The sequence below is a fragment of the Catharus ustulatus genome, chromosome 10, assembly GCF_009819885.2.
Source record: "Catharus ustulatus isolate bCatUst1 chromosome 10, bCatUst1.pri.v2, whole genome shotgun sequence".
In the NCBI taxonomy this organism is placed as follows: domain Eukaryota; kingdom Metazoa; phylum Chordata; class Aves; order Passeriformes; family Turdidae; genus Catharus; species Catharus ustulatus.
Window position 1 is genome coordinate 13,275,962 of NC_046230.1, and position 72,089 is coordinate 13,348,050.

At 37.9% G+C, this 72,089-nt stretch overlaps 3 long non-coding RNA genes across 4 annotated transcripts in view; 2 read left to right on the forward strand and 1 right to left on the reverse strand.

Annotated features, from left to right (window-relative positions):
• The first annotated feature begins 20,719 nt into the window (after positions 1-20,719).
• LOC117000986 lies at positions 20,720-29,810 on the forward strand. The gene is made up of 3 exons (XR_004418892.1): positions 20,720-20,785; positions 23,028-23,124; positions 29,354-29,810. It is a non-coding gene; the product is annotated as an uncharacterized LOC117000986 (long non-coding RNA).
• Positions 29,811-30,055: 245 nt separating this feature from the next.
• LOC117000985 lies at positions 30,056-38,558 on the forward strand. 2 transcript variants are annotated; one of them, XR_004418891.2, is made up of 7 exons: positions 30,061-30,717; positions 30,983-31,141; positions 31,296-32,687; positions 33,774-33,857; positions 35,316-35,518; positions 36,362-36,531; positions 38,038-38,558. It is a non-coding gene; the product is annotated as an uncharacterized LOC117000985 (long non-coding RNA). The 2 variants fall into 2 exon arrangements; XR_004418890.2 differs by having other exon boundaries at positions 30,056-30,717; positions 33,774-35,518.
• Positions 38,559-56,536: 17,978 nt separating this feature from the next.
• Positions 56,537-72,089, reverse strand: part of LOC117000838 — a 16,681-nt gene continuing 1,128 nt past the window's right edge. The window contains exons 2-8 of the long non-coding RNA XR_004418860.1: positions 70,051-70,220; positions 65,415-65,510; positions 64,086-64,182; positions 63,131-63,281; positions 61,696-61,780; positions 60,839-60,903; positions 56,537-56,577 (exon numbers count right to left, since the gene is read on the reverse strand). This is a non-coding gene — a long non-coding RNA (uncharacterized LOC117000838). The remainder of the gene's footprint in view (positions 56,578-60,838; positions 60,904-61,695; positions 61,781-63,130; positions 63,282-64,085; positions 64,183-65,414; positions 65,511-70,050; positions 70,221-72,089) is intronic.

Sequence of the window (72,089 nt, forward strand, 5' to 3'; positions counted from 1 at the left end):
ATGTGAGGAATGGGTGTTCCAGAGGTTTTGTGAGAATGAACCCATTATTTGACCTGAATTCCTGCAAACCCTATTCTAGAAATTGTCAGAAGCAAGGGGACAGTCCAGAAGGGATGTGATCCAACAGGATCATCAACTTCCAGTGACCAAATCTGATCTATGTACATATTCAGCTGCTTTTCATTAAAAAGGTTCAAGGCCAAATTCTTTAAAGCATGAAATTAGGATGAAAGTTTTCAGACACATTAGATCCTCCTTGTGGTGTGATGAGGGAGATCTGTGATCCCCATACATACCCAGGTTTCATCAAACGAGCAAAACTGAAATAGAGCTTAAATTTTGCATAGTTTTGAACAATTTTGCTCATCAAAAATAACTCCTGGAATTTTCTCCTGTTGCCTCTAGCCATTTTATTCTTCTGATGTTTTTCTTGGATAAGAATTGCCTTAGGCAGCTTAAACATTTGTTTGAAACTTTTTTTTTAAGGAGATACCTTATAGTGTCATTGTTTATCGGTGTATATCCTTAGAGAATATTCAAATGATTAAAACTGGAAATAGAGCATAATGCAAGGCACTATAGAGCAGATGCTAAGCTTGAAGTGCTTTTAGGAATACATATACCACATTTTAATTTCAAGTCCTATTATTATACTAACTAGTCACAAAATGGCTTCCTATTTATGCAATATGTTATCTGTAATGTCACTTAAATTGAATAGATGAGTGCCTTCTAATAATGTATGTTTACTTCATGAACTTGTGGGCAATTACATTGTAATTATATCTTTTGTAGGTCCTTTTTTGCTGACACATAGTGCACCAGTGCATTTTAAGTGTAATTGCAGTTCTCCCTACCATTTAGGAAAGCTGAACATTGTTAAAGGTTTGTAAATTACCTACACTTAGACCATAGCAAGTAGGCAAATTAAATGGCAGTGTCAGTAATATTACAATGTAAATTGGTGCCAAGCATAATCCAAGGTAGAAGCATTTTTACAGAATAATGTTTACATAGCACCTCAAATGCAACAGAAAACATAGATACTTCCAAACTTGTAGAAGTACATAATTTTTATACCTGAAAAAAGGCATAGAACATACAATTTTACAATATCTATCAAATATCCAAAGAATCAAATGCATATTTACACTGACATATTTTGCTCTACTGGGCTACACAGTAATCTTACAGAAGAGAAAGGTATGCCCAAATGTCTGCCAGTATGTCAGAGTGCCATTCTTCCTCCCCTTGGGAATAGAGCTTCACCAGAGAAGCAAGAAAATATATTCACAGCAGCCTGAAAAGCTCTGGAGAGAAACGGGGAAGGAGGGAAGAAGAGAGGGAGACCGTCCTTGCAGTGAAAAGTGGATCTTTCCTACTCTATTCTCACTAGACCTTGAACTCACCAGAGGAAGCAACCAACCTCATTGACCATGCTCCTTTTTTCCTTAGGGTAAAGGTATATGCAGGAACATGAGGCAGTGTGTCCTCATCATGCTTTCAGCTTCTCAACAAATCCATGGAGTGGATCCCCAGGTGAGCTCAAGTTTGGAACCCCATAGCTGAACATGATCCTTGCAGAAGGAGGAAAGGTTAAAGCCAAGAGAAGAAAGGAATCCTTTATCCCTATCCTTATTCCTGCCGAGCAGTGAGCTGAATCTCCCAGGCAGCTAGTAGAGCAAAGGTGGGAAAAACCCATCCCTTGATGGCACGAGGCCTTATCTTCTACAGCTGGGACTACAGGACTGTTTGATTGGTGCTTAGAATTACAAAATCAGGTTAATACATTTTCAGCCTGACACTTTACACCAGTTGTCTGTGTGTTGTATTATTATTCCCTTCAACATCTGGATCACGAGATGGCATTTCCCTTTCATTTTTTAACCACTTCGAGGGTAAAACAGAAATTTCAAAGCAGAGAATATTTTTATTTGCCCAGATTTGTAAGTGCTCATGTGGCACAGTTACAAAAGTACAACTTTTGCTGCTACAGATTTGATATATTGGTGTTTTTTTCAAGAACTGAAACTTGGAAGGTTGATGATGTTTTTACCATAGGAATTTAAACTATCATTTGCATGGACATGTCACTACAGAATTTTTTAAAGCAGATTTATGTCGCCCTATGGGGCTTAAGGGGGTAGTGATTATTATACACTGAGAAATGTGCATTTAGCTTACAAAACCAATGTCCCACAGAGGTGACCACTCTAGAAAGACCAGCAACATCACTTAAGTAAATTAAATTTGAAGCACTGTCCTGTCACTTCATGCCTCTAGGCCAATCACTCACTGGTGGAGACATCCTAGTTTTGGATTAAACCAGCTCAACCATGCAAACTGTAGCCACTGCATGGGAATGAGCATCTGGGATTGACAGATCACAGATCATGGCAATAGAGGCCACAAGTCCAATGACATAATTTTCATTTTGAGCAAAATCCTAGTGGCATTTTGGTAGAATTCAATCTTCAGTAAATATTTATCGGAATAAACCCAGGGGGATGTATGCTGATCTCATTTGCCTTCCTTGCAACTTAGAAGTAGCAATGGAATTCTACTGATGAGAATCAGAATAATTTCCTATGGCTGAATGCAAAAATTGGTATGATAAAAGGAAAACAATCACATTGCCAGGCACAGCACACGTAGGCAAAGTAAGTTCTCAAATTTTGTGTTCAGAGTTCCTGGGGATTTTGAATTCCTCTTTCTACTGCTGTTTTTAACTAAAAGTGAGGAGTGCAAAATACACAATATGAAAAACCCATTAAGTGGGTGATGGTCATGTCTCCATGACTGGTGAGGAGAGAGGTTTGCAGGACAGTGGCACAGCACGGACACAGAGATGTTAATTGTGCCTGGCCTTCCAAGGGTCAGCATGGAAAAGGCACAGCACCCAGTCACTTTGAGCGACTCTATGGCTGTTCTCTTCTTTTTGGTTTTCTAAAAGCATGAAAATCAGCAGGACACAGTGTTTAAATTGAAGCCTTCTTACTAAGGCCTTACTAGGAGGTTTTTTTGTGACCAGATGAGACGGTTCAACCAACTCTAGCCCCATCTCTAGTAACTTCTGGTTGATTGGAATCTACCAATACATGCTATAATTTAAAGACGTCAATTAGTAGTAGTTTGAAGTCTGACAGTTTGCACAGCCATGATGATAATCTCATGCTCACAGGCCTCCCTGTACTTCTACATCAGTTTTGTTTTCACCTTTTTACATTAAACACAAAAAGATTTTCAGTAAACATCAGTGCTAAATGGTGTTCTATTTAAATGGACATAAATTATTCAACTACCACAATTATTGCAAAAATGTAACTTTTAATTTGGGGAGAAAAAACCCTTAATTGCTATATTCAGTAACTATTCTTCCATACTCACAATGGACTTAGAAGAGAACAGCAAAGAACTGAAGAATCCTGTTGCCAAACACAGCCCTTAAATTACCAGCTTGTCTGTGGAGCTTTTTACTTTAATGCACTTAGGGGGAATAGCTCATCACTAATGATTTGGAAACACAGATCACATAAATCCTCAACTCAAAGTTGAACAGTATCCCGAGTCTTAATACACAAGTTATGTCTTCTTTCTCTAATACACATACAGATTAAAAAAAAAATAATATTAATAACACCAAAATACCATGTCAAGTGCAATGGTTTCCCTACAAACTCTATCACCTGTTTATCTCTCACCCTCAGTACTAACGCTAAATTGGGCCTCATGCATTATTCATGAGGGGCCCTTTAATGGGATCATTTTTCCTGGCTAGCTCTGACACTAATGCTAAGAAAAATCTCTTGACATTAATCTTGGGTTGAAGAAAGCCCCAAATACCTAGTTTTCCTCTGAATGCTCCCTTTCCTCCTATTTAACACATTGCAGAAACCAGTCATTCTACATCTCTGTTATGCATGAGTGTGGGCATGGGAGGGTAGAAGGGACGATACAAGGTCGGAGAGGGAATTTGTAGCATTATGATTTTCACATTGAGAACTCTGGGGTCTGGTCCAGCTCACATTAAATTTAAATGAAAGTTTCTTTCTTTTTTTTTTTTTTTTTGGTAGATGCATATTCACTCTGAAGGAAATGGGAATATCTGTTGAAAAAGACAAGCAAACTATGGATCTCTAACTGCATTATTTATCTAAACTGTCTAGAATCAATGAATCCCTTATTTTTCTGCATTACTTTATAGCTATTCTGATGATGAAATGATTTAGGGTGTTTTTCAGGGCTGATTACAAGAGTAATGAACTCTGGTCTTGCAATAGCAAAAATGACTTTTCAGAACCATAAAAAGTCAGAAGTATGTTTTGGCACATCCTAAAGATGGTGTTGTTTTTAGTTTCTGCACTAAGAAGACTCCTGCAAAATATTATCAAAATTACAGTCCCTCCCCTGAAGAAAAATCTCTTTAAATGTCCTAGAAAATAGTGAATTAGTCTAAAATGTAGCTTGTTGACAAGTGCTGTGTAATAGGAATCCCTCCACACACACACTTTGGTCATATCATAAAGCTACTGACTTGCCTCATTTTTCTAAACCAAAATACCTAAAAAGCAATACATTTATTTTTTTTTCAGTTGTAGCTTTCTGACATCTATAATGGTTTTGTGTCTAAATCTGACAACATTTGTAACCAACTGAAGTGACTGTTACTGCTGGAATGTCCTGGAGGCTTTTTCTGTCGGAGGAGATGACAGTAACTTTTCCCATGCAGATTAAGCTGGTGTTTACAGATTTGCCTTGGGTGTGCATTTTTATCCAGCTGTGATCAAGTAGCACTGCCTGATGAGTGCCAGACAGATCTCCTGATACGAAGGGCTTACATGCCCATCACTTGTGTGCAGAACATGGTTCTAATCTGGACACTACAGCAAAGTTCAGTTATTGTTTGATTTTTATTTCCCCCTCATTTTTACACCAAGGCAGAATACTCAAATGAGAATGCAAAAAGCTTTGCCATTTGAAAATCTCCTTGCCATTTGACAGAAACTAGCATTATGTGGATTTAAAGTTATTTTTGTTCAGCCTTTCAGTTCCCTATACTGAGCTCTAACAGGATTTAAGAATTAGAAGTGGAGTGGGTGTTTTAACAACTGAGAATTTAGGATTTCATTATTTCTTTTTCTTTTTTTCCTTCAATGAATATGTTTCTTTTGCATGTTGTAATAATCTGAAATAAGCCAACATATAGGCTCAATAACTTTCTCATGTCTATGAAAGTGTGAGGTCAAGAGGTTGTTTGCCTTTGTGGGATCTGGAGCTATACACACATTATAGTGTGGGTACTTTGGAAGTAACAGTGGCTGCATATTGCTTTCTCAGAACCCCTTGCTATTGAAGTGTGAAGAAGTTCTGTTTCCTAATATCTGATTCCCTGTTTGGAACCTCTAATACATGAAAGCATAAGAGAAAAGCCTATGCCATCTTTTGAATTTGAACTTAAAAGATATTTCTAAACATTAACAATTAACATCACCTAAAGTACTAGCAATTTATTTCACATCTGTTGTGTGATTTAAAGCTGTACAAGGAGTACTTAAACTTGTGGGGAAAATTCAGCTTTTTAAATCAGAATTTCCACTGCTTTCCAAGAAAAATTGATCTATATTTATATCATATATAAATCATGTAAATATTGGTATGCAAAAATAATATTTGCCATTAAGTTTCCTGTTTACTTCAAAATGCCACACAATTTGCAGATCTTTCCTGCTCTAATATTAATTTCAGTACAGGAAAGTATTAAGATCCCTCATCCCATCCATAGCCAGCTCTGTATAAATCTATTATCCTCAGGAATTGAAGGTAGCTTTTCCCAGAAGCTAGCATGAGGAAGTACACATTAAAAAAACAACCAAACCAAAATAACCCCCAAAAATTCCAAAAAATAAATTATTTATACCAAGAGCTGGCATAGAGCATCTTTGTATTTCTTAGACTACTTATATTTGTGCTGAGGGCATCAAAGGGGTAGCAAACACAGTTGAAAAAGTGATTCCAGAATTTGGTGTATAAAATCAGTGCTGTCTGAGGAGTGCTATTCTTTTCTGACTGTGAAATGGTCACATACTGTTAAACCCAGAAGAAGGCTGAATTAGAAAACCTTTCCCCTCTGGGTTACAGGTTCAAATCTGGACAGGTCCTTGGTGACTGGAAGTCATTACCATGGGATGGTTTTCTGGTGACTTACATGGAATGCATTGGTGGCTGCTCCAGACCCAGCGGGCAGATGTTCACATCACAAAAGACTCCACTTCAGTTTGTTCTCTTGGCAGCTCTACCAGAGGAACCAAGGAATAAATAATGGGCATAACCCTCCTCTCTCCCAGCCCTTACTTTCATTAAACTGGCAGGTTATTACTGAGAAACCTACACTTAGAAACTGCAAGAATAGGGAATGTCCAACAATTTTACTCACCACTGGGTTCATAAATTTCAATGTAAGTAGTTTTCCATGACAGTTTCAAGTTGGTCTTTTGAAGGCACAGGTTGCAGCCAGACCATCCCAGGGGAGTGAGAAGAGGCGTGCAGCCTCCCAGATTAGTTCCCTGTACAGAGGAAAAGTAAGAGCTGCTGTAAACGCAAGCCACTGGCTAAGGATGAAGTCCACGGCTCTTCTCCCATCACTAACTCATCCCTGGGGTCCCTCCTGTCCTTTGCAGAGTGCAGAACAAGCAGGGCACACCAATGGAGAGGTTCACTGCAGTGCATCTGTGCCTATGCAATAGGATGGGATAACAGGTACAGCCCAGACACCTCTGGGAGCCTTTCTCCATAACCAGCTAAACTCAGCCTGTGTTACACACGTTATCTGTGCAATGTCAATGCATTACATGTGTCCATAAACATATGTTTACATGCAGAGATGTGGTTTCTCATTGGTTGACACAATTTGGCTATTTAAAACTTGAAACTAAGTTTTTATGTTTTTAAAAGAGTTTATTAATTTTAATATACCAGCCAACCATTAGCTCATGGAAAGTCTGTAGATTTTTGATACTCAGTTTTAACTTGGCAAGTTCTAATAATCATTAAACTTTAAGGAAAAAAAAATTGCAATCACATTTTGAAAAACACTAAGCTGTTCTTTGACTACAGTTAGAGAATACAGAGAGCTGGAAGTCTGCTTTCCTGGGACTTGTTTTTCTGGTTGTACTGAAATACAGTATCGTGCAGCCACAATTGTACTTCTTTAAACAGACAATAACACTTACAGGCCAGATTTTAAATGACCTGTGGCGAGTTACATAAATACATTAAAACCTGGCTTTAAATTGCATCAGTATCAAATTTTATTCTACCTGAGAGTAACAAATTCAGGAAAGTTGCTCAAGCAGCCTTAAATTTATTTCATGACTTTTTTTTTTGCTACTCTAATATTACCAATTCGGATCTCAATTGATGTTAAAATGTAGATTAATATTTTTGAGTCACTTTTTCAGGTGATATAATACACAAAGCTCAAATAATGGGAGATTTAGCTCTGAAAAATAGTTATATAGTTATATATTGCTATCTGATTTACACAAAATCTAGCTATTGGAGCTAATCAGATGTACCATTCAGCTGAGGATCTGCTTCAGAATCATTATTTTTTTAAAAGTTCAGAAGCAGGACAGAAGAGCATATATTTAATTCATTTATTTCTTCATCCATTTCAATGAACATTGGATTTTATCCTTTTTTGCACAAAAATAAATCTCCACAGAGATTTTTACAGCACTTATTGATTTAGAAGGATTTGCTATACAATTTAATTTTGATTTTCCGGGGAAGATGTGTTTTTCAGCAGTCACCTGTCTATTATTCACTTAGCTAGGTGCCTGTATAAGATTTGCACTTTTAAAAATCCTTTTCAGGAGACTTAATTTTCACCTGCACATGCACTAGTTGACAGCTCCCTATTCTTCTTCACTGTCCTGACAATAAACCAAGAATCCCGGTACTCATTTAATTATAAACATTTTGTAAGCATCTCATGAAGATTATTTCTGAACACAACAGCCAGGCTAGATATGAGCTGCTTTTCCCTGTGATGAAAGGCTGGTGTCCGATCAAATGAGCCATCCAGGCCCTAAAAAGGCTTTTAAAAAAATAGTTTTAATCTCTGCATTGTCTGACTTCACGGCATGGTAGTGCTGCCCTTAAATAAAACTTACATAAAAATGGTTAGTACAGCTGGTCAGAAAATGTGCTTGAAGTTAGAATCACATATCATTGTTTATACAGATGACTATTTGGGATAGACTTCAATAGAATCTGACTTTACTAGCAAAGGAGAAGGCTTTGGCAATAGCATAGGGTGATCAGCAACAGCAACTCATATTTTCCAACTGAGATCAATGTGGACTTTAATCCATTAATGCAGACCTAAATATCACCAGACAGATATGAATAGATGACAGTGAAAATGTGAGAAATAAAAGTCTGGAATAGTCAGATTTAAGAGAGTCATTTCATATTCGAATTCATTTTAGTACTCTACAGGAAAGCAGCCTGTTTCTAGATTTTCAATTAACATAGCCTAGATATGAACTGAAAACACTTCTTTTCTACTAGTACAGATGCTTTTTTTGTTCACCCTTTTTGAGTCTGTGTTCACAGAATTGGATTTTTACAAAATCCTTGGAAGCACGTTAGCAATACATTTTTTTGAAATGTCAAGGAGCGGGTTTGTTTGGAATGGAAAGCTGCCGACAAACACGCCAAGTCACTCAGATGCCAATTTAGATATTTAGATACTTATGGCAGGCAGGGGAGAGAGGAGAGGAAAGCCCCAAAACAACAAGAGCACCACCAAAATTGAAAAAGCTCGCAGCTCTGTGCTATTAAACTAAACTAAAAATAAAGATGATGGCAGTATCTGCAAGCAATTTGGGTGGTCAAAAAACAATGGTGCCCTCTGGTTGAAAACAGTGTTTAGTGTTTGCACTGTTCTTACTTGTCACAATAAATTTGGACAGGGTTCCTATTTCCTGAATTGACTGAAGCTTTTCATTCTTTAAATTTCTAATGTGTTATGTCACATCTTATTGTATTTCATGGTGTCACTTTGCATTATTTTGCATCGTCTCCAAAGTTGATGAAACACAGCACAACAGCACATGACAAAAAGAAATAAGCTGTTGGTTACACAGACTAAGTGCTATAATTCAGTATTTGTCAGATGCAGCAGTCATTGCAAATAATCTCTAACTTTCAATAGCTGTGACTCCTTAGTCAGTGAGAAACCTGTTTAATTTACTAGTTTAGCATAAAGGAAGGATCCTTTCCTAGGAATCACAGGGCTGTCAGTATTTACTCAGTATCAGAGTGTGCTGCTGCTGCTTCTCAACCCCTGCATTGCTAATTTTAAACACTAGTATGAGATTTGAGACATACTAGGGAGAGAATTTCTCAGGATGAAATAAGAGTATCCATTTGAGACAGCATTAATGGTGCAATATGACTGTTTTGATTTCATACCACAAGTACAGTACAGAACCTTGGGACAATTTCCACTTGTTATGACTAAGTCACATCACTCAACAGAGAGAGAACTGAGGGCTCCCTCCTCCCCCAGTTATTCTTGTTGATAGCAATGACATAAAACTGAGGAATTACAACCTCACAATTTTGGCCATGTTAAGATAAGAAAATAAGTATATTCTGAGAAATTAACCAACTTATTGTTATATAATATTAGAGTCTGTAATCCTCACAAGATTCCTATAAATATTGCAAGTATAATTCTTCTCTGAGGAGGAACTACATGAAGGTAAGAGCTTAATAACAATAATAATAAGTCATGTTAAAAATAGTTTGGTTTATATATTTAGCTCTAAATTTGAAATGTACTTAAGGAACATACAAAAATGTGTGCAAATATATTGAATGGGAACAAAATGACAAAAATTAGACACTGTCTTTAAGTGAAGTTCTTACTTCAAAATGTCTTTTTCTGACTGGATGGGACTCAAGTGCATACTTTCTGTACTACTATATCCTTATTTAAGATTTTTTGCTTTGCAAAAAGTACAATGAATATTTTGTAAAGAAGCAGCCATTTTATTTCTGTTTTGGTCCATTGTTCTGGTTATTGCTGTTTGCCTCTCAAGAAAGAAGAGAATGGATAGCTAAAGATATAATCTAATATTTGTTATATCAATGAGGTTATGCTATAAAATATATACCCACAAGTACAACTGAGAATGTCCCAGAAAATACAGTCAGCCAAGGAAAGGACTGTAAGCAAGGTTGCCTGAAAAATGGGGTACAGGGCTGACCAGGAGGCATCAGGTTCAAGCATGAGCCGGGATATGAATCACATCACATAAACCCAGCAAATAAATCTGTCTCGCTCTCTGTTTGCATCCACCCTCCTTTCCTCAATTTCTTGTCCAAATGCATTCATAGCCACTTTAATTCCATTTGTTCTCATATCAAAATTATTGTGTGATTTCAAGATCTTTCTCTTCTCCCTGGTGTTTATCTCTTTGTATACTTAGAGATAGCAATTTTTATGTCTCCAACCTCTGTTTTGCTGGGCACAGCTTCTTTCAGACAGGCCATCCTTTCCTCTGATCATCATACTAGTCAGCATACCTTTGCAGCTGTTAAAAATCCCAGAACCTTTTTGCACCTTAATTTGCACCTTAACTGTAGGGATTTTGAATTTAAGGTGATGTCTAACAAGCACCTTGGTCACTGACATAAATACTCTCCTAGCTTCATTAAAAATATTTTACTCAATATATCTTATAACTATGTTTTCCTTTTCTGTGCACTGGTGGTTCATAGTAATTCTGTGATTGACTGTTACAACTAGGTGGTTTTTCTTTCTGTCACTTCCCACTGATGAGCCTACAGTTCATAGCTGGTTCTTTTCATTAGTCCTTAAGTGCATGACCTTGCAGCGCACGACCTTAAATTCCATCCCATTTCTACTACCCCAGTCTTCAAGGTCATTTAATTCTTCCTGTATAATATTCCAATCCTCCTCTGTATTCATGACATCTCCCAGTTTTGTATCATCAGCAAATTAATTAGTACACTCCTACTTTTTCTGCCTAGGCCATTAAGGAAAATATTAAATAAAATTAATCCCCAGACCAATCCTAAAGGAACTCTACAAGCAACTTCCCTCCAGGGAGAGAGAGAAATCCTTTCAACATAACTCACTCTTGTCTCTTGTTCAGTCACTTCTTTACTTATCTTACAGTCCTGATACTTGCTCTTATCTTTTTCAATTTAACTAATAATTCCCCATGTAGTAATGTATCAACTGCTTTACTGAAGAGCAGAAAGGTTGAATCTATTGCATTTGCTTTATCTCAAAAATCAAGTTGTCATTAAAATAAAAGGCGTGAGATAACAAGTTTATCTAAACGACTTCTAAAAAAATTAATTCATGTTTTACTTAATTTCATTTTCACATTTTGATCTTTTTTTTAATTATAGAAATCTTATTTTAGATTTTGGGTCGTACCTAGATGACATTTAATTTCTATTCTGTCCTCAGTGCACAGTGATTCTCTTGGTTATTTTGTCCTCATATGACTGAGAAATCTTTTGCCATCTGTTTAATTTGGTTTGCAAGGTCTGATTCTGCTAAGAAGCACCTTTCTCTGCTAAGCTGCTCTTACCCTGCCTTCATTTCTTGGCAGGCTTCTATTATTTCTCATACACTGTCTGAAGTTGTAATCTATCTGCTAAGACATACGGTCGGTCTCATGTGTTAGTCCTCCTGGTTTCAGGCACATTCCTCTTTTCTTATCCAGACTCCAGAAATGAATGTCCTAGGACACTGCCATATCAAATATTAGGGGCCTGTTTTATCCTATTATTTGTTTGTGGCTCAGATTAGGATTTTGGCTGTAATCGCTATATTACCTGTAACAATTTCTAAGTTGAACACCGCTCATGTGTATTTTGTGAATAAAGCCGAGCTTTCTCTAAAGACTGTCAATTGATGTCACTTGTCCTTGCAAAGAAAAACACATTTACCTGGACAGGCAAAAGCTCAGAACAATCCCAGTTGGCAGGAAGCATCTAGCATGAATGTCAGAGAAAGATGACTTCTCATAAAGCTTTCCTAGTGGCATTTGATTTGACACAAACCCTGCAGAGCTCACTCAGTGAGCAACATTGCCAATATGCTTCCTTCAGCACATTCTGGAGTGTACCAGTATTGGGCATAACTGCTTTATAAAAGTGTGAGTAAGCTCTAGGTGGCTTTGCTTAGGTGGAAAAGGCTGTGAAGGATCTACAAGAGGTGCAAGCCAAGCATTTCAGGGCAGTGTGGAAGTGTGGTTGCATGGGGGATGCCAACCAGAAATACGAGTTCAAGAAACAACCTCTAGTAGCTTTAGTCATTAAAATCCATGAGGATTTTGACCTTTGGAATTGTTTTCCTGTGTTTCTGTTTCTCCTAGTAGTAGTGTCATCCCTGCTTTCTTAACTAACTCATACATGTCTGAATTCAGCATGTGCACCTACCACTCTCCAGAATTTCTCTTACACAGCTGCTGTCCTGACTGGTGATGTAAAGTTTCTGTAACTGCTCAAAGGCTGTTCTTTTCCAGCAATTTCTCTAACTCGGTGATGATTTCAGGCTGTTTCTGCAGTCAGAACTGTCAGCATAATGAGTATTATGAATGTTCTATGATTCAGAGTTAATATAGCCAAATATGAGACAATGAATTTTTTTGAAGGAACCTCCTGAAGGGTTCTTTTGTTTCTCTTAGTATATTATGACTTTTAAAAAACTTGTTCTTGGCTTTCAATGTTGAAGAAGAGACCCTGCCTAGTCCACTTCTTATGCTATAGAAATCCAGTGCACTACAGGTCAAGGGGAGGGACCTCATAATAAAAATGCAGAATTGGTTCTGGTTGTGCTGGATAGACCAAATTTTCCAGTCACTCATTGGCTCCAGCGTTGGTCAATGGCTAGAGAGAAGCAGAGACAGTGGCATGCATAAAGCCATTTTTCCTCCTGCACTCCAGAAAAGCAGGACTTACAAAGTTACTCAGCTTAGTGTTGCCTCCAGGTCATCTTGTTTAAGAACCACTGATGGACCAAAACTACATTACTTTCCCATATTGTTTTTTCAGTCCATCGGTATTTTTAACCTCCATAGTTTCTATAGAAATGAAGTCCACAACTGGCAGCATTTTCTCCATTTTAAACCTTAAAAGCTCATTTGCTGTGGGAGCCTTGCATCTCATACTGTGAGAAATAGTGAATGATGATTCCCTGTTCGCATTCTGACATAATTCATGTTTTTTCATAGTTTTCTGTCATATTTCTTTTCTGACATGGCTTTTGCAAGATGAAGACTCCTAATGTACTTGAACTTATATGAAAGCAGTTACATTCTTCCCATCTCCCTTGTAATCCTTTCCCAGCTCTCTTATATCTTTTCAGAGATTCAAAGCTCAGTACTGAACACAGTGTTCAGTTTTATGAAGGAATATACTCCTTTATATATTTTTTTAATAATGCTTATCAATCAATTTTCAATCTTGACTATTACTCCTGTTTTCAGAGAACCATACACATTGATTTCAAAGCCTCTTACCTGAATGTTTTGCAAGCCAGTTTTACATATGCCTAAGACTATTTTTCTCCATGAGTTAGAATATATCAGTTTCCCAAACATTGACATGTAATGTCACATCCAAGGACTGACTGTGTGTGTGCCTTCTCCCACTGTCATATGGACATATCTCCCCTCAAATGACTCCAGGTGCTTTTTTCTAGCAACTGGAACACATGCTAATTGTCCTATACTCTTTTGTTCCTCATTTGGCTAGAAAATATTCAAAACCTTTACAGTCAGCTGTAGATCCCTCAACCTTAAATAATTTGGTATCATCTGTAAACAGTGGCAGCTTCTGAATCATCTCCCTCCTTCAATAAATGTTATTTATGAATATAAAGAGTGAAAAAATTCTCTGTGCTTTATGAGCAACCACTCATTGTTGTGAAAAAAGTTATTTTATTTCTACCTGTTGTCTCCTATTTTTTTATTTGGTTATTAATCCAATCTGTTTTCTCTTATTTCTTAAAAAGCTAGATCTTTTGGGCTAGGAATCCTTTATAAGGCCTGTAGAAAACTCAGCTGCAGTATCTTGATCAAAAATCTTATCTCCATTGTTCATTAAGTTCCTACAAAATTGTATCTGTTCTCACAGAAACTGTATTCATACCTAACAAAGTTACCTGGTGTCAAAATTCAGCAATTTCCCTGCTGTATTCTTTCTGGAGACATATAATCTGATACTTATAATTAGATCCTATTTATTTTCTCTTATTTGTTGCAAAACCTCTTCTATTGACTCTTCAATCCAAAATAGCATTTTGTATTCATGTTCTGTGAGGGTAAACCTGGAGGAGTCTCCCGACAGCCTAGTGCTGAAGACTGCTCCTAAAGTTTAATTTTTCTTTCCTGCTGTGACCTGACATTACTTAAGTGCTCCATTTATACTTTCAACATTGAGCTCCAGGAACTCCTTTCAGGACTTTCAGCAGACTCTGCTGCACCCATTGTATTGATTCTGAAGATGGACAGATAATAAACCAGATTTAATGCATCTACCCAAAAACACACTCAGGTCACAACCCATTAGACAGATCTGTCTTCTTTGCAAACCACTCCCAGCACACACATACTATTGGTGCTAAATTTGTTTCAAGAAAAATGAAATCAAAACAGATCAGTGGATAACCAGGGACGAAAATTTAATGGATAGAGAAGCCTACTCAGTCTTAATATGAGACATAATCCTGAGTATAGTGCCAACCTTATTGTCTTTGATCTAATTCTGTAAAAGATCTTTTTCCTTACACATGTAGCTCTATCATTTTGATAGATATTCAGTGCCAGTGATCCACTGCCTGTATCACAAATTTAAAAAAAAAAACAACACCCAAAAGACTACTCTACATATTTCTTTTCTTCAGAAGGATGCAAAATGCCTATTAATTATATATCAACCATGCATATGCAACCAAAGACACAGAGTTAGAAAGGAGTTTCATGACAGACATCCCACTTACTGAATGGATATTTAAATCCCAGTTGTCTGAAGAAGCGGGAATTGAATGTCTAGTCTCTGTCTGTAATATCTTATTGAAATGAACAAGACCATGCACTTACAGAAGGAAAAAGAAAATTGCTTGGACAGGTAATACAAATTCCAGGCATGTCAGTGATTGCTTTGCTTTGCCATTTCTGAAGTGTCAAGTTTTCAAATCAGTATTATTCACCTCTAATTAATATCAATACCCTGAACCCAAATCTTTCTGTAATTGCTTTTTCATGTGTATTTTCCGTATGTTCTCACCCTAAGACAGTATATAGGCTTGAGAAGCCTAAACCATTTTTAGTTCAGGAAAGACCTTAAGCTGTGCTTTTCAAGTTTTATTAACAACAAGTTCCAGTTCCATACTGATTTTCCTGCTGTGCATACAAAAATGCCATGAGCATTTTTGGTGGATATTAACAAATGTCAACAGTACAAAACCAATCCTACACTTTGCAGATAATTAGACCATCTGAAATAATTTTGAAAAGGTGGTTTCATTTGTGATCTGTGAGTAATTCACTTTCATGGACACATATTCTTTCTTAGAACTGGCTAGGGTAATTTATACATTACAAGGTTTCCAGACGTTGTTGGCTACTTATCCAGTACTAATAAATTGAAAATGTGTGTGCATGATTTAACAGAAAAAGGAAGATATGAATGTAATGCAGGTAATTGCTGAACTAGAGTTCTACTTCTGACAGCTAAAAATACATGAATAGACCTATCTGGAGAACACAGGCAGCTTTGCATGATTTTTCAAATGTTGATTTTTCTTCTAAATATTTGAAAACAATTATATGACTATTTTAGAGAACATACTTGGTGGTGTCAAACCAGGCAAGGTGATTCCAGAGGTTAAAGTGTAAGTTTGCATGTGGGGAGAGATTGCAGGACCACATTCTTCTTCCTTCAGCATCCAAACTTGACATTAGAGGAAACGCAAGCTTCCTGTTTAAAATTAATAATCAATCAATCAATCAAACAAACAAACAAACAAAAACCCAAACCAAAAAGCCCCCAAATGTTTATCTTTCAACATAATACCAGTTTAATTTTAAAAATAATTTCTGCTTTAGCTCATTTCTGCCAGACTTATCATGTTTTCTGCCACTGGCTAAAATGGTGTAACCCTTCCAATGTCTGACTTTACCAAATTAACCTTCCATATTTGGGTTCTGCTTACTGGCAAGAGACCTCTGCAGATTCATAAAGATCTTCAGTTTTGAAGAGCTCTCTACTTCCAGGGATAAACCTTTTCTTTTTCTAGGTCTTTTTCCTGCCTCTGCCAGCACCAGGCATTTTGCAAGGTTTGTTACAAAGTCTGTGGGGAATACAAGAAGCCTGAGAGCTCTTAAAAGAGGGGCAATTTTGTGATGCATAAAATATGATTGAATACAGGATTTCTGTGTGCTCTGGCATATTGGTGATGCAGCAAAGTTTCCTTTCTATACCAAAGCTTTTTTTCATAAGCATTTTTAATTCACTCTTAAAACCCCTCTGTTTGGCTTTTTTGGTTTATGTTTTTGTATTTTTGGTTGGTTGGTTTTGGGGTTCTTTTTAACTTTTTGATGTTGGATTTCTCCCATCCAAAATAGATTTTAAACAGATGTATACAAAAAAATAAAAATCTAGACTTAAAACTCTCAAGCAGGAAAACAGAAAGAAATTGAGCTGTGAAGGGCAATTGTGACAATTAAAGTATCAGAATTTGTAGCAGTGAAATCTGCTTGAAATTGTGTCACTGCACAGAAATTAAGTTGTAATTACAGAAAGGCTTGGCAAATACAAGCATTGCAGCTCTTATTAAAACAAGCATGTTAGCCACAGTAAAGAGAAATAGGCAAAAAATAAAATAGCCACAGCGCATAGACATTCTTATCTTTATGGGTTTTTTTAGGTAAGATATATCTTTTAATATGAGCCCAGGATTCAGTGTCTTCCCAAGTTATGGACATCAGGAGAAATATCCATGAGGCTGGGTCATGTTACAAGGGCATGAAACTGGTGTAAAGAGAGTTAGTTAACTCAGTAGATTATATATTCCCATTGAAAGGGAAATACTTATCAGAAGGAACACTTTTTGTGGTTTTGTTTGCTGGCTAAACCCTCTCTTGCTAAGACTTGTAAAACTAAAATTTTGTTTCAGTATTTCATTTTCATTTTTGAGGGACTAGTAGCTGAAACTATCTACAATTACTTGGAACTGAGCTGACAAAGTATTTCAAACACAGCTCAGCCTCTCCTGCCTTCCTTCTTAATACAGACATTCTGGAAATGGTGTCACTCTTACCACTCCTCCTATTATTTCTGCTCCACATCTCTGGTGGCTTCAGATCTTCCTGCCGCCCATCCAACATGATCTTTTAATATCCCTCAACGACTCACACCAGCCACTGGCACCAGAATCAGCCCTCAGCAGCCCAGCACTACCTTGCGAAGTGAATGTCATTATTGCCATTGATCGCCGATGGAGCAGGGGATCTGTGTCAGCTGAAAAAGCGCTCAACTCTTCAGTATTGCCTCACTTCACGGCGGTTCCTTTTCTGTCTCCTGATATTTTATTACAGCAGAATCATTTTAATTGGCACATGCTGGTGGAAACAAAACTGCATCTGTTGAGGGCCAGATTCTAGCACTCCTGCTCAGGTGGCACAAGTCCCTTGTTCTGGAGTGTGTCCATTGAAATCAAGAAATCTGCCCAATTGTTAGAGGTTCAGAGGAACACATTGTTCTGATAGGTATTCACTTTTATTCCATAATATGCTTTAAAAATACACACTGTACAAACCGTTAAAAAAAACTCCTATTAAAGTAAGTTTTGCCATAATAGAGCAAGGAAGCAGCAGGAGGGGAACAAAGGGCTACCCAGCACGACACTTATGCTAGCAAACACCAATTCACACCTGTTAACTACTGTGAATAAAATCTTTGGAATCAGTTCCTCAAAAAAGTCAAAGAAAGAAAGAAAAACTGTTCACCATGAAAGAAAACGGGAACCTCAGGTGCGCTGCTGAAAGCGTACGGAGTCAGATCAGCATTTATAATCGGTGACTTCTGAGACTACCTGAAGGAATGGAAGGCAAGGACTTGGCAGGTACACAAAGTACACACGAGCACAGAAGAATCCGTCCTCGTAATTTTGAAGTGAGATGGAGGATAACCCCACGAGGTCCCGGGAAAGACACAATGTTCTGAACTAAAAGTTCAGCTAGAGCTTTGGTCCTGGGAGATAATTATAAGGCTGCCTGACCTAACTGACCCAACTTAATGAAACAAGTATGTCTGAACTGAGGAGAAAAGAAAAATATGCAGTGAGCATCAAAATGGGGTTCCTGATCTGTCACTGCTATTCAGATTCTTGCCAAAAGAGATGTGTTGTTGTCAAAGGCTTTTCCATTAATAGATGTCAGCCTTGGTAGCCACATACAACCAAGTAGAGTACAGAAATTCTGATCTCGTTTCTGTCTCCACAAATATGGTGATAGTTGCCTGAAAACTGTTGCCTGAAGTCATTGCACTCAGAACATTTGCTTAAGATGGGCATTTAATCATTAGGGTTACTTGTCAATCTAAAATCCAATTACACATCCTTACCTTTGTGAGGACTTGGGAAATATTGCATCAACATGAACAAACAGGAAAAATCTGTCCTCTCATTATTAATAATAATATCTCAGTATATGGAATAAAATGCTCTTGCAGAGTGACCTAAGATTACTGATGAACCTACAGGCTTAAATCTTACATATTTTAAATCAGCTTTATATTAGCCCTGGTTCCAAAGTAAGCTTAAACTAGAAAAATCCAGCTCTGGAAGTCTGGCTTGGTGAATTTTCTATTGGTATGACTGCCTTAGTGCATACCACAGAGAATGGATGATATGGCTTGTGTATCTCCAACCCAGCAATTCTTGGCTCACCATGCAACCCAAACAGCCTCTTCATAAACGACACAGCATAAATCCTGAGGCTGTATCCCATTTGTTTTATTTACACACATAGGTAGTCTTAAGGGATGCTTCAGCAGGAAAGAGCAAGGTACAGTACTTAATGTGCAAGTTCACTTCAGCAGAACTCCAACTAAAGCATGTTAGCCTCAAGGGCTTTTCTCTCAAACAGTGATCCTAAGTTCTCCACAGAAGGAAACTTGCTGAACTATATTTTTTTCTGAACTTTAAAGAAAAAAAGTCCTGATTTTAGAATCACTGAATGAGGGAGTAAATGAATGAGCAACTTCACTGAAAGCAGGAGTGGCCCTGGTCTATTCTAGGAGAGCTATAGAAAATCCAGACAACGAAGCCATGACAAGAAAATGTTCCCACTTTTTTTTTTAAACTCTTTTGTTGTAAGAACATTATCCATCTCAGTAGCTTTATTCTCAGCAGCAAACCTTAGACTGGTCTTTGAGGATTCTTAAATAACCTCCAGTATGGATGTAAAAAGGAAGCAAACCAGAACAATCAAACCTACGGTTTACTTTTACCATATTTCTAAGCTACATTTTGATTCTCAGGCTCCTGCCTTCAGCCTTTCCCAAGTCAGTTCCATTCCCATCTTTTTCTCCCTGGATAATTCCCTCACAGCAGGCAGAGAGGCACCACTTCCAGGCAACTCCTGCTGTGCATCAGTTGTTCCACTGTAGCCTTTTACTTGAGGCTCCTTTACATGGATCAGTCTCCCCAGGGACTTTGGCCTCAATTTCCACACTTCTCTATCATTTAGTAGTTGTCTACAGTGAAATCTCATTTGGTTGGAAGCTGACCTGCTGCCTATTTTGAATCATTTTAGATTTAGTCCTGGGATCTGACTGAGATTTGTGTTTTAAGAGTTGTTCCTTTCTTTCGTGGGGATTAATGAATCCTTTCAAACCACCTTATTTGGTATAACACCACAAAGTGCCTTTGTTTTGCCAAAAAAAAAAAAAATCCAAAACAATGTAGCTCATAAATATCTCCTGTTTTTCTTGTTCTTTGAAACTATGACCACCTGGAAAATTATGATGTTCCCATTCTGGCATAGCAGCACTCTGATGAACAGACTCATGTTATCTTACAGACTTGGGTCTAGCCTTACCTTCAAATTGGAAACTCATGGCTCCAATAGATAAATAAAAAATGCTGTGGAAAACTCCTTGTCTTTTTAGAACTTCTCTGTCACTACAGATATCTGTAGATGACTTGGAGAGCTGCAAATGAGTAAAGAAATGAAGTTCAGAGGAGCTCATGGCTCACGGCTGTTTTTTACTGGATATTCTAGACTAGAAGATTAGTCATGGATTTGTTCCAAGTCAGTTCCTTTAAGACTACATAACTTTTAATCTCTGCCTCGTCTATCTCCTCATCCTCCCTGGCTACATCCACACACTTTTCTCTTGTTCAGACTTTTGCTGGGGGAGAAGTTACATTTGGAGGTTCGTGGAAGAAAATCTGACATAATGTGAGAAAGTAGAGGAGTGGAAATCTCAGTCTGAATAGGTCAAAAGGATTATTAGTCATTCATTTGTGACTTGACTGAGCAGAGGAATCTATCCAGTATTGATGGTGGGAATTGGATGGAGTTTTCCTCAGCTCTACTTGGATGTAATGCACGTATTTTTTTCCTTAAGACAAGGGCCCATCAACAGCTCAACGCGTTCTTGGTGTTGCTGCGAGACAGAATTGCAGAATTTGACCTGAGGTAATCAGGATTTTGTCTTTGAGGTAAGATCTATCAAGATCACCTTCTTTCTTTTGCCAGGCATTCCTCCAAATATTAATGGAGAGCATTTCTGTCTAGCCCAACTCCCTTTACGAGATTGTGCTTAAACAGGGCAAAATTGTACAATGTTTCTAGGCAGGCTGCTTGTTCTTTGGTCTTCACAACACTTCTTTTGCAGGTGTAAACTATTTTTTTTGTCGGGAAATATACAAAAAACTCCAGTTACTAAATTGTGTAAAATAAATTAATTAAATAATGAAGATAAAGTGATTTAAGAAATAATATTAAAATTATCTTCAAGAACATTTTCAAAAGTATTTCTTTCCTGACTAAATGTTTGAGAAAAACACCAGTATTTCCTTTTTGTACTGGAAGATTCAAAAGGCAAGTATAACCATAGTAAACTTTGATATATACACAATAAAGCTGAAAATCCTGCTTCGTTGTCCCTATTAATGGTATCTTGTGATATTAATTTAAAAAAGAAAGAAAATTAACATTACATATTTAGTAACAGATTACTCAAATGATTTATAATTTCAGAGATCCCTGTAAGTGCTGCTGAAAATTTTTCCATTCATTTCACTGGGCACAACAACATAAAATGACACAAAGTGCTTCTCTTGTTTACTTACACTTCTCACCTGGTTATGTAATCTCTTCATTCTGCCACCAGATATATCTTCTTTCTTTTTGCCCTCAGGATTTTTCTACGCAATTTCAATATGCTTGTCTGAGGGAGAAAAAGGGAAAAAATATATATATTGAGTTCAAATTTTGAAAATATGCTTACAATTCTTTCACACTAAAAAAATATTGTTTGGCGATTTTTTTTGGTAAGGCCTCAAAAAGAAGACCTTCCAGGCTCAAGGACTAAAGACAAGACACTCTCACAGTGCAAAGATTCAGCTGAAAATTTTAATCAGGACTGGAAGTGGAGTTGGCAGATTGATTTAAATTAGGCAGGCCTGGCTCTATACTGGGAAGTCTATGCTTGCATATCCATTTTTTTTACGCCAGTTCTTCTTTTGGATTCTCAGATAAAAGAGAATAAAGTGGGCATTCTCCACTTGATGCAATTTCACTATACAGTGATTCCCATCAATGTATAATTAAAAGTGGATTTCCTTTTCCCTGAGATGGGGGAGGGTCTGCATAAACCTGGTTGATGTGAAGTGAACAAAGAGAACTTTCATGAGTTCTCCTGCAAACAGTCTATCAGTTACAATTCCTAGTGTTCACACTGCTGCACTGTTCAAAAGGAGCTCTAAAAAAAAAGTCAAGCAGGGGGTCCAAGAAAAATTCAACCCGCATGCCAACTAAGGGAAAGAAAGAGAAGGCAGGAAAAAAAAACCTAGCTTTTGTTGTAAAAAGAACTAATGAAGCTGCTCTTAGAACTGTCCACGGTGACACAACAAGCCTGTGCACCCACACACATTGTGAGAGTGCCAGTCACCCACGGTAATGAGAAAAGGAAACACTGTAGGCAAAGGAAATATATGAATACATTGCTTTTATGGTTTAACTGTAGGGAATCACAACGCTGGCCCACAATATCTTGTGCCAACTGCCAAAAGTGGTAAAGTAATACATAAGGTTGTCTACTTATATTTTTCTTACAGACAAGATGGACTGGTGGGGGGTAAAATCCCATTATCATTATAAATTGCTAATTAAATAATTATCAATTAGATGGGCAGACAGAACTCATTCCAATGAATTCCTTAGAGGGCTTTCAGTAAAGAAAAACAGTAATTTTGATTATTTTTTTTATCCATACTTCCTGCCTAGGGGCTCTAAATAGAGATGATATATGGTGTATCCCATGTTAGACTTTCACACAGTATATCTTGTGTTAGAGCTCAGGGACAAACACTGAACTTTGGTGCATATATAGATCTTTTTTCAGTTTTTCAGATAAATGGCCTTAATTTCATGATATTAATTAGATACCCAGGGTTATTTCCTAAGGAATAAAAAGAATACTTTCCAGACTTTTACATGGCTTTGAGGAATCACTTTTTCCCAAGTAACTGATAATATTTTCTAATATATCATTACATTTTCTTTTGCCTTTTTTGCATAATCCAGAATTTTCTTTGAAATTAAATATTAAAATATGTAATAAAGATTATGTATACAGACGATAGGCAGGATTGAACACAGTGCAAAGAGTATTTTTAATCAACCTTGTGCTGTGCATTAACACCAAAACCAATGCAAAATTAAACCTTTTGCTTTCAGGTTTTGCTGTCAAGTTTTCAGATCAGACCCTTGGGCAAAGTTGTAAGAGTACTGAGCAACAGAAAGGATCCTGTCCCGTCCTGCACCCCTTACTCATGTAAGTAATCTTGCTGAGGAGACGGGTCCCTCTGGCCCCTTGAAAAACTTACTCAGCTGTAATCAGTCATTACTCACGTGTGCACAAAGTGGTTGCACCCAGACTTTTCTTGTCCTAAATCAGTTTTTCAAGACAATTATAGGCTATCATATTTTGCAAGCGTTGTTTAAGAAATCTTCAGTTGTTTATGGCAAGGAATATTTTTCTAAGAACAGAAGTTCTGCAGACTGAACTGAAGTATCACGTTAATGTTTGGGACAGTTTTCATTGCCAGCAACCATCAACAAAAAGTGAGGAGCGGAAATGGTAACATGAAAGATGGACTTTTAATTCCAAAGCCAGGAACATTTAAATATGAATGGGGCTTGCTGCCGTCCTCTATCTTTTGTCAGGAAATATGAAGCTCTGGAAGTCCTTTTGTTGCCTTCTTTGTTAACTGTATGAGGCTGAAAGGAGTTGGCTTGTTTCATTTTCAAACCCTGTCACAATGAGGGTTTCAAAAATGAATGCTTATAAATAAATGAAAATGCTGAAGGTTTCATAAAGGATAGAAAACTTTCTATTTCATAATCATCATATGACTTACCAGGGACAATGATAATGAAAAACAAACAGCAAGGAAAATGTTTTAAGGTTTAGAAAGGGGAACAGAGTTGTAGAATAAAATTAACACACCATGATATAAAGACAGATATTTGAGAAAAAGATGAAGAGATATAAAGTATATTTAGCAATGTTCAATCTTTTGCCTTCCTGTTTTGCTGTTTTCCCTGTTGGTTTTTGGGATATCACAGAATCCCAAGGTAAGTTCCTTACAGTGATGGTGTCTAATGTGATTTACTTTGAGGAATACTTAATGGAGAAAGGTGCCTACTACATTTAGTTATTGAGTTTTTGTTCATGGTTCAGGATTGATCCACTTGAGTCTTTCAGCAGGGAGCAGTTTTCCAGTGTGGCACAGCATGACTCCAAATCAATAAGGTTAATAGATGTGGTGGCCACACAGTAAGAGGTGATGTGCCTGGCATTTTCCATGCCAATGAAGAAAATTTCTGATGACGAGATGTCATTTTTGTGCCGGCAGTAATGTCACCCTGATTACCTAGAGCACATAGCCAGTTAGTAAGTTAGCAAGACTGTAAATGGCCCATTAATCTGAATTATCTTTACAGCAACTGTTTCAAAAAATTTTGCTTGCACCCAAATTGCTGGCGCCTCTGTGATTCTGGAAATGCCAACAGTGTACTTGCTATATAAAAACAATATTGCTGTGTAAAAGTGACTAAATGGGAATCACTAGCCTGGGACTTCACTTTACATTTTTAAACTCTCAACAGCACACTATAAAACATGAAATTCCAGCCTTTAAAAAAGGAAGAAAAAAGTTCCATGTTGTTTTACAAATAAACACACGAGCAAAGACGAAAAAAAAAACAATACAAGATATCACTGGAAAAAAGTAATAATGTAGTTGACAAATCTACTTATGTAATGACAATGTGATATGTTCGTGTTCCCGCAGTTCTAATTTTCTCTGACTTTTTAAAATATGCAAACTCTTAACAGTGCCTCCCAGATCATTAATGGGTACTCATTCCCAGATGGCCTGCATTGTGAACAAAGTGTTGGACAGGACTGGAAAGAGAAATCTGTTTAATATTCCAATATCTAAATGTCAGGAAGGTGTAATTCAGAGTGCCACTGAAAGATGAGCTGAACAGAATACAATTTATGGTGACTTTAGTTAACAAATGGCATTAAGGGAAGAATTTCCATAATTAAATCATTAACTAATATGAAATATTGATTTCCTCTCTGATGTTACTGTATTATCACTTGTCAGACTTGCAGATAAGCGAAGAGCACTCAGTGCAGTCCCTACCAGGAACAACAATAATTTGCATTATGATGACACTGTCGAGTACTATCAAGCACAGAAAACAGAGCAAGGAGCTGTGTGTGCCAAGCCATCCTTGCCCCAAAGAGCTCATGGATAACATTTTGATGAAAAATAATAGAATGGTTGCAAGGGATGTCTGAGCAAACAGATTGGATAAAATTATGATTTGTACTGGGAGGCTGCTCCCATACTGCCTTCCTTACACTCTCTGTTGTGTGGGAACTTATTCAGAGCTCCTGAATATCTCTACAAGACTTCTAGAAAGCTGCTTATCTGAAGACATAAATTCTGTTGCAGTTAATATCAAGAACTTCCATTTTATAACTGAATATTTGGGGTTTTTTAATACATTCCTATTACCCAAGAGAAGTTGAGTATGCATCGTGGAAGCAATGCAGCGCATTAAATAACGATTTTACTTATATTCCAGTATGCTCATTAAACATGTTAAATAGTGGAACATATTAGGTTAACTTGAAAACGCAGAAGGACTAGAAGAGGCAAGATTAAAAAAAATTTACACTGAGAAGATCCTCCTTAATTGAGTTGTAATCAGTTAGTATTGATCATTAGTCCTTTTATCAGCATGATGAAGATAATGATGATAATGATGACGATGATGCAACGTGCAGCACTTGGATCATAAAGAAAGGATGGAAAATTGTTTAAATATTTGATAATAATTCTTTCTTGAAGATGATACATACTGCACAACATTGTATATTACTCTCAAATTCATGACAAAGCTTGATAAGTAGCTGAATAATCATTTTTTAATATACTTCCTTGGCCTGTTTTTAAAGAAATGGTCCACTCTTTGCTAAAGTGGAAAGAAGCTATATTTTTGAGGAATGCTTTAGAAAAAATGCTATTTTCTACCTCAGTCTTTCAGCAGGAAAGCAGTTCTTTTGCCAGTCAAACATTCAAAAATCATGTCTCATTTGAATAAATTAACATATTTTGTGGCAAAAATTAATTCCAAGGAAGGAACAATAAATACGAAAGCAATTTAAATTGTGTATTTTACAGGGGAGGGGGAAAGGGAAAGAAAACCCAACATTGTCATGCGTATGACAGCTCAGCTAATTTGATGGGCTTTGATGTTAATTTAGGGTTTACTTTAATTTCAAAACATATTTTTTCACTTAATAAGGGAAACAAAAGAAACTTTCAACCAGTTTGTTATCTGGGAATGTTTTGGCTTCTCAAATGTGAGAACATGATTGTTTTTATTTCCAGGAGGAGATAATAACACTGAAGCAATAAAAAAGAGTCAAGGCAGCTTGCACAGCACAGGAAGTTCACAGCCAGAGACTTAATTTCCCACACAATGTACTGTGCAATGGGCCCATTAACATAGATGAATAGGCTCTTTAAAGGTTTTTTTTTTCCAGATATGCAGCTGCCGCTGAATGGTGCTATGTTAATAAGGTACTCACTTGCCTATTCTTCAGGTACTCTGGCATTCTCTACCTAGGTAATCTCCATATAGGAAAAGCTATTAGGGGCTGTATCTCCTACCACACCTTCAATTATTTTAACACCTGCACTGATAATCCTGGCAAGGTAAACTGGTAGGGGGCCAAGGGTCTAAGTCCATCCTCTTCTGCCCCCAGAAGTCACATCTCAGGGGGAGGGGCTGAAGGAGAGCAGGGAAGGAAAAAAAGTAAAGTCACTTTTATTACACATCAGTGGGAACATTCTGAAAAAGCTTTCATGCCTAGGAAATTGTTATTTCTTCAAACAACTGACAGCCTGCAGAGGAAACTCTAATGGAAATCCAGCTCATGCATTGTTATGCATGGCCCTCATGTAGATACATGGGGGTGGATTAAGTTAGCTTCCAAAGGGTCTATTGTGTGCAGCATTAATTTGCAGTGCTCTTGATATTTGAGTTTGAAGGTTTTACAACCTTTGTGTTTACTTAGATGCACTATATCCTACATTTGTTTGTTTCCTTCCACAATCTCTTATTACCCAGTAAATGTAACATTTATCTTTATTAACTTTCAATATGTTGCTGTAACTTACAGAGAAGGAAATAATTACAACCTCCTTCAGATGTAGTAGTTTTAGAGAAGAGTTTTGGCTTTTTTTTTTTTTCCTGGTCAGTTCTGACTTTTCCATCTGTTAAAACAGTAGCCTTCTTTAATAAGACAGTGGAGTAACAGGATAAAAATGATATCTTTTATTATTATTATATTAATAATAGCCTATAACAAAATATATTTCCCTTGCCATATATGACAAATAAATCAACAAACCAACCAATAGTCTTCTAAGAGAATCTGACACTGGTGTGATTGCCTCTAACTAAACAGAGATATAAGAAGAAAAAAATGCATTTACCACTCTCTATCACTACAGCCTTTCCACTGTTTTCTCACAATCCATTACAAATTTGTTGTTATAACCTACAGGTTTTCTTCTCCCAATATTAAGATGCAAAATGCAAACAAGACATTTTCCCCCTACTACCTTAGCTTGTTTCCTTATTTTCCTGTTAAGATACACTGCAGACAGGCACTTTTATAAGTTCAACTTTTCAGTGAGGTTTATATTCAGAAGTTCCTAATGGATTTTTATTTGAACTTGCCAGGGATGTCTGGAAGTGTTAGTTTTTCAACACTGAACTAAGAACTCAAAGTAACGTGTACATTCAAAGGAAGCTATGATCCTAATCTGAACTAAAGGGCTCAATTGAATAAAAATAGCTTATGCTCGAGTAACTCAAGTTATGTGTGGCTCCTTCCCCTCCCCCTTTATATGGAAGTTAGTCAGTTAGGCATTTTTTGTATTTTAATAACACAAAAAGGTTTCTCTTGGAAAGAAATAAATGCCTGATTTACAGGAATTAGGGTCTGAGTAGTATCAGTGCACAGTTTACTCAGGAAAAGCCCCTGACACTGAGGGAAACCCCTTAAAACTGCAGAAAGTTTTGAATTCAGGTTTTGATGCTACATAATGGATAAGAGAAATTTCCTACTGTAGGGCTGTCATTCACTCATTAGAGTACAACAGCAAAAACAGTTACCTCTGGACCTGCCTGCTTGTCAGAATGGGGGAGATGTTTGTAACCTCTCCCAAAGTGAGCAGAACTGCAAACCCAAGGACAGACGATGGTGAACTCAGCTGCTGGAGAAGTGGAGATATTAATCCAACTCTTTGGGTTTAGGATCTTTTCTAATATCCTAGAAAATTATAACAGCAGGGATAGAAGAAACTGCATTTCACAGACTTGTCTGAAGTGCTGTGGTATGACTGGCATTGTATAAAACAATAGAACAGCTTTCTCTAGAATGTGATAAAAAGTGTGTGAAACCATGTCTGGTCCAGAGAATATAGATCCAGTGCTTCTGTTCTCCTTCATTGAAAACACAAGGAAAAGGAGTGGCAATAGAGAGATGCATACTCAAAACTAATAAAAAGGAAACGCTTTTTTTCATCACTTTGGATATTTACGCTGTCAATATGCAATATCACATTATTTCACCAAAGTCAGATTAAATCCAAGAGAATAAACAGAAATCTGATGCTATGAGGATCTCCAGCATAATAATTAATTTGAATTACTGGAAAGTAAGAGATCTGGTTCTAAAGCAGTGTCATCCTCATTTGCTATGACAAAATTCTGTGTCTTCAACTTAATATTTAGGCCCTGGCTTCTGCCAGAGATATGTTGCTGCAATAAATATATTAAATAAGCAGCAGTTCTGCCAGAGATTTCCCATTCAGGAAATGAGCAGGTACCATGAATCCTCAGGGCAGATTACCTTCTAGAATCTCTGAACATGAACATTTGACCTGAGGAAGCCAGGAGGAGTGATTAAAGGAACTGTACTGTATGGTGGAAAATGATGGAGATGAAGACAAAGTAAGATACACAATTTGTACATCTGGCATAATAAAAGATACTCTTCAAAGCTGAGGAGTGGTCAATCAGAAGCTTGTTACTAGCCCAGGAAAGTTATAGACACTCTCTAGAGAATGAAAAATAATTGGAAAGGAGTTAGTCAGGTGGAAGAAAAAGTTTAGTGAGAAGCATTGTAAGGAAAAAGTAAACATAAAGAGAAGGAAATAGATAAAATCAAATCTCCAAATAGTGAAAACAATTTGAGAATAGTAAATACCTGTGCAAAGTAAAACACAAATTGTGGGAAAAAGGTGCGTGAGTGACAATGAAAAGCGAAAGAGTGCAATAAAGGTATGCCTGCTTCATTTGGATAATGATATTACTCTGACAAAAAAAAAAAATAGAGAAACCTAATTTCTTTAGACTTCTATGAACTATAACAACCATATAATTTTCTCTCTCTTTACTCCCTTCAGTGTTCATATACCTATTGCTCAGGGTCCTGAGCACCTTATTAACCAGGAGGCATCACCACTGAAGAACCACACGGTCCTGCTGAGCACAAGCCCCTGCTGGGTGCATATGCTGCACTCACACCTTGAGATTCCACCCAAAAAAACCTGAGGAAAATAGCAGCAATAGCAGCCAAACAAGAGGAATGCTAGAAACCATTGTCTGCAAGGACACTGAGGCTGTCTCAGTTCTGCTTTGGAGTTCTGCTCGTTAGAACACACCCATGGGAAGGACCAAACTCTTTTCCCCTGCTTTTCCCTGTGTGCCTGGCATGTACACCTCTAGGCTCAGCTTTGGTGCTGCCTTCTTCAATCTTTAGAACAGCATGCTCTGAAGCACAACTTGTTATTAGTCAGATGGGAAAGAGATGGGACCAGATTCCCTAATTATTTTAAATGGCCTTTCCTGGTACACTGCAGAGCCCTGCACCCCTCAATGAGGGGTGGGCTGTCATGTGGCTCATGTTGTATAGCATGGGACTGATAAAACACCCCTATTTTAGATTATTTATTGCTTGTTTACTGGAAAGCTGTCATGCTGTCTTTTTAGATAATGTTGAAGCTATTTGATTATCAAACTCTATGTGTTTTAAATATTTTTTAATAGAAAGTGTTTTCTGGTGTTTTACAGGAAAAAAAAATGCATCTCAGATTTGGAGCACTAGCAGTTTTTGGGATTCTTATAGGGAAAGTAATTTTTCACCCCAAAAATTTGGTGTCTGTAAGTGTAAAACAGGCCTCTGTTTCTTTCCATATGGGACTGCCTCCACACACAGGCCAGGACCAGTTACCTTCAAATGAAAGCTCATTTCCCTATCACTTTGCTTCATATAATGGAATATTGACCCCAATTAGCCCCGGTTTCTAATTGTACCTGACACAGCAAAGGCCCCTGGTGAGGGACAGTCCCAGAACCATGCACTTTCAAATGCAATATGGGTAAAGATCATAAAAAAAATCCTTGCATAAGAAGAAGAAACTAGATAACTAATTTTCTTCCCTTCCAAAGAATACTTAAATAATTATATTTGTTGGGGACTAATGAAAAATACAGGACTACGGGTGATTTTTTTTAAACTTTGTTCCTCTGTAAATACAGACTGAGTCATTAACAGAAGGAAGAGAGTGATCCCCGCAGTCTGCCTCTTTAACACCGGAGTCTGTCTCTATCTCTCTGCTGCTCCTGGAGGCAGCTCTCAACAGCCACCTCCACGATGATGCGGCTCAGAGACAACCAGCCTCGCTGCTGAGCACTGTGATTTTTTTCGGCAACCAAGCAGCTTGTTTAAACCACCCCAGAGCAGGGGCAGAGCCTGCAAGAAGCTGAGGTAATCATTTTTACATTAACTATCTGGCAAAGATGTGGGCTGCAGACAAGGAGAGGGGATGTAGAGGGAGGGAGGAGTTGCAGAAAATGACAGTGAAAAATGAACAAACAGTCTTTAAAAGCAATCCAGTGTTCCTTGGAAAGGTATGACGCTGCAGGAAGACTGAAGGCAGAGAAGGAAATACAGAAAGGCTGCACATCTGCATTCTGCACATTTAGTTCTAATGTACTCTTTTGCCTTTATATTTTTTGTTGTTGTTTTTCAGATCATCTGCAAAAGTTTTGCAGAGGACTCCCACTTCCAAAGCAAACCAAGTCAGGGTACAGTGGTGGTGCATCTTATCTATGGATATTTTTTTCTATGTTGTTTTTCTGAGATCAGCTGCTGAGGAAATAAAACCCCATGCAATTTCCAGCAATGAAAAGTGAATCAGTTCTTTTGCTTAAAAAAACCAAGAACTTCATTTTCATATTTCCATATTTAATTTTTGCACTTGCATGTACATTTCTGTTATCTTCCAGCCACATGTTGCTATTTGTCTCTGTAGTGAAGGACTTTTTTTCTTTTTTTTTTTTTAGACTGTGGGCTATGTGAAGCCTGACTTGAATGTAAAAGATCCACAGGGAAAAAATCTTCCAGTCCTCACTGAATTAAAGAGAGCTGTCATGCCACAGGTTTTGTGGGAGCACTCCACACTCAGCACCACCTTGGGTGGCACATGGAGCAGGCAAGGAGCGCCACGCACCTACAGACCAATATGTCCTGGCCATTGCAAAGTCCCACAGCAGATTTACAGGTGTGGGTAATGGGAGACTGAAAAAAATTAGCAGCCACTCACTCTTCCAAAAATCAGCCAGCTTAGGCCAACTAAACACTGTTTAACACTCTGCTGGTAACTCTGAGCTTCCACAGAGTACAGCTCCATAAACTCGGGCAAAAGGAGAGCTCTGAGATTTATGAGACCATTCCAGGCAATTTCGCTGCATTTAGGCTGTTGTTTATGTTAGTCACCCCTCAGCTATCTGCCTTTCAACGAGATTCAGGCTTGTAAGATACTTGGGTGCTTTTGGAAAGGTTACATGCAGTCAAAAGCAGGCAGCCAAGGCTCCTGCACTCAGCCAGAGTTAGTGAGACAGCTCAGCCTTACAATCTTAACCCAGCAGCAGCAGTGCTTGGACAGACATCATTTCTGTTGTGCTTGTTGGCAGACAAGGTTTCAGACAGCCTCTGGTTATGATTTAGTTTTAGTCTACATGTTCAGTGCTCACTCAAAATTCTTGTGCAGCCAACACAGCGACTGCCTTCAATAGGAGAGAGAGTAATTGCAATGTTTTCAGTTTGAACAATATTTCAGTTGTTGTTTTGTCAATGGGCCACAGCCACTCATGAACTGCTCCAGTTTGGTCCCAGGCTGCAGACAGCTCTTGTTTATCCACATAAAGTGTATTCACTAAACTAGCATGCAGTTGGCAGAAGGGACATACCTCCAGCTCCTGTGTGTCTCTGTTGCTTCTGGTACCATCATGGGGCTGCCAAACCCACCAGTGCTCCTGCTCTCTGACAGGCAAGCTCTGCATCTGCAGCAGGAAAAAAAAAAAGTTTAACACAAGGGTTTTCCCAGCCCTTTCCTAAAGCTGGAACTCAAAAAACACAACAGTGCACATTGTGTATCACCTGGTGGTGTTTCACCCACTTGTTCTTAGCTTTCTGTATCTCGTATTTGCAGGTGTCCCCTCCATGGTACCCAGGTGCCAACTGCAGTTCCCAGTATTTGGGAAGTGACTATTGATAATGTTTGAATCTGTGATATCTTGTATGGGAATTGACAAGTTCTGAACCTAAAGAAGTTAGGAGTAAAGGGTGTGTAAGTCAGTCTCTGGAAAGCATTTGAAAATTAGGGACAATTTAATGGGCTTTCATGCAGTTTCTTCAACTTCCAAGTGTACATGCAACTAATATTGAATTTCACTGTAAGTATTAAACATTATAAAGACACTAGATTACTATTTCTAATGTAAGGGAGAAAAAAAGGTGTAGGTTTCTTTTCCTTCTGGGGGAAAAGTGTTTTTGTGTCATTTGGCAGCTTAAAGGTTTCAAAAGCCTATTCCTATGAAAATCTTGAAATTCAGCCAAAGACATCCTGGTATTACACCCTTTTCTCCTGAATCTCTTCATATCCTATGGCAAATGTAACATTTTCCTTCTGGAGCAGTTAACATAAAAGGTCTTGGTAAAGAGAAGCTTTCCTCTTGGAAAAGATAATCTGCCTTCAAAGTCATAAGTTAAACAACTGAGTGGTCTAATTGATTGAACATTTACAAATTATAATTGAATTTGTGCCAAACTATGTGAAAAAGATTTATGTTCCGCTTCCCATACTGTTTATGCCTCATTTTTTTTTGTGTGTGTGAGCATGTGTGAACTGAATCTTTGGGAACTCCTTTCACTTGATGCATCATTGAGGTGGTTAAACACATTGCATTATGGCAGTCTGTCACATCAGTGTTTCAAACTGAAATACTGGACTTGACATATCCCTGGAAAAGGAAGTCAGACCATCCAAAATCCAGAGTTATGTTTCTTTTGAAACTTGAGATTCTGTAGACAGAATTTTCACTTACTTAACTCCAACTGCAGGGAAAAAAAATGAAGGAAAAAAAAAGTGTAGGTAATTATAATGCAACTTTTTTTAAGCATTAAAAAGATTTTTCATGAAAATAAGTGTCTTGATGGTCCTGCTTGTGGGTGGAGGCAGCCAACTCTCTGTAAATATCAATATTTATTTTGATGAACCTCTGTGAAGTAATTATGAAAGCACAATAAAGGGGACAGAATCTGAGTCTCCAGCAAACAAAATGCAACACATTGCCATATTTCTGTGCAATGAATTCTTGAATATGAGGAGTCCAAAAGCACATGAACTCTTACCTGAACCCTTGATGACGGTGAAAATTTAGCCAATGAACATTATTGAGGGAATGTTTCTTACAAAAAGATCTGATCTAATATTCAGATGAAGAGCTGTAGAAATTTTGAGGCTGTATCTGTATTTCCAGAGAATTGCAAGTTAGTTGAAATGCAAAGCTTAACTTCTGAAGTTGTACAGAATGTGCTCCAAAGCAATGGCTTCATCAACAAAGGTAGGATTTTTTTTTAATCTTGTTTTCCTATGTATAAACCCCAAAATAATTAAAAAGTCTTTTACCACATTCTTAATTTTAGCCCATTCCCACTCTCCAACCTGCCACATTGCCCAGACAAGTTCACTGATCATACACAAGACTGGATGTGATCACCTTCTACTCTAACCAGAGAGTATAAAATTTTCTTTTTGGTGATTTCATCACAAAAAAATAACATTTAAAATCCTCAAGATTAGGAGCAGCCATTTTTCAATATTGTGGTGCAAAAGGGTAGAAATGGGACCAGGAAATTCTAGTTTTCTAACTTTAATAGCGTACAATAATGTGCATGAGTAATTAGTAGGGAAACAAGAGTGAAGAGAGATTGCCAGATTTGAAGGAAAGTTACTGCCTTCTGGACAATGTTTCCAATTTAGGATTACACGTGAGTTATTAGTTATTTAGTCATTTTCTGTTACAATGGAGGATATACAATATATTAAGTCTAACAAAAAAAAGACAAGATATATAACCCTTAATATCAGAGACTGCTTAAAAATGTGCCACATTATCCCAAATATGCATTGTATGTATTGTTCCTATTATTTTAAATTTTTAAAGCTTTTTATGAAATTGAATTCATGACTTTTAAGCACTAAAATAACATTTGGTGAAATTCCCCAAATATTCTACTGTTTGGCATTCAGTGGATTATAAAGAATGTCTGTGACTTGTATAACCCATGGCATCTAGGATCCAAATTAAATGATATTCTCCCCTTCCTTCCATCTCAGAGTCATTTGTAAGCGTTTCTCCCTTTCTATCAACAGTTTTCTTGTGGTAAAGTCCTGCCTCTTACAACGCCCACCTCAGAGCTCCTGAGTTTATAAAATACATTCAAGGCCTCATGGGATTCTCTAACATTTACACAGCTGTGGCAAACACTTCAAAATTAACCACCTGACCTTCCCCAAAATGCTCAAAGAGCTCAAATTCCTTATTGCACACAAAAGAATCAAACACATTTGGAGGCCCTAGGGCCATGATGTTTTTCTAGCTATCAGGCATAAAAACCCCTCCATCCACTTTTTCAGAGGACTCTTTTCCACCAGTGTCTTTTTTATCTGCTCTCCACATTCTACCCTATCTCCTGTCACCACAAAGAAGCCATCTCTACCACAGGAGCAATAAATTACCATTGAAGAAAGAATGGTCACTTTATCCAGAAGCAAAAGAGGTGCTAAATCAATACCAAATTCACAGCTGAGACCTAGTCTTAGATTTTGCAGAGTACAGACTACAGTCTTTACTGAGTTTCTATGAAGGGGCTTATATCCCTTGTGTCCTTCTAACTTCAGTCTGATTTCAAACCCACTGCAGGATAAGACTTAAACCTTTACAATATTTTTTTTTCTATTTTGATTTATAATTAATTATTACCATGAATACCTTCCTTTTCTTCCTATCTCATCTCAGGATTCATTTTGCATGAATGAAACTCCTGTGAAAAAAGCAGAAACTTACTCCCGAGACGGTTGTTGAGCTGAAGAGCAGGACAAGCACTCTTGGCACTCACCGAGGAGCAGCTCTGGGGCTGTGCTGGGTGCCCTCCTCTCCCAGGAAGAGGAGAGGCTGGTGGGCACTCAGGTTAGATCCTTGTCACCTTAGACATGTTCCAGGTAGGTTAAAATACAGCAAATTGATACAGTGGGGCTTTGTTAGCAGGGATGCAGTCAGTGTCCAGCTCGCTTCCTCTCAGTAAAACAACACTGGTTTCTTTGCCAAATTGCCTGATAAGGCCACAGCAGGCTCTGGATTTACCCATTACCACAGGGTTTAATGACCTTAAGCACAACACTGAATTACACCTCCAATTGCTATTTCCATCTGATTAACACTGAAAAATGCAGAAGGCTGGGTACACGCATACAGCACTGGTAAATGGACTAACACATTGAGCCATAACATACAGCATTTAATCCTCATTCAACACTTAACTCATGACTGTTTACTGAGTCTTCCAGAAAGGGATGTGATACTGCAAAATACACAATTGAGAAGTTGCTCTGCTTAAAAACAATTAATAAATGTTTGAAGCATTTGGCAATAAACTTTCAGGAAATTTGTCACTGAAGGGATCTCATGTAGCCACTGCTCCCACTACCCATACCAAAGGTTCACCAAGGTCATGATTTTGCAAACAACTGCTTAAGAATTGGCAAAACAAGTTCAAAACTTTCATCTTGGCCATAATCTAAAGCAAAATAAATGTAAAATTCACAGAGATAATTTTGCACATTAACTGTCAGTTTTACCATTGTGGCAAAACTGCCTGCTCTTCATCCAAATGCTCATCAGCCAGTTTATCTAAACACATCACAGTCATTAAGAAACTCAGTGAAAGGTAGGTTATGGATATAGAACAATACTACCATTTTTAAATTACTAAAATAGAGCTTTGAGTTATAATAAGAACCAGAGCTAAAAGTTGAATGCCAGATTTTTTTTTTGTTTTGTTTTAGGCTTTCATGTTGACCTCTGCTCTACACAAACTTAAATCTGTTTTACATCAGAAGCTGCAGGGACGGAAGAGTACATGGGAAAGGAACATGTCTGGGAGTTAGAGAGGACCAGCTAAATTATTTGAGCTCCAGTGGGATTGGTGACATAACTAAAAAGCAACAAACAGCAGGTGAGAGGGAGGATTTAAATATAAATAAGGACGCTTTGAAGCCATAGGTTTTTATTGATCACATTCACATTTACAAATCAAAGTCTCTACTCTTAGAAAAATATTTAACTAAGAAAGAATCCAGAAGTCATAAAATACCAAGCAGGGAAAGAAAAAATATTAGAGAAAAGTAAAGGCATGGAATCATGTTGATAAATATTCCCCAGACTAAAAAAAATCAACTAAATACCCTATTTTCTTTAATTAAAAATCACTGAATTATTTAAGGATATCTGCTTGGATTAATTATTGAAGACACATCAAGATCTGCCTAGTGGTGTGATTACTGGTCTATATGGTTATTAAGATTTGCCCATTTGGACCTGAATTCAACCTCCAATTAAAAATGTTATTAGAAATTCAATCCCACAAACAACTTAGCACATCCACACTCCATGCTTTAAAATTGTTAAATCTTTTAATTCACATAATTCATCCATTAACAAAAAAACAGAGCTGATTTTCTTTTTTTCACTGGTCAATATATACAAAGAAACAATGCCCATTTTATGGCCATGGTTTAGCAGACAGCATTTGCCATCCTACTAAAGGTGCTGCTCACACTCTATCCATGGGATCAGAGTTCAAATAGCAGCACATTCAATCTGGAAAAAAGTGGTGGTTGCAATAGCATAGTAATAACAGTTGCAGATAACAGTCTGAAAAGCTGATGACATGTTGGTTTGCAGTTAGAAAGTATTTGTGTGTTTTACCAGAACACAGCCCAGTACACTGCCGACTGGGAGAAATAGAAATCTGGTGGGAAGACACAAAATTAGAGCAGAGCTCCCTCAAATGAAAAGAAATCCAGAGTTGCTGGACTGAAATGTGATAATCTGGATAGCATTTCTATCAGCTCATTCATTTCAAACTCAATTTAATGCTGTATTAGAATCTTAATTTTAACAAATACTATTGCATAGGTGCAACTTGGCTGCCAGAGCAGGCCCATGAGTAGGTCTGAGCAGCCTTTCCTCCACAGAGACCACATTTTGTGAACAGAGACACAGATTCCCTCCACCAAGTGAAGAACATCAGTTCTGAATATCATAAAATAGGTCTTACCAGCTCCTGCAAGATGTGTTCACCCTGTTGGCCTTAACAGTGACCATGGGGATGCCTGGGAATTAATACAAGCAAGGAACAAACATTTAGTGATATTTACCACGAAAACTTTGCCAGCCTCCAAAAATTTGCAGCTCAGAGGCTTCCCACTCACAGACTTTGTTGGATTTCTCTTCCTCGAACTTCTCCAGTTGCCTCCTGACCTGCCCATAAAGGATCAATAATCACAGCATGCAGACTCACACTGTAGAGAATCATCATGGTCCCTTTTGGGGCTGTGCACGTTGCCTTCATTTAATCCTCACACTTCTGGTATCACAAAAAAGAGTAGGCACTTGTTCATCTCAGCGCAGTCATGATCTTCAGACCCTTTTTCTTATCTTCTCTGCATTACCTTTTCAGCAGGCTGAAGAATGTGACACATGTGGATGTTCTTTCTGCCAAGGATGTGAGGTCAGGACTCCAGGGGTCTGTGGCTGATCCTCTGCTCCATGGAGAGTGTTCACATATCTTCATTTTGTATTTAATGATTCAGCCTCGTATGGGCTGAATTATTTTCCAAATATTTCTGGTTTTCCCTAGAGGGAAGAGTCTTGATGACAGTTCTAATCTAAGACCTAATTTAGATACCAGGCTGGTGTTTTGAAGGAGACAGAGTTTGATCAAATTGCAGTAAATTTATCTCGTGAAGATCTAAGTGTTTATGTTTAGTGAGATGCAAAAATTTGTGCCATTAATTTTTGCTATTTGACAATGGCTTCTTTTCACTACATGAAATGAGAAAACTGAGCCAGTTCATTGTGAAGATAGTTAAAGTTTTAATAAGGCCAATACAGGCTGAATCCTACAAGTGCATGTGGGGAAAGTAATGTATAAAAATGCAACATCAAAGAAAGATGAGAAGGGAATGGAAAGCAGAGAAACATGTAATGAGCCTAGTCAGACTGAAGTCTAAGATAATTGCTTAAAGATTGCGGCACTTGGGAAATGCTGTCCTGTAGCAGGAGAGGAAAATGGGTTGAAATGAATGGGACCCAGTCAATTTGTAACCACATTTTAAGGGCCAATATCATTCCCCCATTTTTCAGGTGTAGAAGCTGAGGCTCTGAATAGAGCTAGCAGTGAGTGTCTCACCTGGATCAGATCTAGGATCAGACCTGACCCAACTTGTTCTTTGCCCAAAAACCTCTCCTAAATACTTTTTGTATTACCTCTGGGGATAGAGAGAACTTAATAACCTGTCAGTGTGAAATAATTAACTTTCCTAATTGCAAAGAGTGGGGCCTGTGGCCCAGCTAAGTTCTTGCTGTTTGTACAGTGTTAAACAAGCCAGTTGATCAATGGGGCTCTGATGATTTATTAACATCATGATGCCAATGAGAACTGAAACTTAGGATGGCTCAAACTTAATTTTAAAATACTGAAGGAAATCTCAAATTCTATAAGTGCTTATATAACTGGTTGTATATTTGTCATATATTAACACAGAAAGCAAAATATATCTGAATAATAAAGAACACATTTTTCACCAGTTCAAAGTACTGCCAAGAACAGTAATAGCAAATTGTTTTTTATCAGGTTTTCTTGCAATTCTAACAAAATGGCTCGATACCCCAGTGTATTAAGCAATTCCTATGTTGTGTACTAAGTACCTCTGTTTTTCAAAAAGAGAAAAAAAGCCAACCTAAATCTGTTTCCATGTGGACAGGAGTACTTTATCTTTTAATTTCAGTGAAAACAATCCAACTGACCTGGAATTCTCACTGAAAAAAATCTGAGCATTATTATAACATGTTTTTGGTTTTGTGTTTTGTTTTCTCATTAAACATTCACAGCACCAAACTGCCCTAGTTAAGATCATTATTTCTAAAATTTGATTCATTATTTATGCCTCATTTAGGGTGACAGTGCACCTACCTAGTAGAGATATATTTAACAACTGTCTGCTACCCCAAGAGAGGCTGCTGTTCTCCATCTTTCTAAATACACTCATAAGCAGCATTTCAGTGGAAACTGATCCATAACAATTACCAGGTACTAAAAATCATATGGGAAACCAAGCAGAGCTTATATTAAGAGGATTTGATTATGTGCACTGCCATAAACTTGGATGTATTTTTATAGTTCAGATAAGCAACTTTAAAATATATGTATATATTACAGAGAATTGTAGGAGGTTCCTGGAGATGTAGTAACAGTTAAAATATTACTACACTTCAGACTTGCTTGGGCTTTCATCTGCGTTGCGTACTGTTAGATAAAGATGGTTAAATATCATCTTCCTCATTTCACACTTTAAGAACATAAACTACAGATAGACTGAACAATTTCTGAAACCATCAGAAGATCTTTCTACACTGGGAAAAAAAGCTCAGCTGAGCCTTAAGGCTACATCCACACTAACAAACAGTGCAGACCAGAGGATGATTTTTAGAGCAAAACAGTTGACAGTGAGGATCAGAAAGCTACAGTACAATAAATTTTAATTTTAATTATTTATTTTCTTTTTACTTTGGACTATCTTTTGTTTAACCCCACAGACCAAGTACCTATTTTTCTCCAGAGTGCATCAGATGCAGTTGGTTTACTTTTATTCAAAATGAATTCCAGTTCATGCACTTGAGCTAGTTCCTCAGCACCGGCAAAAGCATAACAATGGAAATGATCACAAGACCTACTTTAGAAGTTCTCGTCTCATCCAAGCTGAAATTCAAAGGTAGACTCAGTCTTTGCAATGCCAACTGGATAGAGCCTGATTCAAAGCAGTGTGGAGCCAGCAGTGAGCTGAGGATAAGGGGCATTTGCAGAAGCTCCAGTGGCACCAGGTTTTGGGGCACCAGGAGGCAATGATTTTTTACCCCACAGCTATTTCTGTATAGCTATGCTCTGCAGCTCTTGGTTTGCATTCTTGCTGAAAGCACACAGAACTTGCTTCATACCACACATCATATTGTGCATGAAAGGTATCCACATGACAGGCAGTCTTCCAGAGATAACAGCAATTTCAGGTGATGCCAACAATTTTTACTGACCGACTGTGTGCGGTGCTCTGCTGAGCCCAGCCACTCAACAGTCTGCTGAGCAACAAGAAAAAGTCTCCAGCTTTGCTATGCTCTGTCAGCTTTCCTTACTGCTTCCAGAAATTAGTTCTGGGGACTTTGCTGGTACATTTATGTGAAAAGACAATGTACTCTTCAGCTCCCTGATACACGTATTAGATTATATTCACAGATCGTGTTCCGTGAGAGTCCATGCACATCTCAAGCACTGGGGAGTTTTCCATGCTTCCAGAACACAGAATTCTATGAAGGCAGAAATGTGTAGACTTCCCAAGTCAGCTTCTGTGGATTTTTTGTGCCTGTGTAATGAAAATGAACACTGAGATATTGCTTGTCATCAGAAATCTGCTATATCTGTGATGCAAATAATAATAATTGTTGGATAATAGTTCCTTTGTTAGTTTTACTTTGAATAGACAGACAAGGAGAAAAGATATTTTAAAAAAGAGAAAGAGAGGTCAAAATATACCAGAAAAATTCAATAAAAATTTCTGGAAGAATATGGCTTTTGTATAAAAGATTTGAGGGAGCAGATTAGTTTGTTGACACTCATTTAGCTTGAGGGATTGTGCATCATGTGAACACAGCATGCCCCTTTTGAGGATTTTGGACACAGCTAATTTTCAAGTGTAATGTAGACCATGAGAACTCTGGCTCTGAGCACTGTCCCAAAATCCTAGAATTCCCCAGGTTGGAAACATTCTGAGTGGTCTACAGAGGTTTGCATGTGGATGCAAGGCTTTTTATATGGAGATCCATTCCAAAGAGGTTGAAGTACATACTTACTATGTATACATAACTGTTAAATCTTTTTTAAAAAATCAAAGAATACAGAAGTATCATTTAAAAGTCAAAGAGGATTTAGTACCAAATCTTTACTCCCTTATGCAACCAATTGCTACCTTGTACTTCATAAAATATAGTAGAGCAGTTGAACTGTGGGCACCATAACTTGTACTTTGCATCTACCTAAATGTAAAAAATAATAAATTACAGTGAGTCATCCTAGCTTTTTAACTGGCATTCCAAGTCCATTTGCCTTTCTAATGCATTTTGAAAAAGATAAATGCCAGACACTTAAGCTGCATGTAAGGTTCTTGTTCCTTTATATTAATTCCTATAAATAAAAATATAAATGCTTGTGGTCATGCAATTTGATCTTTTGGCACATGGTACCATAAATCTAGTCATGATTCATTTCCCCTGAAAATAAATATGATCTTTTCTTTTAAAATGCAGGACAAAGAGGCTCTTTCTTAAGGACATAAACACGTAATAATCCAAATAGCCACCTAGCCCAGAAAGTAGAGACATTACTCCTGGGCGTGGGTACTCACTGGATATGTGGTCTCCATCCCAGGCAAAAAAGTAAGCTCTTAGTCAGGAATTGTTTGGGTCAGAACTGTGCTATTGTCAGCCCTTTTCTCTCATATGAGAAAAAAAAATCATGAACAGGATTAAATAGATGTTATAAAAAGGAATGTCTGTATTCTGTGTCAGGTACTTACTCTACTTTGAACTTATGTTCTCTGCTTCACAAGGGAAACTATTCTTTCCCTTTAACTGAAGTTGCCAAAATACGGTCTTCATCAACATTGATTCAACACATCATCAACTAAAACAAGGTGATAAAGCTGGTATTTATATCTGTCAGGGGACTGATTACAGATGATGGCAACAACCATCTCAAAAGGTATAATTCTCTGCCACAGTGTATATCAGTATTTTTCTTAATTATTTTTGACATTTTACCTATTACTCCAAGGACTTTCTCAGAGGGCGGAAATAAAGGGGAAAAATGGGTTTTGTGCCACAGATGAAGAAATACATCTTCTGTAAATAATTCCCAGAAGAAATCTTGGAAATCTTATGGGGTCAGGAAAGAGGCAAGAAAGCAGCATTTGTCACCCTTGCTCAATTGGTCATCTAAACTTACAGTACCACTAAAGCTGAGTGACTTATCTGCCACTCCTTAGGGAGGACGAAAAGTGAGGGTAAAGAAGTCTGGGGGTGGGGGCAAGGAAGCATACTGTGAAAATATAATCTAAAATACTGCCTAAAGATCCTGATATTTGAGCCACTTAGTTCCTATTTCCCTATAGAAGATGTGGACATCACTTCTGTTTTCAGAAATCACACATAGCAAAAATGAGGAACTGTACAGATGAGGTTATGGCAAGAACAAAAATTCACCAAGTTTAGGGCAAGCAAATAATGTCTGAGTGTGGCTCAGAGAAAAACATCCAGCTGAAGAGCAGTACAGATGCAAGAGAAGTAGACAATGATCACCATCTACAGGGAATATTAAGGGAGGATGAGTGACAGGCAACCCATAAAGCCAAAAGAAACCTTGAAAAAAGCATGTGAAAAAGATTGTTACAAGTCACTGCTTTTGACATGAGTTTGATGCAGGATGGACAACAGTGCTACAAAAAGCAACTTGTCATATATCTCTAGAAAAATTTCAAGCACAGTTGGCTGCTCAGTTTAATGACACCACTATTAAACTCAAGATAGGTAAAACAGGCTATAATAGACATGAACTTTCTGTTTTTATCTTAAAAACCTATAAACACTGCAGCCACTTCAGAGTAATACACAACTCATCACTTGGTTTCCAGCCTTGGAGCTATTTCTGTACAGAGTCTTCTCTCATCCTCTGAATCTTCCAACATGGTGATGACTCACCAGCATGGTTAGCAAAACACAGATTTTACATAGCTATTGGTCCTATTTTATCTTGCATTACACAAATACAAATAAAACTAACAGCACTCCATGGAAGCTCCTACAAGTTATGTATATACATGTTATGTATAAAAGGGTTTGTAATGTGGACCACTTAAGACATACCAGGACCATGTCAATTATTCTGTATTTAACAGAATGAAACATCTATCTTTCAGATATTCACTACTTATGTTAAGGTGGTTTGTCCTTAATTTACGCTCCATCAGAAATGAAAACGCCTTTTTTCCTCTACATCTAGTGTTGGCTGCATGGTGGCCTGCTTTTAAGAAGGCATTTACTGCCTACCTCTCAGAGATAGTAGAGGAAGGGTGAGTGATTTTCATGCTCTGGCACTCATTGTAGGCTGTTTAATTTGTCAGGACTACTAGGCCATGGTTTTGTGCTTTGACAGGTTTTTGTTATTCCTGCTAATCCCATTTCTGTTGTGTAATGTGCGTGGCAGCATCTGGTGACAACAGAATAGAACACCTAATTGTGAATGAATACAGAGAGCCCTGTTCTGCCACATTGCCTGTTGCACTATTTTTGCATTTTTATGGCTGAGGGTGGGCTTCCAGGAGCTGCAAAGCAGACAGCCCATCGTTGTAATCAAATTTGCCATTTGCATGTGTGTGTTCTCAGCAGCCTTCCTGTCTCTACAGTCCCCAGGATTTCCTGGGTTTGGTTTTCTGGCTCTCTCTTCTGAATGGAGAGGATGATCTTAAGTATTTATTAAGCAAATTCTCTTTAACTATTGAGTCACAAGTCTGTAGAACTGATGGTTTTAAGTGCATTTGGGTGTCACTAAAAGGAGCAGTATGTGAGGAGAGCCAATGCAGTAGCTGCACAGCTGTCACTGCCTTCACCCCTCCTATGGCTTAATTCACTTGCTGGACATGGGACCCAGCCTGTCCTAGCGCCTGGGGTTAATATTCTCCAGGTGCAGGATCCTGCATTTGCCTTGGCTGAGTTTCAGATGCTTCCTCTCTGCCCATCTCTCCAACCTCAAGCTCCCTCTGAGGGGCTGCAGAGCTCTCTGGGGTACTGCCCACTCCTCCAAGCTTTGTGTCATCAGCAAATTGCTGAGGAGGCATCTGGCTCTTCATCCAAGTCATTGATGGATAGGTTAAACATTAGTGGGCCCAGTCTTGAACCTTGGGAGACACCACAATTGACAGGCATCCAACTAGAATCTGTGGCAGTGATTAAAATCCTCTGGGATCTGCCACTCAGCCAGGTCTCAATCTGCCTCACTGTCCACTTATCCAGTCCACACTTCCACTGAGTTTGCCTACAGTGACATTGTGAGAGACAGCATCTAGAGCCCTGATGAATTCAAGGTAGACAACATCCTCTACTCTGCCTTCATCCACCTTGGAAGCTGTTCTATCACAGAAGGCAACCAGGTTGGACAAGCAGGAATTGCCTTCAGTGAATCCACGCTGACTGCTCCCAATCACCTTCTTGTCATCTATGTGGACAGAGATGGCCTCCAGAATGAGGCACTCCATAAACTTTCCAGGGATTGATGAGAAGGTGATAGGACAGTACTTCCCTGGTCCTTCTTGCCCTTTTTGAGCTCCAGGGACACATTTGCTTTCTCCCAGCCCTCAGGCAGCTCTCCTGATGGCCACAACCTTTCAAAGATGATCGTGAGTGGCCTCTCTGTGCATGGGTACAGCCCATCAGAGCCCATGGGCTTTTGGATCTCAAGTCTGCCTAGATGTTCTCTAACTTAATCCTCCTAGACCAAAGAACTTCACATAATTTCATCTTAGATTCTTCTCAGACACAAGAATTAGTATTGCAAAACAAGACTGAAAAAATTCACTGCCCACATCAATCTTGCAAGAACTTTCAAAAGATTAATTAAAACAAAGCTCTAAAAACCAAGAGATCTGAAGTACATGAATCACAACATCAAAAAGAAAAACTTTAAGGAGAGTGTTCAGAATTTGAAATTAAAGTGCAGGCTTCAATTTTCTCCTGGTACCACTTGGTACAGTTTGCCTCCCAGTAAACAACACAGCTCTTCTGTATTTACCACAACAATATGGAATCAAAGCACAAAATCTGTTGGATGCAGAAACCAAGGAAACACCTAAAGCTGGTATAAAATGTAACACATTACTCATAAATTGATCTAACTCCTCTGTATTATAGAATGTTAAATTTACTAAATTTTAAAATGGTGGTCAAGCAATACAGTAAATATGAAAGCTGTTTCAGGACTGAAGCATGAGACAGCATATAATCCACACATAAAAATAAGATATTTTCTTATGCTTCTTCTTATCAGCTATAGTTCAATTCTAAACAGAGTTCTAAGAAACATAAGATAATGTGAAAGCAAAAATATTTATGTACGCTATGCATACAGAACAGACAACCAAAGGAGAAATGTTCCTCCTTATCAAAGACTTGTATTAGATGTATCCTTCTTCCAAGCATCTGTGGACAAGTTCCCCAGAAAAGATGCCTTTCATCAGCTATGGGAGCTGTTATTCGTTATCATCATCTGTTTATAATCAATGAGAACAGTTGGATGCTCAGCAGTCTTGAAAATTGAACCAATTATTTAGGTCAGTAGTTTTTAACCTTTTTCTATTTGTGGACTCTTAAGTATTTTCCAGTGGATGTGAGGCACTGTTCGAAATTTTGCTCATGTAGATAGCTGTCACTTTCTTTGGCACTTACAACAAACTGTCTGGAATTTATCCCTTCCCTTTCATCTCCTTATGAATATGTCCTCAGATTCTGAGCTGAAAAAACAGCAAATCACGTTAGCTAAGTATATACATTTTTTGTAAATTAAGAAAGTGACCTGTATCCATGTGTTTTTAAGCACCTTGACAAACTATGCAAGCAAAACTTTCTCCGTTTGAATCTGTTATTTTGATTACAACCCAGGGAAGGTGCAGATCTGCAGACAGTATTCTCCACTGGCACAAGCAGTTGCTGCTCAGCTTCAGCCCTATGAAATGCTCCCTTTCCCTGGCCTCCATCATGTGCCAGCACGTGTTTCTCTTCTGATCAATGAGCTGTGCAGTGAGACCAAGAATGATGAGGTAGGGACAAGCATCTTTAACTCAGAATTGCTACCAAAAGTACTTTAGTGACAGAGTAAACCTCAACTTTTGTGCTACAACCCTCATAAAACTTGTGAACATAGTTTTGAACACAGAGTGTGGGAGAAGAGCAGACACAAGCATGAGCACCCTAATTCGACCATTACAGAACAAATTAAAATGTCCCAGATACGACTTTACATTCCCAAGTATGCATTATAACCAAGCAGAAAGGCCTGGGGCTGCCTTGGGAAGGAGCTCTGACTGAGGTCTAACCACAGGAGCTTCTGGAGTCCCACCTGAAGGTGCTTCCATCATGTCTGGTGGGCAGTCACAGCAGAAACTGATTTTGGTGCTCACACCACTTGTGAATATTGCTCTGCCCAGACACATCACTGTGACAAAGGAAAGTCACTAGAGCAAATCCAACCAAATCCAACAATCACACACTGAGCAGAGATTTCTTTGTAAAATATTTCTGATGTCATTTTGCTATTTATTCTAATTATTATAGTTACTGGGATATGCAGCAATTACATATTTAATCTGATCTCCATTAGACTACTGTTCTGCAGATAAATGTACACAACCAGTGAGAACATGGAAAGAGCCACATTACACAGAACAGGCTCTTAAGGCTCCAAAGAAGCTCAGCCTCTACCCTCAGTTTAGTCAATGAAACTGTGTACCCAGGTCAGTCCAGACTTTGGTAATGCCTGATGCAAACCCTTTGGGACATGCTCTGAACCAACAACTGACAAAAGGTAACTGCTAAAAAGTTGCCTAAAATAAAGAAAGGTTTGGGAGGAGGCGTGACCCTTCCTGGTTTTAATGAAAAAAACCTTTAGTCCTAACTACTGTATTTAAATTAAATCTATTTGCTTTTTCCACAGTTCGAATAGATGCTTTTTAATTATTGCTAATTGTTTAAGATATTGTTGTATCCCCCTGAAGATTTAAACTGAATAAATTTAATTCCTTTAAAATATCCTTCAGCTACAGGCAATAAAGTAAGAAGCCCCATAGGTATGGCAGTAAAAATAACCATAAAGGCATAAGCATTTAAATGAGGAGAGCATGGAATACTTCCCACTAGACCGAAAAAGAAAAAAAAAAAAGAAAAAAAAAAAGAAGAGAGAGTAAAGAGAAAGAAAAGAGAAGAAAGAAAGAAGGGGGGGTGGGGGGGGGAAGCTATGTGTTTTGGAGACACAAGAACCAAACCATGAAACACACAGTTGAAACATTTAGGATGACTATGAAAAAGGTCTATGTTCACTTGTTAAGGAATGCGCTAAGGCAGACTAAAGCATATGAATGGCCCTTTCACAGGTCACAGATTCTATTCAGTGCTTGGACATTGTTATTATCCGACAGAAATAGATGGGCCTAATTAATATTCTGGACATACCTGAGAGAACATTCTTAAGGAAATCATCCTATGGTAGTTTGGGTTTGTTGTGTTTTGTTTTTTGTTGGGTTTTCTTGGGTGCTCTATGCTTTTTGGTTTTGTTTTTAGCAAACAGGAAATGTTACAAGTAGCATCTGGTTTAAAAACTGTGAGCGTAATTTTGGTGTTAAAAGTTAAATAGAGTCTACTTCTGAACATACTTGTTTATGCAAAGACTTGGAAGGTTTTTTTTATTTTAGTAAACAATTTTGCCATGTAGATTAAAGCTGAACTGCACAGTCATTTTGCAAGCAATTATATTCTTGGCACTTTTCTGAACATAATATAACAATTACCACAGCAACTGCATTTTATCAGAGCACTCCAAGCATGCAGCAGGTTAATATCAGTTTTCAGCAACTTCAGATAATATTTCTAAGATGCTAATGTTGGGCAGTTTCAAATGAGCAAACAGCTTCTGATATGAACTGAGCTCTGGTCTTTTAAGATAATGTGGTTATATAGGCCCTGATCTTATATATAGTGGGACTACTGTCCCCCTTATAAAATACTGTTAAACTTGATGGGAGCCTGTGCAAACAAACCCAAATGCAGGGCCATTTTCATGGCAAGAAAGCTAGACTGATTGAAAGGTCAACTTTCCAAAGAGCACAACATGCTGCACAGCTGGGTCGGGATCTCGGTGCTCCCACTGCCTGATGTGGGACAAGCTGCCCCCCTGCACAGCTTCTCCATTTACCTCACTGCCTTTGCAAGAATCAGTTACTCACTGAGTGTCCTGGTACTATCCACTGCCCTAAAATGATTTTGTTGTTAGTCCAATCTACACTGAATTTTAAAGATATGTGGTTTGGTTTCTGCACCTTGACTCCTGCTGCAAAATCCCCAAAAGAATAACCTAATTTTTGTTCCCCTCACTGCTGACCCTTGTGACAGTTTTGCTGTTGCCTTCACAGAGAGCAGAAGTAGGCCCCAAAAATACATAATCCTCCAAAGTCATCCAAGCTGTGTCACTGTATTTTGAATTCAGGACATTGCTTCAATACAGTGACTTGCTGTTCTCATCTTAAATGTCTGGATGGCATACAAATATAGATAAAAGTAGATACTAATTATCACATCTATTCTCAAGGCATGCATGGAGGGAGGCAATAAAGAGGAGGGGAAGTTTGTGGGTTACTCCCACACATAAATCCTCTATGTGTCAATGGGTGAATAGACACTACTTTAGTCTATTGTGCAAAGCTGTTTCATAACAACAATAAGCTGAAACAGAGAAGAAACTATATTAGAAAGGCAAATATCAAAATACATCACTGCTAAAATGCCTGCAGGTAATCAAGTAATTCAGTTCTGTAGTATATCCAGAAACAGGAGTCAAGATTTTTGTACTCAAACCTTAATATGGCATATGTGGAAAAAAAAGCCCATTGAAATAAATAGACCTATTCATTTCAGAGACAGTGAAAAAGAGATGAACTTTCTTTGTCTCGCCACTTTAGAGCCCCCTGATAGCATTTTCCCTTTTTTATTGTCTTTTAGATATAGATGCCCCTCTGCTTAAGTATCACCAAAGCTACTAGTAACAAATACCTAAATATATAACAGATGCATAAGTGCATCTTGGGATAAATACATTATGGACAATTAACTGTCATCATACCCCTCAATTACATTTTCACCCGCTCCTGTAGTGTACACCTGTGGCTTGTTAGTACTGCAATAAGTGTTGGAAAGCAACTCTAAGGTTCAAAGGTAGCGCTACTAAAATCTGTTTTCCTCTTTTTTCTTAAATGTGTACTATATAAATGGGAAAACAGAGAAACAAACACAAGAAAAAAAGAACAGTACCTTTTTGTTTGCTGGCTTATACTGTTGATCCAGTGAAATTTTTTCACTTTCCTGTTACATCACACAGGAAAGACCATTTGCATGGAATATTGGGACTGATTCTGAATTGAGGGGAATGTAGAAATCTAGTAATCTCTGTTGCAATCTCTGAATAATGCAGAAATTAACCCAGGGAAACAACAATCAAAAGTAACTTTAGCACCATTCACAACATTATTTTAAATGTCATTTTCTAATCTGTGGGGGAATAACATAAAGGACCACACAACCAATCTGAGGATATTTTGTAATGTACATTGTTTTTAGTAAAACGTAAAAGAACTTGTTAGATGTATAACTAAAACTGATACATAGGAAGGTTACATTATAATCAAGTCTGCAAGTTTGCAAAATGGATATTTGCACAAGTTAAAGTAACTGTTGGATATCCTTACTATAACCATACTTAGATCCATAAGAGCTCCTGGAAAGATTATTTATTATTAAATGTGTAAGTAGCATGATTCAGTAAGCTTTGTGTATGACACTGATAAATTTTCCGTAAAGAAAAATATTAAACAAAAATGTACTGTACAAATGGTCTTATAATTGTATCTGAAGGCAAATACAGCACAGAAGCACCTCTCTCAGGTCATATCCCAATGTCATTAGCATATTTCTTTGGCTTCTATATTTGTTTATGTATTAGTCTCACATAGTCAACATTCAAAATTTTTATTCTGATGCTGTACTTTTCCAATCTGATTTATTATCTTCCTCTGCTAACATCTTTGGACTACTGCATTACTTGTTATGGGAGGGAGCATGGAAAATCAGAGGCTTTCCTGAGCTTCAGGATGAGCATCCAAGGTTTCTCATGCCTATCCAAGAAAAACCAGGCTGTTAGGATTTGCCAGCTACATTGTCACTGCTTTTCATCTGCCCTTGGTAATGGTAAGGTAAATCAGCTGGGAAAAGCTAACCTTGCCCCCACTGGTTCAGGTACAGTGAGATGTTTACCTACTCACAAAAAATTTCCTAATACTTTTCTTTTTCCTTTTGGCAATAGAAAGTATTTTTTTCAAGTCTTCACATAGCTTTTTTTCAGTAATTTTTTCTGTATAATGAACAGTGGTGCCAGATGACACTTCTGCAGCTTTTTGGCAGCTTCCTTTAATTGTATTGTTGTTTCTTTGATAGTCTTTTAAAAATTCTGTGAAGGTGAGCTGAATTCTGTGAAGGTGAACGACACCCAGGTATTCACAGATAGCATTCAAGAGCTGCATTTTGTTCTACATCCCCTGTGACTTACCTGAGAGACACCGAGAGGCTGGAAGTTGGCCTCCAGAATTAATGAAGAATATTGCAGGTGCTTATTTATAGGCAAGAATCAAATGTGCCTGGTTTGACCAACAGTGACTCAGGGATTATCAAACAGCAGTATTTCAACATGTTCAAGCAGCCTTTTGAAAAACTGGGTTAGCTCTCTAAATGATAACAGTGACTGGCCAGTCAGCATAAGCTGTGATGAGTTATACCATCTTACTTTGCTAAATCCATGGTTTCAAAAGAGTTTAATCACAGTTGCATGACACAAAGCCAATGCTTTGCAATTACTGTCAGCTAACTTGACTTTTTGCAACCACATATGAAAAAAATATCATTAAGTGGCCCTAGAAAGAGCAAGAGAAAAGGCATAAACACAAATATTTGAAAACTCTTAGCATTAGCTATGGGGAAAATACTTAGCAGAAACAGGAGAGGAAATACTTGTTAAATTGAGAAAAACCTTTCTGATACATGCTGCGTGCAAATCCTCTGATGTTTGGGTGCTTCATTGCATGTCTGAAAAATCTAGAGACGATTAAACAGCAGAAAAATGCATTACAAAGAATAATTCTGCATGATTCAGGAGCTGGACAGGATGATCTAATAGGACACTCATTTCTAGCAATTTTTTCCTTGTAATAAAAAACCTGTCTTTCCTGTGTCATGGTTTTTTTGTTTAATTTTTTTTTTTTATAATTAGGAACTTAATCAAAAAACATCGTTAGGATTTTAACTTCTTAAATTATGATAGGAAACACCCTAATTTCTATTTTAAAAACATTTTCATTGACTAGTCAGGGAAAAATTAGTATCAGTAGCATTTACATTGTTCTATAAATGGCCTGAGCAAAATCTCATAACAAATCTGCGGTGTAGTCGGAACTCATCTGGTCTTTGCACTTCCTACTTTGCAGATGAGACAGTCTCAAAAGACTGGGTAGGCTGAAGACTGGTTGGACAACTCTATAAGTGAAGTCTCAAGACTCTTGTCATTCTAGCTGTCTAAATTACTTAAACAGGACTCAGAGGGATTTAAAGGGGAGAAACGACATGACAAACAATTATATTCTAACACACTATTTATAACAATGCCCTTTCAGATTATTGTTCCACTCAGACTGACACATTACTGTAATCCCAGGGATGAATCAAGGGACTTAGAGTTAGATCATGCACAGCTTGTAGGCATAAAAAAAATACGAATAAAGAACTGACATTCAGGAAATATAGAGCGACTCAAGGATAAATTCTGCTGGGATGAGCTTAATTTATCAATGTCAATAACAACGGTGAACACATCGCAAGAATACATGCATATTAATTGAAAATAACTCAGATTAAATCACTGCAGTTTGACATTTTGAGATAGGCACTTTATCTTTTCAAGAAAGAGAGCACTATAAAATCTTTAATCTGAAAACACATCTTAATTGCGTGTTATCACCTCCTAATTGCTTCTATATTATATTAAACATTTTGCTAATTACTAGCCTGATCATGGTGTAAATAGCTTGAGGCTAGAGCTCATAACCAGCTGAAGACAACTGGGCACAATGAGGGCCACAAAGAAGTTTATCACTTCGGTGTATTATCGCGGACTTCCATCATTATCAGTGTCTATCACTCTTTATCTCTGCTTCCCCTGTGAGATAAAGAAGAGAGACAATAATGTAGATCAGAGGATGGGTTGCATTTCAGTTAATCCATCTATTTCTAGCTCTAGATTTCTAATATTCCCCGGGGACAAAAGTTGTCTGCCTACTGCTGTCACTAATCTAGTGCTGGAGGAAGAGGCCAGAATGCTATTTGCTGTGCCAGGCGCTGGGTAATGGAGGTGCTCCCGGACAGCTGGAGGCGCGCCCGCACCCCAAACCAAAGGACATGGATGAAATACGCTGCTGTGAGCAATCTACCCACTTAGCTCCAGTCACTGGGTAATACATAGAGAGACTCTGAGGCAGCAGCTTGTGAATACATCAGGAAAGAAAATTATTTATGTATAGGCGATGAAAATGTTCATATCAAACTGCCAGGTTTTGTAGGCAGTCACCAGGGCGGCAACTAATCATTCAGGTACAGCACTTGTTTAAACAATTGCTGTTATACGAAATGAGCTGAGCAAAACATAATTGTTAAGAGATTTTTTGAAAGAAAAAAAAAAGCTGTCTAACATCACATTCAAGAATTAAGAGGTGTTTGGGGTTCCAAACTGCAAGGTAAAACACGCCTTTGTAAAAAATTACTTGTGCTTCCCAAAGAAACCAGCCTTAAGTAGGAATAAATCATCGCAATGGTAAACAGCTTTTCTCACTGTCCCCTTGGCAGAACATAATTCCAGCCAGTGCAAAGAGGATGTGACAATGTGCAGCCTATGAATTTTGCTCTCTGTGTTTAAAATTAAATTTTGACTACATCTACTTTGTCAGGGCCTGATGTGAGATGCCAGAGGCCCAAGTTTATCTCTGTTAATAAAAGATTACTTTTTTATCTGTGGCTACAACAAAGACTTTATGCCTTGAGCTTCATCTGCTAGATGGATAAACCTCACAACTTTTACAGAGTAGAAAGTTTATAAGTCAGGCAGGAAGAAAGCAGACTGCAAATGAGGGAATCTGAAATATGGATGAATTTAGGCCTGAGTTATGAGGTGCAAAAGCAAAATATTCTCAGCTCCAAACTGTTTTTTATTGGAAGACCATATTTAATGAAATTGTACATAATTGTACATAATTGAAAATGCTTAAATCTGAAGAAATCTTCTACCCTCCCGACAGAAAGAGAAGCTTCATTGATGGGATAAGTGACAAGAGGTGCTGTCCCTGCTTCACCCTTTACCTTCCAGAATCTCCTGCTTACATTTCCTAGACTCTGTGGGGTTGTTTTTTTTTTTTTTTCCATTCCAAGGACAATATCCATCTCTCTTTACCAAGGTTTCTATTTTTTCAGAAGCAACATAAAATAAGTTAGAGAAGTGGATGGTGTCCCTGTCCCTGGCTAAGGGGCTGGAACTAGATTATCTTTAAGATTCTTTCTAACCTAAACAATTTTATGATTCTATGAAATAGGAAGGGCTAACAGCAGCCCTTTGTGCCCCTCACTCTTGCTGCTGCAGGTGCTGCCCAGCTCCAAGGGTCTGTCCCTGTCCTCCCCTGGGCTCCTGCATCCCCTGGGCTGCCCCATCTCTGCACCACTCTCCTGTGGCAGCACGATGGATCACTTCTGTGACTTGAGCTTCAGTGTGACATTGACAGGGATCCAGGGCTCTGAAAGACTTTGTGTCAAAGCTTGAGAAACTGGGCTCCTTGTTAAAAAAAAAAAAAAGGAAGAATAATGAAATACAGCACAGCTATCCTGAAGGAAGCAATGATGCACAGCTGTTTTATTGCCTGGTACAGGTAAGACATTTTGGGGAATATATTCTGTCTTTTAATGAGCCCACAACAGAAGGCCCTGGATTTATCTCAGCTGCCAGGATCCTCTCACTCTTTCAGGTTCCCATTATCTTTCTCTATTTCCATCCTTCTTTGTTTCTAGGCTGTGTCTATTTAAAGTGCCTCAGTCTTTCTCTTCAGCTCCTAAGAAGCTGAAGGCTTCTTAGTTTTTATAGGTGCCTGCATTATCCCCAAGAATTCTTAATTCCCATAGCCATCTCCATCTTATGGCTATGGGAAAGCCATGCTGGATTCTTGTCTTCCTTTGCATCCCAAATGAGGACAGGGAGAAATTTCCCACTAGGAAAAATATTCTGCCATGACAGTTTGGTGCAAGGCTGGGCTCCCTGTATGGTGTTGGGTGGTTCAAAAGGACACACAGGGATGCACACAGCTCAGAGGAAAAGCTGTACCACACAACACACAACTCTTCCAAGGGCTCATTTCTGCAGTTGTATTTTAAGCCCATGCTACAGATGAATTTTATGATATTTGCTTGTTTGTGTTTTCTCCTCTGTGTTAGCGTATATTATCTCCACAGACACTAATTCTTGATATAAATGATGCTAAGCAGTAAAGTATGGTCCATTAACTTGATTTTTAAAAGTATCTAAAATTTACGCAGTGATTTAAATAATAATATAAATTATATTAAGTATGTGCAGCAGCAGAGGGTACGGCCTCCTAAACAGAATGAATTTCTCCTTGGAGAGCACTGATTAGTTCATTTTTCCTAATGAATCTTTCGTTATAGTCAGAAGTTCCTTTTTTTCCCCCTCACTGTCTCACTTATGAAGCATGCATATGTATATATGTATGTTCCATTTATATATTTGATAGCTAGATTAAGTAGTATCCTACTTCACCTCCAGAAAGGGCACAGCACTTCTCAAGGAGGCAGCTGCATTTCTTAGGTGAGGGAAACTGAGGCCAAGACATCTCACCCACAGGTCCTTGACCTCTTAAATCCATGGGCCAGCCACTTCAAAGGATGAAATTCATGGCTAAAGTCCCCTCTGCAGAAAAGAGGATGAATACTGCTGCTTCTCTCAGCAAAATTTATAGTTGAGGCCAATTATAAAGTGTTACCTGTTAAGACTGATGGAGTTATTATTGCTCCTGCCCTGTCAAAAAAGTGCAGCAGATGGTTTTGCATTGCCTCCTCCAGTGCCTAGCAATTCCCCCTGCTTCAGCTCTCCCCTCACTCTGCATATTCCCCAGGCAGGGTGAAGGAGAGGGAAGTCCCCCCATTCCCTCAGAAGTGCTTTACGTGCTCCTGGAAGACAGGCTGCCATCTGGCCTAATGAGCTTTGGAGCAAACTGCTTTTGAGACAACTTTCCTTTACCTGCAGCAACGCTCCTTTGGTGGTTGTTTACCAGCACCCCGGTCATTTAGGCTGCAGTTTAAGATGCATCACAGTTGTTGGCTTTTTCCCCTAGAAATATTAGTGTAGGTAGTGCTTTCCAATAAGTGGACATTAATTCATGCTGAATTACAGTGGGATTCCCAAGAAACTACATATGAATACTGAAAGAAATCATTATGATTAATGATATAATTTATATGTGCATGTTGATGAAAGAATCATAATCTAGAGTAAATTAGTAGAGATTTATGTACTAATAATTTTGTTGTGCTCTAAGGTCCAGATGAAAACCAACTAAGTGATGTTGTATTGACAGCAGTTCATATTAGCATGTCTTAAAGGGATAGTATAACAGTATCAAATAAACAATTTCTAATGGATATTAACTTCCCTTCCCCTTCCCACTCAATCTATATTTATGGCATTGATAGGAATAAGGTTTCATCCCTTTCATCTTCCTTATGTGCCAAAGAGTCAATATGGATGAGATGACTGAAGATATTTAAACAGAAATAATGGGCTTTTAAGAGAGAAGAGCAAATGAACTGACCTGACCCATCCAAGTGCTCCTGAGTGCATGAAGTCCATGTGGCTGCTCGCAGGGAAGAGGAGTTCCATGGTGCAGCTCTGCCCAGGGCTCCGGGTGCTGCAGGTCAGCAGCACCCCACACACCCCATTACAAACCTTCTGCCTCTATTGCTCACTGCACACAATGCAGCCCTGGCACAGGGGAGAACAGAGGCCATGGGGTGAATTCATGTTTGGTTCCACGCAGGAACACACCAGGACAAGCATCTGTTTTATTGGCAATACTTTTTCAAGTGCTTATTGCATAAGCTGGAGCACACCTGAAGCTCAGGGCAGCGTGGGCCTTTTCAAAGCTCTGTGTGGCAGAGGCCATGCACCAATGTCACAGAGTCACCTTGTGGGGTTTGAAATGCCTGATGGTAAACATGTAAAGTAAAGTAAAGAGCTGGTTGTGAATTGTTCTACATGAATCACTACGGCAAATGTTTATAAAATGTATCACTGAATAATTACTAACTGATCTTGCCTCTGAAATTCTTATGGAAAATAAGAAGTAGAACGTGGTTAAAACTGTCTATTTATTTTTAAAAAGTAGGATAAATTGCTGATCTAGCAAAATCAGTAATTTTTTTTCCTAGGGTGCTCTTAATATTAATTTTCAAAAATTTTTTTTAAAGAACTGGTATAATCTAGTCAAAATAGTCGCATATTTTTCTAGTAAGTTACTTTACCAATCTGTAGCAACTCAGCTAGAACTCCTCCCCAAACAGTTTAGAGCTCAAACTGTTTGCAATTTCCAAGAAGAAAACACCTCCTGAGCTACGTGTCCGAGACTGTAGTGATGTGATCTAACAGCAGCACTACTACTGTACAACAGTAATTTCAACAAGATCCAGAATATTTTCTCCTGTATCTTCCCTTTTAAGTTAGATGTTTTAACTTTTTGCTGCTAGGGACATAGTTTTTTGTTGCACAAAGCTGAATACTGAAGACAATGTTCAAATTTTATACAAACTTGAATATATTTGTTTGTAACAAATCCTGTTGAAGGAATTAGTTCTCTTCTACAGGGAACCAATATCAATTTACAAAGGAGAAACTACTAACAACAATATTTCTAACGAAAACAAGACTGTGTCTTTGCATTTTACCTAGCTATGGAGCCTGTAGCCACCACTACACATTATGCAGAATATCTAACTAATTTTCAAAATCCTCACTTAAACCTTAATTCAAGAGAAAGACCTCTTGATCTTACAAAAGGCATTATTGCTGGAGATTAACCTGCTTGATGCTATGTATTGTTCTAGCTGTAGTCAAGAGGGAATATTAATTGAGATGTTCCATGGATTACAGTGTGTATTCCACAGTGGTTCACATGTTTCCTGGTGGTCTTTCCAACAGGAATAGCACCAGGTTTGTGGAATAATGAGGGGAATAAGACAGATCATTTTGAACCTTAGTTGTTAAGCCATTGTTCTGTTGTGCACAAAAGGTAATGCTTGGTTGATTTCCTTTATTTCTGAGCTGTTCTGATTTTTTCCCTGTGCACCTAATCTCTGCCACTTCCTCTGTGAGTCATCAGCAGCTGGACCCAGTGAAACCACAGGAACTAGCTCCTGGTAAAGAGCTCTAATGGTGCTATTACTCAAGTTCAATTCTCTTTAAGCCTGGTAAAGAAGCATCATGAGTCATATGGTACAGACAAGAGTTCTTTTGCATTTGCTTCTTTAGGAAAATCAAAACCCATGCCTTGCTTTTTGAGAGTGATTACAATGGGTGTCTCTTATACCTATGTCACTTTGCCTGTCCCTTGCAGGAAGGATGAAGTGTCATTTTCTTTTCAAGTCTTCATTATTTTTTCTTGCACTTACTACTTGCACTGCCTATAATTTAAAAACAAGATCTTAAAAATAAAACAAAACAAAAATTCCCCACCGTTTAGCTGTGTCCTTTCTGCTCATTTTCACTGCACAGAAGTGCAATGTGGCTCACACCTCCGATTCAGCTGATTTGATTAGTTGTTGCTGCCATACACCTGCTGCTGTCCCTGCAGTAGTCTGTATTTGTGGCAAACATTCCTGCTGTCTGACAGAACAGGTGGATATTGTATAGGAGATTGAAAAGAATGGATGAATGGTAATTGTTCTGCATCCCTGCTTACACAAACTCAGCAAAAGTTGGGTCTATAAAATGAGTCTCATGATTTGCCTTCAGTAAATAGAGTGGTCAGGTATCTGATTTTAAACTAAAGCCTAATTTTTAGCTGTAGAAGAGAATAACCTCCTCAGATGAACTTTACAGTGAGATGGCTGGAAAGATTTTATAACCTTTGTTCATTTCTGATACTCAGGCATTTCTATACAAGACAATTTGAAGACTTCAGAGAGCTCTGGGGGATCTCTTTGACTCTTGGTAGGAGTTCCTTTCCTCTCCTTCAATTAAAACAAGTCATTCTTAACATTTAAAAATGGTCCTTATTAAAAGAATGTCTCAGTTATTATCCTCTCAGACTAGCGTTTCGCCTTCTGATGAAGGCTTGCATGCTGGTTGAAGGAGGTTTACTTGAATTGTAAAGCAATGCTGCTCAGGGATGGATGGTCTGTGGCAATCTGTAACTCTGGGCAGCAGGAAAAGAAATGGAGTCCATTGTTCTGCTTATTGAACAGACTGAACTAGAAGGCAGACAGCAGAGATCCTCTTGCAAAATGGACAGGCACCTCTGAGCATACAGGTCTTTGAATTATTCTTTAAACATGAACCAGGGAAGACCCTAAAATCCCACATGCTTTCCAAGTCAAAAGTATTTCAGTGAAAATCCCAGGGACAGTGCAAGTAGCATTTAATGGGTAGGGAGAAATAGCGAAACCAAATACAGAAAATATGAAACCTCCCAAAGAGAGGTAAAACGACACTGCAGTCTCTAAATCAGATAGTTTGTTTGTTAGCATGGTTGCATTTTAATGGATTAAGAGCTTCAACACAGCACTCCCAAGTTGAAATCCACATACCACAAGTGATATGCAAGGGTCTGCCCCTGACATGGGAGCCTGTGCAGAGCTGCAGGCTGAGGCTGCTGTCACCACAGCTCTGGTGGCAGCACCTAGCGACAAAAAGTTTGAAAATCATAGTCCAGGGGACTGAACAGTTATCCTCCTTTTCACTCAAGATAATTTTTAGGCAAATAGCGTGCCTCATCTAATGCACATGCATTATTCCTCCAGTTTGAAGTAAACCAAATATTTTGATGCTTTCATACAATAAATGTCATCTAAATACCAATTTGGCAGCAGATTTAAAATTGTTTACTTCTGCCTATTTCTCCAGCTAGCTATTAAATTTGTAGCAGATTGTAAATCATGGTTCTGTAGAAGAAAAATCCAACAAATATTTGAGGACAATATTGTGTACATTTTTAATGTGCACTTTTTTTCAAATACGCACATCTGAACTGCTGTGTGATGGAAGAATGTATTTTTCTAAAAGCAGGAAAGAAACGTAATGAGATAAAATTTTACACAGACTGTGATTCAACATTTTGAAAGATTCCACAAAGTTTTATGGCATCTATTGCAGATTAATATTTCATTAAACTACTTTCATGTGCTACCTTTAGAATGATTAATTTGATACTTCAGGTTTTACCTTTTATCTATACAGACCATATTAGTGTTTTGGAATCATGCTACAGATGATTTTTCAGCTCTCAGGTACATAAGAGGATAGGATGGAACCAAAAGCTTTCCGTTTTCATCCAGTTCTAGCAGATATACTTGATGTATAGTAGAAGCTGGTTTCATATTCTTAAAAATGTTGTAAACAATTTGCAGCTGCTTGATTTTTTGATGCCATCATAAATATTCATGATCATTCAAGATCTACAAAGATAAGGTGACCTTAGACAAAAAAAAAAATCAGACTAGGATGGTACAGAGTGTCAAGTCATTGCTTTTTCACCTTTCTAAGAATTGCAGAGACAGCTGCAAAGTCTGTACTCGACACCACATGCATGGCTTCTGGAAAATGTTTTTCCATGTATTTTAAGCAGAACTGATGAAAAGCCACTGCACTAAAGCTATGCTGGCAGAGAGTCTGATAACACAGATTGGCATAAATGTAGTGGCCTGGCAAGAAGTCACTGGGTGGGTAACCAATAACTCTGAACGTGACTTTTAATCACCTTAGTAAATGTTTTTCAGCATGTCATAGCACAGTTCTCTGGCCATAAGAATGGAGGGGAAAGGGAATGACTGCTGGAAAATGGATAGAGGTATGAAAGAAAATAAGCAAAACTGGCAAAGCTGTTGGTAAACTTATTCTGTTTGAAAACCTATTAATTGTTCAGCAAATAAAAATAACACAAAAGCATAGAAAAATACTATGTTGTGTGATATTTGATTACATGATAGGATACTGTATTACCATAACTGTATGCAATTAACTTTTTGCTCACCACTCAGCAAACTTCTCTCTGTTTTGCCCCTTGAGATTTTCTTCTTCAGCATTTTCACACACTATCTGAAACAGGTATGTTTGTGTTTCAGGTGAAATTTTTACATTTTTTAAAGACTAACAGTAGAGTGTATTTAGAGACAGTAATTGCATCAGTGCCACAAGACAGTCAGATAAGCCAGGGATGGGAAGGTAGGGGGTTCTGACTAAAATGAGGTATAAGAAAATACTTGAGAAGGTGAAATAATTCCACTCAGGAAGATGTAGGACTTTGAGGGGGTTGATTTACAGTGGTACAAATTTCTTAAAGTGATGCTGAATTACACCAGCTTGCCTTAAACACTTGGGTCATCTAATATGTAATTTAAACATGGCCTATGTGACTCAGATTTCTAATGACACACCTCAGCAAGTAATGACAAAAAATGACACATCAATGGCAAAACCCCAAGATTTGTCCCAAAATTCATAGCACACACTGAATCCACAACAAACTTTTTTCCTGGAGTATTCATGAGGTTTAAATAAATTATAGGTAATATTTTCTTAAGTATACATATGATTTAGAAATCCATGCCCCATTTTTTAAATTGAAGGAAAATGTTTAAAGTGATTTCAAAGGGATTGAGGTGATGAAACACTATAAAAAGGATCCTACCAGGCTCCTCTTACATTCAGCATCTGACCATAAATGCTTAGATGTCTCTTTGAAGGTCAGTGAGATCTAATGTACTAAGCATCCAAGCTGCTTTCAGAACTGTGAATTAGACCCCTAACTAACATAGGTAATTTTGAAAATGAGATCTAGCAAAGTCCTGTGGACATGTTAGGTTTAGTAAGGGTATCTGAAAGATTCACCTGTAAGTCCTAAGAGCTTTAGGAACCCATGAAAAAAATCCCATATTCTTCATGTATCAACATCAGATGTAAACTGACTACAATCCTATAAACAGAAAGAACAATGTAAGTTATCTGGGTATTAATGTTTATTCCCAAATTAGCTGTCTAAAAGAAAAGGTAAGAAAAATCCAAATAGTTTCAGAATAATTCCCACACACTCAGAGATGTCAGTGTCCTATGGCTGGCTCAGAACTGAGCAGCACAGTGAAAACTGCACCCCAACCAACTCCACAAACCTTATCACTACTGCTTCCAGGTTTCAGAAAACTTCTATTGAGACTAATGCCACAACTTTCACTCCGAAAAATACATGAAGGATAATCTGCTAAAAAGAACTAAAACAAGTTTATATTTTGAGGTATTTCTGTATCTTTTCTAATATGAAGGCTTTTAAGACAAGACAATGGCATACGTGTTACACATCAAGCTGATTAATCACCTTTATAGGATGCAATACTCTAATGTGAAAAGTCTAAATTTCTTTTTTCTCTCTGTGACTTTAATACAATTTTTATTATGCCTGTAAGGCCTGGAGAACTGCTGCACTAAATTAAAGAAACATATTTTCCAAGTCAATTTTTTGACTGTGGATATCAAAATTTTCATGATAGTGAACAGTATCTAGACAACAGAATGATCTAAAGAAAGTATTCATTATCAGCAGAAAATTAAGCAAACATCTCTGCTTGATTCTCCATGCAAATATTAGTTAGGTCAGCCTTGTCCCTCTGAGGATGCTCTGGATGGATGGATATATTATTTGTTAATGCCTGCTTTACCAGGCAGCATGAGGCACTTGGGTAGATATATGGACACTATGAAGCCATGCCCAGGTCACTTCATGATTTTTCCCCTTAGGAACCTAAACCATATTTCTATGAAAGATACTTTTGGAGTACGGAGAAGGATTTTATTTAAATATATAAAAAAAAGCAAGCCTGATTCACAGCAAGTCACATCCTTTCTACATTTCACAGTCATGACATGTCATTAGGAAGTGGTGCTACTCTGGGTTACATTGGAATGTCATGTTACAGTGCATTAGAAAACATGATGTGCTGACATAACCATGGAAGACCCTTATCCAATGACAAATTAAATCCTGGCAGTTAAGAAGGAGGCATGTTTAGATCTCAGTACATATTCTGCATATATCATTATCTGCACAAACAAAGTGTAAAAGATTGGAAAAAACCACAAAGGAAATAGTGCAATTATGAAGTTAGATCATGCTTTACTCAGCATTCATCCAAATTCATATCTCAGTCAGTCCTTATGCACACACATAACAGTGAGCACAGCCCCTAATTGATCATGTATGCAAAACAAACCTCAAAAATACAGAAACAATTATTTTTAAATACTAGAAGAAAACAGAATCACTTTTTATTACCTCCATAGCTGCTACAGTTGATCTTTATATTTCATTCTTTCTCAGCTTTTGGTGTGTGTTAACATCTGGGACTCATCACGCTGTCCGGCATTTCAACAAAGATGATGTCACTGGTGCCAAATACTTTGACAAACATGGCTACTGCATAAATCTGAAGAACAGAAAAACCAGACAAATTATGTTTATGATTAGAGACAAAATGAGTTGTTTGTACCATGAGTTTAAGTGTGTTAAACACAGACTTGCTTCCCAGAAGGAAGACATTGACTGAAAACTGTAAAAGCAAGCAGGTTTTTTTCCCTCTCTCTTTGAGAGTCTGGAGGAGCTTTTGATCTTCCAGTGTCTGTTACAACCTTGGGGAAGGTTAAGTTAACCCTTTGAACAAACATTCCTACCAGCATCCAATTCACACAAAGTAACTTAATCACCAGCTAAATTGAATTCAAACTGCTCTAGAGAACATGAACTGACATAACTCAGCTCTGGTGACAAGGGAATGAAAAGGGTTGAATTTGCTGTCGAGATGCACTGAGGGGCTCTAACCCTCAGTTCCAGCTTTGGAGACAACAGGCACTGTGATTTTGTTGCACAGAGATGTTGGTGCAGAGACGCTGAGGTGCAAGTTGTGTGCTGCGGTGCAGAGACCACGACAGACGTTCCCTTGCAGTGCTGCTTGGAGGGCAGCACGGGACAGGGGACAGCTCTGGGCAAGTCTGTCCTTTCCCACCCTGCTGGAGCAGCAGAGGTGACAACTGCAGAAAGTGCTTGAAGTGCAGCCCCTTCTCCCTCCTCTGGAGGACAAATTGCTTTCTCATGCTTTTCTTCCCATGCACTCATCTGAAACCCAGCCGACCTTTTCAAGAATTGTTTTGTTAAAGTCATAATTCAAAAGGGAATTATCCAATTCAGTATTGACCACTCCTACCAAGAATTCATAAAAGCAGCATGACTTTACCTGTCTGACAGGGCAGGATGCAGGAGACTTCAAGGACACAGGTTTATGAAGCAGAATATGACAAGCTCTGAATTCCTCTGCTGCCAGCATGCACCTACTGTTACAGGAGTTGTGATCAGTGGCTTCTCCAAAAAGAGTGTAAACAAAAGAGGATGATTAAAGGAGGCACAGAAGCACCAGTTCTTGTTATCAGGCCTAAACCTGGCACTGCAGCATTTCCAAGGGGTGATAATTGCACGGGGAATTTCTGTGACATAGGCACTAATTCACATTACAGCCAGCTTAATCATGTAACCTCCAAACAACTGCGAGCAATATGGGATGGATGTAGCAATGTTTGCTACCCAGACAGACAATTATCTTGGCTGAGACTTACCTTTCTCTAAATAGAAAGTAAGGTATTCAACAGAAAGATGGATTTCAGCTATCATACAAAAGGAAAGATGAGATTCTAGATTATATGGCAAATAACCAAAACAACACAGCAAAGATGTCAGATAAGGATTTGAGTCTTTTAATCACACTTCTAATAGAACTCAAATAAAATTAAGTCACCCATCATTTATTATGCCAGACAGAGTGCAAGTTCAAATATTAAGCTGAAGAATTATTAACTCAGCTTTCAGCTGGCTCTAAAAGCTTTCATCTGCACTTGATATTGGTGAATACTTTCGCACCAGCTACTATTACTTTCAGCCCTCGGGTATAACATCTTGCACACAGAAGTAGCAGGAACACATGGATATTTTTTCCCACACACAGGAATATTAGCCCTGATACAAGTACAATATCTCTTTATGCTTAACCATGCCAGTATTTCCCTTTTGCTTTCTACCACGTGCCTTTGTGTAAAACCTCTGTGATAAAACTAAAAGGACAAGGAGCTTTATAAAACAGAATAATCCTACTGGACTTGCAATCAATTAACTAAAACATGGAGATGGATATTTTCTGAAAGCTCCTTACAGGGTCTAGACAAACACAGTGAGATAACAATGGAAAATTGTTTGGCTTACTAATTGTAACCAAATGTATGCCATTCTATCAAAACATTCTCAGGAGGATGTCAGAGACTTTTAAAAGTAAACATCTTGTGTCATCCTTTTACTGAAGTGGAACAAGGGTGTCCAATAAAAATCCTACATATCAAGGACCCTCAAAGAGGTTTATATATATCTATTACTGATCTTTGAAAATGCAGCTTGAGAGGTACATTAATAATTTCACCCAGCTGGGCAATAAACATTCCTGCCAAAAGAATTATGTAAAATTACATAAACCCTTTTTAAAAAGAATAGAGTTTCAAGAAGCCATAAAGTATAGACTTACTTCACTTTTTTTTACAGCTGTGTTTTACAGAAAGCATTTTAGCATGTAAAATCTCTGTTCTTGTAAAATACTCCAAAGAGAAGTCAAAATTCAAACCTGTATGTAATGAAGAATTTTAAAATGTTGGAAAAGTTTAGCAGCGAGAAACAAACAAACCTCAACTAAATAAAAAAGTTTTTTATAGCTGAAGCAATAGATAAAATAGCAATGAACAGCTAAAAGCAAAAACTTTCATCAAGGCTTAATTTGACCTTTAAATACAATACATATTGAAGGGGAACTACCATACAGTTAAAGCGTTCGATCATTGTTAAAGTGTGAATTACAGTCTTACACCCCTATGCTGAAAAATTAAGACCAATTAAAACCTCAACTTTTTCAAAAGAACCCAAAAATTGTAGGAATGGATCCAATCCTGGGACTTACATTAGCAAAACATTCAAGCATATTCCCATCCAAGCTTCACAGGAGGAGACAGTACTTAATCACACAAGCAAAAATTAGGAAAATCAAGAGTAAACAGGAGCATTTTGATAGACAACAAATAAATAAATCAGTTTTTCAAGTTTGACCAAGATGACTAAAGATAGTTAATTTCACACAGTCAGATAGTAAATTTTCCATTCTTTTCAGTCAAAGAGAGTAAATATGTGACTAGAAAAGCATATGCTGCCATGGGGTCTTAGCAAGTGCTAAACATAGAGCTACAGGGAATTTCAGCCTTGTACAATGTTACAGTAATTCTTGGCTGGGATTTCTGAGAATTCCCAGTACAAATACAACTTAAAAAAAGACTGCTCCTTTACAACTTCATTTTCAGAATCAGGAAGGAGCTTCCTCAAACAGATTTTTAATGGAAATTCTTCTAATGAACTTGCAAAATAGTTTCCATCTAACATGCTCTAGAGAAACTGTTCTTTATAGGAAAATCACACAAAAGTTTAAAGATCCTGGAATAAATTATTAGAGAATGCTCGTTACAAACTAATTTCCCATGGTCCAGAGCCAAGCCTGCAGGAACTATTCCTAAAGCTACTGGGAAAACTGAGCTATAGAGGCTGAGGCTGCAACTGGCTGGATTACCAGCCTCAGGAAAGCAAGCATGCCATAATATTTGTTCTCCTCTTAGTTTTCTTTCCTCCTTCTAGGCAGTGAGAGACTGTAAACTGAGAAGCAGACATGTGTGAAAAAAAATAGGGAACTTTTTCTTCTTGTCCTTTTATCCTTCAGTAATCTAACTATCTGCAAAATAGAGAAGAAAAATCAAAGCATAAAATTTAAGCATGAGAACAACTGGATGAGAGCAAAGGTCTCTCTGGCAGAGTCCTATTTCCTGCAGCAGCCAGGGGCAAAGGCGTGAGGAAGAGGTGAGGAACCAGGCTTGTATGTTGATATTCCTATGATTGTTGACATTGGCTGGACTTCTCCAACCACCAGTTGCCAAAGCACTGTAATGTAGTTCATATAATAAAAATTTTAGTTGTGTTTTTTAATTCAATATTTTGTTAATATCACTTCTTTGAATTCAGATGCCTAATGAATTATTGGTCTTGAGGAAGCATACGCAGATGCAATTTCCATAGAAAACTGAGTAAAATGCAAAATGGGCAGCTCAAAACAAGTCACTAAAGCATAGAAATGAAAAATTGAGCTGTATTTAAGGGCATCACATTGCTAGAAAAAAGATAACAAACAGCATTTTTTATAATTTCTTTATCGTTTAATAAAAGAAAATCAGTAACAAATACAAGTCAGCCCTAGAGTGTTTTGAGCTTCCTTGGAGCTGTGGTATTAGTGATACAACCTAAAGAATGGAACAATATGAAATGGATAGCTGAAATATCAGAGGGAAGAGAAGTTGGTTAGTTTTTTTTTAAATTGCTGTTAGCAGTATCCAGTAATAAATTTAATAACTGACTGCCTTTGGCTCCTTGCAAACATTTTTTCAGTATCTGCTGTTGACAATTACTCCTTACAGACCCGGTGTTTCCTTTCACACTTTCCATCCACCTCAGAGCTCCATAAGATCCAGAGGTTCAGAGGAACTATGCAAACACTGATCTAAATTCCAGCCTAACTAATTTTACAAACTGAAGTCTCTGAGCGCATTTTAGGTTTTTAACCAATAGCAAAACTCTAGAGAAAATGTCTTCAGAACACATAAAATTATTGAATTTTCTGAAGCAAAAAAGCCTGTCCTCAAATATTGTGAAATGACAGGTTATGTCTGGTACATTTAAAGAATGAATTTGAAGCACTTTTCCAGTCTTTTTAGTGGATTTTTATTGTGTATGTGACAAAACTGTTTAGAAACGTAAAATTCACGTTCAGTTTTGTAGAGAATCAAAGTCCTTTGCTATAATATACATAACGAGGTAGATTCACTTGAATTGTCTGCAGAAAACAAATGTTTATGAGTACACAGATGCATGGATGAATGTGCACACTTGTAGATTTCTATTTCCTACTGGCTCCTAACTTTAGCCTGCCTCAGTGGAATCACTGCAACAATTCTGCTATCAGACAGGACTTGATTACCAAGCAAGGGCAGCATTTACAGGCCCTTAATTTTAAATTCCTACAGTTTGAGCACATATGTCAACTTTAGCTGGAAAAAAAAAAAAAGTTGCTGGTTATCAGCACATTGTTGCATCTGTTAGCTAAACTTTGCAAGACATTGAGTAGTTATATTAAAAAATATTGTATTTCAGTTAGAAGGGGGGATCCTACTAATGAACAACATGTAGATCTGTACAAAAATCCAGAGATTTAAAAGGACTCCAGAATGTGCAAACAAAAAAACCCACATATGTATACATAGAGATAGACACAGCCATGCTAAAATTAAGGTTCACAGATACTGACAACTAATACCTAATTTTATAAACTTTCAAGATCTTAACTCTGAAATAAATGCATTTTGTGACATTGTTCTAGATTGCTCCATGACAAAGAGCATTCATGGCCAAAATATTATTAAAAGCAGAAAACAGTATTATCTAAGCGGCATGGGAGGGGACTTCAGAACGATCTTTTGTCTTAACTTGCTACACAAAACTGTTCAACTCACTGTTTGGAAGTTCAAGCCTTTGGTTCTGTACTCAAGCTGCTCTTTGGACAAGCTAACACTTCACAACTACCACATGATAAATATAAATATTTTGGCAAGGAGAACTGATAAGTTAAGAAGAAACTGGATTTGCATGACCCACTAATAGAAATGCCTGTAAGAAAACCTATATTTTTTTCTAGGTGGGATTCTTCCATGCTTCTATGCGGCCATCCTGATCATTTCAGAATTTCTCAGGTAGATAACAAGCAATATGAAATTATTAATTAAGGCAAATTACTACAATCTTCTGCCCAAATTAATGCAAATTTAACCCCTTACTACATAAATTATTCCACTACTTTCATTGCAATTGATTAGAGTCAGTTATTAGCCAGTGTGAGTGACAATGGCACAATAAGGCCCAATGCAGCTGACAGGAGAGAGATTTTTAATAGCTGTCCTAAACATACTTTTGTCTTCTCTAGCAAGTTTGGCAGAAACCTTTCAGTGTATTTCCTTGAGATATTTTATATGAATGATATACAGAATTTTCTGGCTTGCAGTCTGCGATTTCCTCTACTAGATTTTGGAAGGAATTGACACAATAATCAATGAAAGTTTTCCATTTGCAGTCTATGCCATTAAAACACCCTTCTATAATGAAACAATCTAGGGGTTCATTTTTAGTTTTATCTGGATGACAAAATATATTCTAATTTCAGCAGTTCAGGCTATGCTTTCAAAATTTAAAGTTAAGATTTAGATATTATAATTTTCTGTCTTTTCTGTCCTTTCTCCTTCACTTCATCTGCTATGTTTTGTTGTCCTTCTCAAAAGAGATTTTCTTTTTTTATTTGTTACATTTCCTTTATGTGCAACCCTTCAATCAGCCTGAAGTTCAGAATAAAGTCCTCTCTTCATATAGAAATTAAAATGCAATTGAATGAATTAAGTAAAATGGAAAGGCCCTAACCATATTTTTAGATGTTTCTTTCTTTGTTAAGGAGAAAAGATAATGATAAGAATTCTACCCGGAAACTGCACTCTGCTGCTGTTGTGATCATCTCCATCCTCTCTCTGATTTGTCAGGCTGTGTGTGTGAGCAGCCACTATGACAGCCTTTTGCTGCCTGTTGTATTTTGGAACAGGTGAAATATTTCAGCTCCACTGTATGGCCAGATTGGAGTCACCTGCCAAGACATGAAGGAGTGGCACAGCTCAGGAGTGACTTTCTCTGGGAATGTCATGGGGTACCCAGTGCAGTTCTAAGTGGACACCTCTCTTAATAAACCATTGGCATGTTACATATGGGATATTCTGGATCTAGTTTGCAGAGACTTCAGAGAAAGGCAAAGAGAAATGGTTTCAGCAGGAGATAATAGGCTTTATGACTTTTCCCAAATTATTCCCTTTTTAGTCGCCATCATCTTGTCGGGTGACATCTGGAATGATTAGAAGACGATATTTTAGAGTGACAACTGGGCTGTCATTCACACTGTCAGTCAGCAAACACCCAGGTTGCCCAGGGTTACAAAGCTGGTTTATGCCTTTGTCCTGCAGTATTTAGTGCTGCTGATTCTTTACCTTGATTCCAGCTGAAGAGGGTCTGACAGGCAGCACCAGAGGCAGGCAGAGCGCTCATGTCGAGGGTGGGAGTCCTGTGGTGCCTTTGTGTGCGAGGGCTTTAGAGCTTTGGTGGCAGCCCATCAGGAAGGAGACAACCCAGAGCATTAGGGTGGGTCTAGCAAGTTCATCTGCTTTCAAAAAATATAAGGACAATGTTTATCTCTGCCTTAGGAGCACATCTAATTATTTCAGCCCTGTGTACCTGAATGGGAGCTTTCTTACCCAACACAGCTGTCTGTAAAATTATTATCCTAAAACAGACTGCAAACAAACCAGCCCAAAGCAGCCTTGTGCTCCAAGGATCAGTCTCCTCTCTGCATTCCTCAGCAGGCAGAGAGCATCCTCACTACAACTGGCATCAAGTGTAAATCTTCTCCACAGCAGCAACTTCACATTGCTCAGCCATTCCTTGATACACTGTTCAAATGCCATTTCAGTCACTCACTCTCTGTGCACATCTCTGATAAAAAAAGGACCTGAGACTTTAAATATGTTCAGTCTGGGAAGCCAGCTTTGGATGACAAAATCATGGTTTTCAAAGGGAAAAATCACCTGCAGTTGTCAGAAAACTCAAGGCAGTGTTGTGAGCCCGTACCAGCTCTGATATTCAAAACCTAGGACAGACCAATAGGGAACCCAGGAAGCAGGGCACCCCAGACAGCCTGCCTGCAGCTTCCCCCCATTTCCCTTTGCCTCAACGCATTCTTTTAACATAAAACTAACATTTCTTACAGACATAATGAGCAAATGGACTACTCACGAAACTTAATAATTTTAAACTCATAAACTAGCTGAAAAATTGAGATAAGGAATGCCTAATACCCTATCCAGGGTGTTTTTAGTGAGCAGGTATGTAGCTCACTGTTATTGTGGTTTCAGACATGTAGTAGTAAAAGCCATCCTTTTGCAGTGTTTCACAGACCAGTTTAAAACTCATAACTTGTCTGTGACATTTGCCTTCCGCAACCAGGCTTGCAGTCTTGTCATCAGAAAACATAGGATGAAAGACTGTGCTCAAAGTAAATTTGCTTAAAAAATCAATAAAAATGCTTTAAAGCACTGGGACAAGTTGCATAGCCTGAAGGTAAGGAACTCCTTCAGTGATGTTTCTAGCTAATGCCTCTGAAGCATGCAAAAGAGTAATAAAATTTTGTTAAGAAGTTGGAAAAAAAAGGTGACTGTTTTTGTGCGTTGGATTCATTTGAGACCATAACACCTCTACTCAGGGCTGCATTCTGTCTTCTGTGTACCTCATTCCTGGTGCTCTACCAGAAGATGCTCACCAGCAACAAAGAAGATGAAACTAGAATTCAAGAAGCATATAGACATGTGTGGACATGGTGTTAAAACAAAAGGAGAAAAAAAGCTCTTTGAAGCATGCTTAGGTAGCATTGCCCTGAAGCGCAAGCCAACAACTTTCTATAGAGCAACAGGAAAGCAAATAAATCACTATAATTTATTTATACTAACTTTTTAAATAGTTCACTCCGATTCTTTTTGAGTACCATCTCACAAACCTGGTTGTTAAATATAAATTAAAAGTATTCAAGAGGTAATATTTGCAAAGCACTTTTGCTTCCGCAGATGAATGCTGCTGTATAATATGAACATTGACATATTTGACAAGGCAACAGAGTTAAGTGTGATACAGAGTCAGACAAAAGATTTTTTTTCTTGTCTGAAAAGCCCTTGTTTTGTTACTAATATTAGAGCTACAGAGGCCTATTTGACAAAAAGCACCTCCTAATTTGAGAGCTGTAGCTCTTAAGCTCCATAGTAGCAGCTATTTACCTGGTTGGCTCACTCTTCACAAAATGTGCCCATTAAGCTCAGGGGATAAAGCAAAAAAAAAAAAAAAAAAAAAAAAAAAGCCACTCTACTGAGCATGACTGAACCAAGGACTGTGCTGGTATGTGTTTGATAAGAGACAGCAGAGAAAAAGGAGATAAAACTTAAGGTGTAAGGCAGGAGTTACATATTCCATTGAGAACAAAAGC